This window comes from Acomys russatus, chromosome 2 (genome assembly GCF_903995435.1).
Source record: "Acomys russatus chromosome 2, mAcoRus1.1, whole genome shotgun sequence".
Taxonomy (NCBI): domain Eukaryota; kingdom Metazoa; phylum Chordata; class Mammalia; order Rodentia; family Muridae; genus Acomys; species Acomys russatus.
In genome coordinates this window covers 51,439,952-51,512,040 of record NC_067138.1, presented here as the reverse complement: position 1 = coordinate 51,512,040, position 72,089 = coordinate 51,439,952, and positions in this window count along the sequence as shown.

Sequence of the window (72,089 nt, the reverse complement as noted above, 5' to 3'; positions counted from 1 at the left end):
GTAAGAGAAAGATAAGAGGGACACAAAGAAGGGAATGTAGAAAAAGGGGCCCCTAAACTCAAGGGTCATTTCAGGAGTGATATGGGAACATATCACAGTAGAAGCTTCCGAAAAAATATACATTTATGTAGGTAAACTAAATAAAATGGCCAAATAATGCAAAAGACAAAGCCCCAGCTGGGCATCTGTTGTCTCCAAATGAAGCTTCCAGAACTCGGATTAGATTAAATCTAATTTAGTTGTTTGCAAAGGCATTTCATGAGAATTATAAACAAAACAAAACAAAACAAAAACAAAACACACACACACACAAAAATAACAACAAAACCATACTGTTGCCACGATTGTAGGTTGTTCTTCAAAAACTTACGGCAAGGCTCTATTGCTGGAAAAACACCTTCACAAATAATTGAAAACAGAGAAGTTGAGCTGTTACATAAAGCTTTCACCCTTCATGGTAGTATCTTTGATATAAGAAAGAACTCTGTGTGCTTCCAAAAGAGAAATATAAACATGAATACAGCCAAAAATTTTATATACAATAGTATAATGGTGACACAAAGTTTGTGGACATAGCCAACAAATATCTGATTTGACTGAAGTCTCGCACCTTGAGATAGAACCTACCTGGCGCTGCTTGGATGACTAAGAACCCAAGACTTGGTAGCCCAGAGACTTAGAGTAAAACCAAATACTACTCTTCAAAGTAAGCAGTAAAATAGCTTAATAATCTGTTATACTCTAGAGCTTAGTGCCTTGTTCAGCCATAATCAGAGGAGTTTCCTCCAATGGCAGATGGGAACAAATATAGAGACCCACAGCCAGACATTATGAAACAGTGTGAGAAACATTGGAACATTCAGGCCTAATGGGATATCATCCCTTCATTTAGAGCTCAGGAAACACAGCAGAATAGGAGGCAAAAAGAGAATAAGAGCCAGAAAGAATGTTGGACAACAATGAAATAAGGTCCTCTAAATCATAAGGGTTCATACATATATGAATTCTGAGAGTGAGGCAAGATATATATAGGGACTTCATGGATCTGTGACAGATAGGGTCCTAGATCTGAAAGGGGAAGTAGACGTATACTCCAAACCATAACCCGGAGCCAATCTCCAATTGATATTTATAACCATTGCAAAGGAAAATGTATTTTCCTCCAAATGAGTCTCACCATGAAAATGTGGTGGTTTGAATAAGAATGTCCCTAACAGGCACATATATTTGAATACCTAGTGTCAGTGAATGCCTTACTTAAAAGGAAGGATTATGTGTGGCTTTATTGGACTAAGTGTGTCTCTGGAAAAGAGCTTTGAGGTTTCAGAAGCAGAATCCAAGCCCAGTCTCTCTCTCTCTCTCTCTCTCTCTCTCTCTCTCTCTCTCTCTCTCTCTCTCTCTCTCTCTCTCTCTCTCTCTCTTTCTGTCTCTCTGTCTCTGTCTCTTTCTTTGTCTCTCTCTCTCCCTCTCTCCCTCCATCCATCCCCTCCTTCTCTCCTTCCGTACCTCCCTCCCTCCCTCCCTCCTGCTTCCTGTGGATGCAGCTGTGGAACTCTCAGTTTCTTCTCCAGCACTTTCTTGCATGCATGTGGACATTCTGCCCAGACATGATGACAGTGGACCAAACTTATAAAACTGCAAGACAGCCCCAATTAAAGGTTTTCCTTTTTAAGAGTTCCCATGGTCATTGTGTTTCTTCACAGCAGTAGAAAGCTAAGAAAACAAACTATTATTAAGCACAGGCTGCATGCTCAGCACTAAATGGCCAACAGAAAACAAATTCGATGGCATCTTTGGACGTTCTTTGCCTCACAATGATATGCCAGAGCTCTTTGTTTGTTTTTAGTTTAGTTTTGTTTGTTTGCTTTCTAACTTTCTCTTACTATTTTTAATTTAATTTATATTTTTTTCTTCTCTCATTTTACCCTGTAGTTTCAAATTAACATTTTTATGGGACTCCTGAGTATATGAATGAGTGGGGCTCTGTTCCTTATCTTTTTCTTGGTCTCTTTTCCTTCTATTTGTTTTGTACAGTTGCAATGTGTGAATTTTTGTTTTATATTATCTTATTAGTATCCTGTAGAAGATTACTCATTTTCTAATGAGAGAGAGAAAGTGGCTGGGTCTAGATGGGAGGGAAGGTAGGGACATCTGGGAGGAGTAGAGGACAGGCAGGAAACTATAATCAGCATACATTATGTGAGAAAAAAATCTATTTTTCTTTTTTGTTTTAAATTTTTTTTATTAATTTATTCTTGTTACATCTCAATGTTTTTCCCATCCCTTGTATCCTCCCATTCCTCCCCCCCCCCATTTTCCCATTATTCCCCTCCCCTATGACTGTTCCTGAGGGGGATCACCTCCCCCTATATATTCTCAAAGGGTATCAAGTCTCTTCTTGGCTAAATAAGAAAATATTTGGATAATGGTACCTGTACAAAATATGCAGTTTTCTTATGACTACTTATTAAATTATATAGTGTAAAACTATTTATGGATCATTTACATTATATTAGATAGTGTGTTTCATATGGAGGTGTTTTGAAGCCATAGAAGAATGTATGTGAGTCATATGCTAGTATTATTCCATTTTCAAATAAGGAATTTGAACAATGTTACATTTGATTGGCTAAGAATAGAGTTAGAAAGCTGATGTCCCCATATGCTGAAGGATGACTTCTGACCATTGATCTAACATTACTATCAATATGAATGCAATTCCTACTTTTAGGAGTTTTGACAGTAAACATATACCAGTGACAGTCCAAGCCAGACTAAATCCCAGAATGAAAAGGAGAAACAGGCACCAGGTTCTACCCCTGGCTGAAAAGCTATGGGCCATTGTTAGCCTCTGTGGGATGAAGGGTCCATTTTATCTAGGCCCCTGCTAAGTAAAACATACCCCATTGGGAGGATTTACATTAAAGGGTATTTGGATGTCACAAAATTGCCTAGATGAGGTTCAGTCATACAAAAAGCATGCATATTTATGTGGGAAGAGAAGTAGGATTAATAAGAGTTAGAGAAGAGAGGATAAACTTGATCACAGTTATTGTATAGAATTCTCAAATAACTAACTATAAATTAAATCTCAAAAAATACAATAGTCATCAGGGCATGGTGGCATACTTCTGCAACCTCAGCTACTAAAGGCTGAGGCAAAGTAGTTAAAGACTGAGATAGATCTGGACAAAACCCTGTATCAAAATATAATATAATTTGCTTTTCAAAAGGGGACTGAGGGGGGAAAGGGTGTATTAAGAAAGGAGAACGGTAATTGAACATATGAGATATGAATGTGGAAAGGAGACAAACTGGGTCAGAAATCATAACAGAGAGAAAGGAAACTAGAAGAGGAGCAGGAAGGAGGCTCTAGCAGAACAAAGTGTTCTAAAAATGCCTAAATAATGAAATGTTTTATGACTATCTAATTTAAAATATTAAAATGACTGGCAATGTAGCTCAGCAGTAAAGCATTTGCCAGACATCAGTATGACATTGCTCATCCTATAAATATGGTAAATATGAAAACAATTCCATTAATTGAAGTGATCACTTAAAATTAATTGTATCTGACGACTCCATGTCCTACATGAGAGATAAGACTCAAACCTATACAAAATAAAAACTGATATAAAATTTAACATGAAGAGGATAATTAATGTTATGAATTTCTTACACTATTTAAAAGGAAATTCTTTTTCCAAATAAATAATTTAATTTTGCATATCATAATTTATACAAAAGAGGAGATGTCTGATTGTTTGCCATTCCCAAAATCCTCCTCAAAGGAGACACAACTTGTTAGGCATCTTAATTATAATAGTAACTATTACCTTACCCATGGAAGTTGAGAGGCTGTAGTATTTGATCTAAAGTTTTACTGGGCCAAAGACAGCATCCAAAATTGTTGTCTTCTTGTTGATGACTTATAAATCCAATGAAATCTTCTTTCTTACAATTTATGTATATATATATATATATATATATATATGAATGATAGAAAATATAAAAATAAACACATACAGAGATTCAAAAGAGCCAATTGTGCCTGTGTGTGTGTATGTGTGTGTGTGTGTGTGTGTGTGTGTGTGTGTGTGTGTGTGTGTGCAGACAACAATCAATAGTTTAAAAATGTACAGGCAGGACAAGATTGCCATCCAATGAGACTGGGATCACATGAAAATGTGGCTCCTGCTTTAAAAAGGGGCCCCTTTGAAACTGGGAGCTCCTTTTGTTTCACTCTGAAAGTCTCAATCCTGATGGTTTTGGCTTTGCTAGCACTTGCTTCATCTCCCTTGCTTTTCAATGAGTTGCTAGCATGTCAAACTCAATTAAATAATCTGAATTATGTGAATTATTGCAATCTTAAGATTCTAGGCAAAGGTTCTGACAATAGCAATATCCTTGGAAAGATTTCCAAGACAAGACTATGAGGAAAGTCATAGATAAGTGGGCAATGAATAGACACACTTGTCAGGGGCAGGGATAGACACATAGTGCTAGAACGCTTTCCTTTCTCCACGTTGTCTTCTGTTTTATGTCTATGGGTGTCTTGCTCCTCCACACAGTGTCTTTCTCACACTGCTCCTCACCCTTACACCATAAGTGTACTGAGGTGTGTGTGTGTGTGTGTGTGTGTGTGTGTGTGTGTGTGTGTGTGTGTGTGTGTGTCGTTTTGAACATTAAGTTGTTTTCTTTATGTTTCTCATTCACAGTTGTGGCTTTAAAATTTCCCTGGCTTACCTGAACTCTCTATTTTCCATAAAGAGAACAATATACTCCTATGATTTGTTTGTTTTAATAGTAAGTTCTTCACCTGTCTCTCTCACTAAGCTACAAATTGTTTTATATTAGAACAGTGTTATTTTAATCATCTATATATTTTCAGACACTGGCACGGTATCTACCATATAAAATCCTAAATAACTTTGGATGAATAGATTAAACCCTTCACCTCTAGTTTAGCATAAAATTTAAGATATTCATACACAGTTCTCTGCAAGATGATATGTAATTTGCCAAAATCAGCAATCATTGTCAGTTTTGTTTCTCTTAGATTAAATAAAATTTCACTGGCTACTATTGCTCCTTTTTTGATTTACATCTTCCCTTATGTCACTGTTTCTCAGCACTGGAGGAGTACAAGAGATTTATGTCTTCTCCAAAGGCATAAATGTTAATTTGATTTTTAATTATTTTCCTACTAGCAGAGATGCTTCAGTTTAGCTTCCACTTAGGATCAATATTGAGTCAAGTTGCTTTAGTACACTTACCTTTTTAAAAAAAAAAGCCATGTCACTGCTAGACTCATAAAATTATGACGCTGAGCTCATTATTATTAACCACAAGCAGTAAATTTTATTTTCTCTAGATGTTTGGGAGAGTATAAGAATAGGAAGGAAATACAAATCCTTGTTGTTTGAATCAAGATCACTATACTGTGCACATGACATTGCACATGTCAATTGCATGCAACAGCCTTTATGGTCTCTGCCTCACAATTTCTGTGAAATCTCAGTCTTTTCAGTAGAATACACTATGTAAATTACTGGGAAAACGAGAGTGTATTACACAAAACAGGGATAATTTACAAAGTTTTATACAGAAAAACAACGTGTCACTCACTGTTGATCTGGAGAAGTAGGATAAGTAGCTGTAGCATGTATGAAAAAGCCAGTTTCCAGGGCTGCAGACAGAGGCATCTGGGACCAGGGTGATTTTCATTGTTCACCGTTATGATTACCAGGCTTTTCATTCCTGAGCATGACCTCATCACAGAAACCTGGAAAAACAACTCCAGGCACTGTGAGTAGTCATCATGATTAGAAGAAGCATGTCAGCCTTTTAAAATGCTTGTTCTATAGTCTCACATGTGGAAAACTCAGTCATCACACTAAACACCTCCCTCCTTAGCCCAAAGCACTAGACACAGAATATACATCTCTAATGTGTTTGTTTATACACAAGAATACATGTAGATGAGCCCCTCATTATGTTGCCTCAAATCCAAACCACACATTAAAATTTTCTGTAATTGAGATAGGACTTGTAGGAGTAGAAATATATAATGTGAGTGTGTTTTTATAATCCCCCAGTAAGTTGCATTGTGGCTCTAGTTTGGTTTATTTGGTATTTCAGTTGACACTAATAAGATGATGATTATTTTAACAATAAAAATTAATGTCAAATTTTATAATTTGCTGCCATTTGGGATCAATAGTGTGAAATGATATTTTTCTCAGAGGATATTTTACACAGTGTCTGTCTTTGTCCAATTTGCTACTACACACAACAGAGTTAAAATTTACCTGTCACAATTCAGGAGGGCGTGAAGTACATGTGGCAAGGGCCTTGTTACATCATCTCATGGAGGAGAGTATTAGATGATGTAAGAGAACAAAAGACCAAGTTCCCCTTTCCAATAATAGGCCCTTGTCTATTTGCTAGGGTACAGCTCTCATAGCCTGACCATTTATCAGGCTTTATTTCCCAGATTTGCTGCATGGGAAACTATGCTTCAAATACATTCTTTCTCAGTGCCACATGCAAACATGGCCTAATAATTAAAATAAGATAAATTTTAATTCTAATTAAACATTCAGACTTCAAGAGCACCATTAGGAGTTCTAAGTTTGTTTGGCTAAACCAGATATTAAGACTTATTAAGCCAGTACACCTGTCTCAAAGTTGATATAGTACCTCTCTAGCAATACATATGGTAAGCAATAATGTAAAACATTAATTCATAATATTATATGAGATACACGATAGAATAACATACTAATAACAAAGTGTAAGAAGAGGCCATAGAATGTAATACAGAATTTAAAAAATGGCACCTTGTAAGCCACTTTGAAAGAACTATTGTGTCTTTTTTTTTATTATTAATTTATTCTTGTTACATCTCAATGGTTATCCCATCCCTTGTATCCCCCCATTCTTCCCTCCCTCCCATTTTCCCATTATTCCCCTCGCCTATGACTGTTCCTGAGGGGGATTACCTCCCCCTGTATATGCTCATAGGGTATCAAGTCTCTTCTTGGTAACCTGCTGTCCTTTCTCTGAGAACCACCAGGTCTCCCCTTCCAGGGGACATGGTCAAATGTGAGGCACCAGAGTACATGAGAAAGTCATATCCCACTCTCCACTCAACTGTGGAGAATGTTCTGATCATTGGCTAGATCTCGGTAGGGGTTTAAAGTTTACCACCTGTATTGTCCTTGGCTGGTGCCTTAGTTTGAGCGGAACCCCTGGGCCCAAATCTGCCTATCATAATGTTCTACTTGTAGGTTTCTGGGACCATCTGGATCCTTTTACTTTGCTATTCACCCATGCTTCTCTCATTTAAAGTCCCAATAGGATGTCCTCCCCTCTGTCCCAGTTTCCTGGTAAGTGAAGGCTTTCATGGGACATGCCCCTTGGGCTAGTATGCAGATATAAGTGAGTATATATTATTTGAGTCTTTCTGCGTCTGGGTTAACTCACTCATTATGATCATTTCTAGCTCAATCCATTTATCCACAAATTTCGGGAATTCCTTGTTTTTAATAGCTGAGTAGTATTCCATAGTGTATATGTACCACAGTTTCTTTGTCCATTCTTCTACTGAGGGACACTTAGGCTGTTTCCATGTTCTGGCTATTATGAATAAGGCTGCTATGAACATGGTTGAGCAAATTTTCTTATTGTGTGCTGGAGCATCTTCTGGGTATATTCCAAGGAGAGGAATACCTGGGTCTTGAGGAAGCCCTATTCCCAGTTTTCTGAGATAGCACCAGATAGGTTTCCAAAATGACTGTACTAGTTTGCATTCCCACCAGCAAGGAAGGAGTGTTCCTCTCTCCCCACATCCTCGCCAGGATGTGGTGTCGCTTGAGTTTTTGATCTTAGCCATTCTGATGGGTGTAAGATGGAATCTCAGAGTTGTTTTGATTTGCATTTCCCTGATGACTAAGGAGGTTGAGCATTTCTTTAAGTGTTTCTCAGCCATTTGATATTCCTCTGCTGACAATTCTCTGTTTAGTTCCAAGCCCCATTTCTCAATTGGGTTATTTGTTTGGTGGTGCTTAATTTCTTGAGTTCTTTATATATTTTGGATATTAGACCTTTGTCAGATGTAGGGTTGGTGAAGATCTTTTTCCAACCTGTAGGCTGTTGCTTTGTTCTCTTGATAGTGTTTCTTGCCTGACAGAAGCTTCTCAGCCTCATGAGGTCCCATTTATTAATGGTTGACATTAAGGCCTTGGCCATTGGTGTTCTGTTCAGGAAGTTGTCTCCTGTGCCAATATGTTCCAGGCTCTTCCCCACTATTTCTTCTAACTGACTTAGTGTCCGTGGTTTTATGTTGAGGTCTTTAATCCACTTGGATTTGAGTTTTGTGCAAGGTGACAAATATGGGTCCAGTTGCATTTTTTTACACATAGACCTCCAGTTAGACCAGCACCATTTGTTGAAGATGCTATCCTTTTTCCATTGAATGGATTTGGCTTCTTTGTCAAAAATCAAGTGACCTATGTATGTGGATTCATATCTGGGTCTTCGATTCGATTCCACTGATCAACCAACCTATTGCTGTGCCAGTACCATGCTGTTTTAATTGCTGTTGCTCTGTAGTACAGTTTGAGATCAGGTATGGAGATTCCTCTGGAGCACCTTTTATTGTACAAGATTGTTTTAGCTAATCTGGGTTTTGTTTTTTTTTTCCATATGAAGTTCAGAATTGAACTTTCAATATCTTTAAAAAATTGTGTAGGTATTTTGATAGGGATTGCATTGAATCTGTAGATTGCTTTTGGCAGGATGGCCATTTTTACTATGTTAATTCTCCCGATCCATGAGCAAGAAAGATCATTCCATCTTCTCAGGTCTTCTTCAATCTCTTTCTTCAGAGTTTTGAAATTTTTTTCAAACAAGTCCTTCATTTGCTTAATTAGAATAACTCCTAGATATTTTATATTGCTTGTGGCTAATGTGAAGGGTGTGGTTTTCCTAATTTCTTCCTCTGCAAGCTTGTCATGTGTGTATAGAAAGGCTACAGACTTTTTTGAGTTACTTTTGTATCCAGCTAATTTGCTGAAGTTGTTTATCAGCTGTAGGAGTTCTCTGGTGGAATTTTGATGGTCACTTATGTACACTATCATATCATCTGCAAATAGGGATAATTTGACTTCTTCCTTTCCCATTTGGATACCTTTTATCTCCTTTTGTTGTCTTATTGCTCTGGCTAGAACTTCGAGTACTATATTGAAGAGATATGGAGAGAGTGGGCAGCCTTGTCTTGTTCCTGATTTTAGAGGAATTTCCTTGAGTATCTCACCATTTACTTTGATATTGGCTATTGGCTTGCTGTATATAGCCTTTATTATGTTGAGGAAAGTGCCTTGTATTCCCGATCTCTCTAAAACTTTAAACATGAATGGGTGTTGGATTTTATAAGATGCATTCTCTGCATCTAAAGAGATGATCATGTGGTTTTTTATTTCATTTTCTTTATATAGTGGATTACATTGATGGATTTCCATATATTAAACCATCCCTGCATGCCTGGAATGAAGCCTACTTGGTCATGATGAATGATATCTTTGATGTGTTCTTGTATTCGTTTTGCAAGTATTTTATTTAGTAATTTTGCATCTATGTTCATAAGAGAAATTGGTCTGAAATTCTCTTTCTTTGTTGAGTCTTTGTGAGGTTTAGGTATCAATGAGACTATGGCCTCATAGAATGAGTTTGGTAATGTTCCATCCATTTCTATCTTTTGGAGCAGCTTGAAGAGTATCGGTATTCGCTCACCCTTGAAGGTCTGGTAGAATTCTGCACTTAAGCCATCTGGCCCTCGGCTTTTTTTGGTTGGGAGATTATCCATGATTGCTTCTATTTCTGTAGAGGAAATGGATTATTTAGCTTGTTTATCTGTTCTTCACTCAACTTTGGCAAGTGAAATTGATCAAGAAAATTGTCCATTTCCCTTAAATTTTCAAATTTTGTGGCATATATGCCTTCAAAGTAGGATCTTATGATTCTTTGTATTTCTTCAGTGTCTGTTGTTATGTCTCCCTTTTCATTTCTGATTTTGTTGATTTCAATACTGTCTCTCTGTCATTTAGTTAGATTGGCTAACGGTCTGTCTATCTTGTTGATTTTCTCAAAGAACCAGCTCTTGGTTTTGTTGATTCTTTGGACTGTTTTCTTAGTTTCTAATTTGTTAATCTCAGCCCTGAGTTTAATTATTTCCAGACGTCTACTCCTCTTGAGTGTTTCTGCTTCTTTTTTTCCTAGGGCTTCCAGTTGTGTCGTTAAGATGATTATGTGCAATGTTTCCAATCTTTTTTAAAGGCACTTAGTGCTATGAATTTTCCTCTTAGCACTGCTTTCAATGTATCCCACAAATTTGGGTATGTTGTTCCTTCATTTTCATTGAATTTCAGAAACTTCTTGATTTCTTTCTTTATTTCTTCCCTGACCCAGGTGTCATTTAGCAGAGAGTTGTTTAGTTTCCACGTACGTGTAAGTTTTTTGTTATTTCTGTTGTTGTTGAATTGCAGCCTAAGAGCATGGTGATCTGATAGGATACAAGGTATTATTTCAATCCTCTTGTATCTATTGAGGCTTGCTCTGTGACCTACGATGTGATCAATTTTGGAGAAGGTTCCATGGGGTGCAGAGAAGAAGGTATATTCTTTCTTGTTTGGGTGAAAGGTTCTATAGATACCTGTTAGATCCATTTGATCCATGGCATTGGTTAATGATGTTATTTCTCGGCTTAGGTTCTGTTTCAATGACTTATCCTTCAGCGAGAGTGGGGTGTTGAAGTTTCCCACTATTATTGTGTGGGGATCGATGTGTGGTTTAAGCTTTTTTAGCAGATCTTTTACAAATGTGGGTGCCCTTGTATTGGAGGCATAGATGTTCAGAATTGTGATGTCATTTTGGTTGACTTTACCTTTGATGAGTATGAAGTGTCGTTCCTCATCCCCTTTGATTAATTTTGGTTGAAAGTATATTTTGTTCGATACTAAAATGGCTACGCCTGCTTGCTTCTTGTGATCATTTGCTTGTAATATTTTTTTCAACCTTTTACCCTGAGGTAATGCCTATCATTATGGGTGAGATGTGTTTCTTGAATGCAGAAGAATGTTGGGTCTTGTTTATGCACCCATTCAGTTAGTCTGTGTCTTTTTATTGGAGAATTGAGGCCATTGATGTGACTTCCCTGAGTGATAATCTATAATGCAGAGCTATGTGCCAAAAAAAAAAAAGACAAAACAAAACAAAACAAAAGCCCTGTACTACTTTTGTCAGAGTATTATATCATAGCAGTAGACAACGAAACTAAGAAATTATACTTTTTATTTTCCTGTAAAGAAGAAATACCCGAACCAGAACCAGAACCTGAATTGGAAGTCCAAAGTATATCAGGAGATTTATACTCAATTATATTTTACCGGTTGTCTGTGAAGATATTAATTAAAGCTGTTTAGTAATTTTTAGCACAATTAAATGAAAAAATACTACCGATAACTCATTGACTAGGATCCTCTTAGGCAGCACTATCCATACAAAGAGGATTCCTCATCCAGTTCTTCACATGGGTAACTTTAGTGTTCCACTTTGAGGCTTACAGGAATGTCTTTATTGTATTTTCATGCTCTGTAGCAGTCCTGCCCTGTCACATGAAGGGGTCTAAGAAAACAGTGCTCAATGAGATAAGGCACATGTTAGTTGGTCAAATCATTTCCATACCTAATGTCCAATGATGACAAATTGTTTTGTTTTCAGTAACGAAAAGGTTATAGGAGTCCAGAGAGGGAACGTATGATGTTTCTGGAGAGACTATGTGTGACACTTTTCATTCTCAGGAAATTTTCAGGCTTCTTTTCCTCCAGATACAGAATCTTGGAATTAATCTCTGTAAAAATGGAAAACCTTCAGCTGCATACACAATGTGATCATGACAGCTTTTTTTTTTTTTTATATCAACCTGCATTCTACTTTTAAACATGGATGATGGTTGTCTATCCACAGCACAGCTTCTCAGTGGCTTTTAAATTCCTACCAATATTAGCCGAGAATCTTAATCAAAGGAAAAGGAACTAAATAGAAACAGCCCTATGTTAATATATGGCTTAGAGGCTTTTAAGACAAGTATATTGCTTTTCTGCTTAGCCCAAATCACAGTCTCCTGGTTTCCCTTTGATCAGGTGTCTCTGCTCCATACTTTCCTATTCTGGTGTCAATGTTACTATCATCAAGAAGAAATCTTCTTTATGCTTCGGTATTCAGCCATATCTAAACTGCTTCCTCACAAATGCCTGAAACAGCCAGTGCAGTCCAAAATAAAAGGTTAATTTATACAAAAGGTAATCTCTCTTCTAGTCATGATGAAAGAAAGAGTAGACTTGCTGAGAACTATCAAGGTGAAAACAGTGGCTATTCATAGCTGCCCACTCTCATCAATTACCGACTGGTTTTCTCGAACTGATACAAGAATATATCTGATTGTTATAAAATTTGCATAAGATTCTTCCATTACAAAGGCCAAAATTCAAAAAAAAAAAAAAAAAAAAAAAAAAAAAAAGAAAGAAAAAAAGAAAGAAAGAAAAGAAAAGAAGAGAAAAAAGGACAAAACTCAACATTTTACAACATATGCTAGAAACATTTTTGCACAGTAGAGATGTGACATGTGACACTCAGATGACACTGAGGTCCACACAGTCTCTAAATGCTGTAAATTTCTTTACTATGCAGTGATGTGAATCACATTTGATTTTTATTCAGTTCTTTGAAATCTCTTCATCCAGAACTGATATCGTAAACATCAGCCTTTAATATTAGCTTTGCTTTCCAAAAATTCACTATACAAATTTCCATGGAGTTTAACAAAAAAAGATGAATTATATCAGAATCTTACTTTAAAAAATTTTTTGAGCCACAGCCTCATGTTCCCAGGCCATCCTCAAAGGCAATGTGTAGCTAAAATGACCTGAAATTTGAACTCCTTATCCTCCTGCCTCTACGTCCCCAGTACTGGAATTACAGGCGTGTGTCACCCCACTCTTTTTATTCTATGCTGGGCCTGTGACCCAGACCTTCCTGAATAGTTGATGAGCATGCTACCAACTGAACCACAGCCATCTCTTGTTTTTCTTTAGAAAAAATAAATTAAACAAAATATGGCATTTCCATAAGGATATGGAGGACAATCAACGAAATGCTCTAAAACCCAAACTCTAGGATATAAAGGGGAATCTGATTTATCTGAAATATTTTCACCTGTGATGGTGAAGTAACATATTTATTTACTCAGTGTATATCATGTGAGTGCAGTATATAAATATATAAAGAGAGTTGGTTTTTGCAGTCAGTGTGTGGAAGAATGTTTTCATCAGAGGGACACATCCTTTGTGACCAGGTGATATTTATTCACTCAAAAATAAATTTACTACAGCAAGAAATAGGTCCCAAATTATTCAATCAACAAAAAAATCATCTTCATTAAATATTTTAATCAATACATACCCTTTGCTGATTGCTTATTATAATGCTGTCGATATTCAGAGGGAAAAGATCAACAGAAAACACACTTCAGGGCTGGCAGTTTCAGGGGGAATTTCCTATTTGTCGACAGATTTGCTCATAGTAGATTGGTATGTTTCCCTCTAGTGGTTAAATGGCATTTAACTCCATCCACCAAGTCACCTTTAAAAAAAACAAAGGAGGGAATTAGTACAAAACAGCATTTAGTGTAGGAAAAAAAATAAAATAATAATAAAGACAGGTTGTAAATGATTTGCAAGTAGAATCAAGTCTATTTGTTATGTAGAATGTAATTCATAGTTTTAAATACCTGATCAGTTTTTATGGTCTGAACAAGGAAAAAACTATCTTAAATGCCTGCTGATGAGGGATGCTGATGATGAGTAAGGAAATGAAAAATCAGAAGGGGAAACAATTAAAATACTTAGTAAAACCAATTCATTTTAATGTGATACAGGAATAGTAATGAAGCTAGGTTAGCAATTTTTAATTCCAAGTTACATTACCTATTTAAAAAGTCTCTTATTCAAGTAATTTCAATTTTCCCAAATCCAAATTCATCTACTGGATTCATTCCAATGAAGACTGTCTGCCTTTCTATTCTGACCCTGGATCCTCAAGTTTGACAGTAATCTACACAAGGAGGAGAAAGTAGTGACCCTCACTTTAATCACAACAATCATTTTCCAGATACATCTTTCTATTTAAAATACTCCTTTAAACAAACAGCGGCAGTTTATTTCTAACATGAGCTTCATGCACCTTTTAAGCATGCAGGCCGATTACAGAAGAGATTCCATTTTCTTTTTTCTAAAAACTACAAGCAGGTTTGGATATTGACAATCAACCGAACAGCAAAACGCCACACCAGCTCCAAATATGCACACTGGGGTTCCTTGAGCAATCAAACTTGCTGAAATGAAGGGTCAAAAGGCAGCACTGTGACTTTCGACAACCCTGGGGAAGACAATAGTCTCCCACCTCTGTTGTGCTCTGTGAAGTGACCATGATCACAGAGAAAGAAAAATAGCTGCAAGATCACAGGATCATTTCTGTGCCAGAAGCACCTGCAGTTATTATGTACAAAAGAAACTCGCAATGCCAAACACACAGAAGCTAGCTGTACATCCAGTTTCTCATAGGGAAATATGTGTTTGCTACAGAACAGGGAAAGTGACTGTGACACACACACACACACACACACACACACACACACACACACACACACGCACGCACGCACGCAAGCACATGCGAATGCATACACACCCACCCACACCCTTCTCAACTCAAAAATTCAGTTTGCTCTATACTATGAATTATTAAAAGAGTAGAAGGAGAGCTAAAAGCAGAAGCTTGAAATTATCAGCTCATCACCCACAAAGAGGCTGTAGATCTTCAAGGAGGAAGGCGGAACAAAAAGAAGCAATTATTCCACAAGTCCTCTTTGCGTTGAGCAGATTATAAACAATGTGGCCAATACATTTACCTTGCCTCTGAAAGGAAAACAAACAGATGTAAATGGGGCTACATGTGCAGGTCGATCATTTACTTCACATGCTTCTCCATTGTCCACAGTCCGCTGTGGAGAAAATATGTTAAAAATGATTAAGCCTTGCTGGAAAATAGAGTCAAAGGGACAAATATAAAACAGGGCTATTTTCATTTATATTTAGCAACGGCTACACAACGCGGCAGGGGAATTAAACAGAAGGTCTGTGGATTTTTTTTTGAAACCTTGAGGAAGGTTATCTCTTCTGAAATCTAATATATGAAAATTCCAGACACACGTCTTCTAATATACTAAGGTCAACTAACATGGATTAGAAAAAAAAATATGTGTTAATTACTTGGTACTGTTAAAATGAAGACTTATGTAAGATATTATTTAATGCATATGTAATTTATAAAACACAAAGACTTGAACCACCAATAGAACACTTTGACAAGCTGAAGTTATTTTGATTATTTTCCACCAAATTTGAAGTGATTTACGAAATAAAATTATTATTTTATTTATTTATTTATTTATTTATTTATTTATTTATTTTTATTAATTTATTCTTGTTACATCTCAATGTTTATCCCATCCCTTGTATCCTCCCATTCCTTCCCCCCCCCCATTTTCCCATTATTCCCCTCCCCTATGACTGTTCTTGAGGGGGATTATGTTCCCCCATATATTCTCATAGGGTATCAAGTCTCTTCTTGGCTACTTGCTGTCCTTCCTCTGAGTGCCACCAGGTCTCCCCCTCCAGGGGACATGGTCAAATGTGAGGCACCAGAGTATGTGAGAAAGAAATGATCATAATGAGTGAGTTAACCCAGAAGCAGAAAGAATCAAATGGTATATACTCACTTATATCTGCATACTAGCCCAAGGGACATGTCCCACAAAAGCCTTCACTTACCAGGAAACTGGGACAGAGGGGAAGGCATCCTATTGGGACTCTAAATAAAATTATTTTTTTATTTTTATTTTTCCTGCATCTACTAGAATCAGGTAAGTTTGCTCTCATATGTTCCAGTCTCCGTGAAATAGGTTATATGAATTATCTGAAATATGACTTTGTCTTTTGACATGTCACTAAAAAGCGAGTATGTGTTTTTTGCACATACAATGTGTAATTTAGTCACTGCAATGTATAGAATTTGACAATAATGTATAAACAAAGTTATAACTGCATAGAACACAATGAGAAGGAATTTTATACTGTGTCTCTTTTTTATTATGATACTGAAGCAAGCTACTCTTGGAGTGTGTTCGTAAAACAGTACTGCTAAAATGAAGAAAAGAATGTAATCGTGGAAAAGTGTAGCTCACTGGAAGACCAGAGATGGGTAAGTAAAGATTTGTGGTAAATGGTGAATGGACACAAGAAATGGATGCAGAATCCAACACATTTCTAGAGCATCATTTAGGAAAAGAAAAGACATTTTAAGCATACATGTTAGAGCAGTGATTCTCAACTTTCCTGATGCTGTGACCCTTTAATACAGTTACTCATATTGTGGTGACATTCAACCATAAAATTATTTTCACTGCTACTTCATAATTGTGATGTTGCTACTGTTATGAATTGTTATATAAATATTTGATATGTAGGATATCTAATATGTGACCTTTGTAAAAGGGTTGTTGGGTTTCCAAAGAGTTTGTGAGGAGCAGGTTGAGAAACAATGTGTAAGAACGTGATTATGTTTTGTTTTGTTATTTCCTTTCCATGGTTGACTGGTTTTATTCTCTGAAACAGACAGGGAGGGAACCTTCTCTTCACATCCTATATATCCGTTGCCATGTTCTGTCTTGCTGACAAAGATATACAAAGATGGTTGACATGACTACTTCCCAGAACAGATGTAAGGCCCTTGCAGCAGTAGAGATGCCTAACTATTGTCCTGGTCAGGCCATTGGGTTGCCATAGCTGGCTACAGAGCATGTAAAATAGCTATATTTAAGCAAAGTCTGTGTTTTCAGCTTTGGAATAGATGTAATAAGCATGCTAGCCAAGAGCTAAGATGAAGAATGCTAGTGACAGAGCTGTGACAAAGTTCATGGAAAGCACACAGACAAATGTAGACACCAACTACCTGTGTAGCTACATAAACTGTTGTGCAACTCTAAAAAGTCAGCTTGACTTTTCCTTTGTGGGGTAATTACTTCTAGGGATGTTCCCTAAGTTGGGACACTGAAATGCCAGCATCATAGAGAGGAAATGTGGCATTTAAGATCTGAAGTGCCTCTCAGGACACTGAGAAATAGAGGCAAAGCAGCCACTATACACTAACTATAGCAAGGTGGTGCTCCACTCTGCTGTCTTGTACATGCTGAGATTGGAAGAGTCTAAAATGTCTAAACACCTTTTCTGTCTGTCAAATGTACCTTTTAGTTTTTTTCTCCCAGCACTGATGGGTCCGATGAATTTTTACAAAGTGTCAATAAGCAGCATGATAACTGTAAAGTAAGAAAGCATTGACATGAATGCCTTTTTGATAGCAAATTGGAGGTTATTTAGCAGAGCGTCTGTCTGAAAAGACCCTCACCCTTCCCATCAGCATGCTTTCCTCGATGCGGTCTAAGAGCACTATATCCCCTTTCTGCTTGCATCTTAAGGCCCCCTCTCTCCCTTCTTATTTTTTTCTTTTCTCTTTCTGCCTCAGTCAGAGAGAGTTCTATGCCCCATACAGAGATGACTTAGCAATAAGCCACACATCAGGGAGGAACAGTGCTTGCTCACGCTTGCTATATACAAACACCAGCAAAATGAGAGAATTCAATATTCTGGAAGTATTCTTTGGAGAATTTATAGAGAAAATGTATTTCTCATATTTTGTTTAATTTAACAAAATATTTACACTAGATATCTAATTGCAACATACATTTAATTGAAAACACACTTCAAAACTTCTAAATTATAGTTTAGCAAAATCTATTCACTTGCAGAATAAATCCTGTAACCTTCTAATAAATCCTTCTAATATAAGTTTCTGAAAGCACTGAGGGCTTACCTACAAACCCAGTACAATGTTCCAATATCTTACTACAAGTCCAGGGAGCAGCATGGGGAGATGAACACAGACAGGAGAATCTATTCATGACTGAAGCAGAGACCGAACTTTAGAATGAATGGAAGCAAGATGGCTATTTCCCACCACCCAACAAATTGTGCATTTCCCCTCCTTCACCTGCCTTCCCTCTGAGTCCTTACAGCAGTAGAGATGCCTGACCACTGTCCTGGTCGGGTCATTGGATTGCCATAGCTGGCTACAGAGCATATAGAATAGCTATATTTAAGCAAAGCCTGTGTTTTCCGTTTTGAAATAGCATGGGGATGATTTTACCTGGAAGGCAGAAGTAACATCAGTTCTAAATGTAAAAATCAATAAGAGTTTCATTCAAGAAGTTCTGGACGCCAAATTCCAAGCTCCACTATCGTTTTACACGAGATTTACTGAGTACAAAGTCCAGAACATTGAGTCCCAAAGCCCTAGTACTAGAGGGAAAAGAAATCATTGTCCAAGGAGAAGTAAGGCAGTTATTGCTGTGGCCTCTACCACTTTTCCACATATGTAATCAACCTACTACATATTTGTATTGAATTGTATATGTAAAAGTTCTCTGTGAATTACGCTTCCTAGCATATCATTCTAGCAAATGGATGTATTCTGTAACTTGTATGTATCCACAAGCATGGCGCTAAGTAGCAAAAGTTGAATGTGCCACCCATCAATAGTCCAAGAAACTAATTGCCTGAGGGAATTCAAAGAAACTGGAAAACTATTGTGCCTCAGCTATAAAGTAATGAGACTCCTTTCTACAGGCATAGGTGAAAACCATATCTATTCTGCGTATTGACTTTATGCACACATTTTACAGGATTTATGCAAATCCTTTCTGACTCCTCTTTTTCTCTCTGTGAGACTTACCTATCAATATAGCCAATATAGGTTCTCTTTTTTAACTTATTGTATATGTCATTCATTCGCCATATGGCATCATCTGTACTGCCAGTAATGTCTTTGTAGTTACTATAATTATAGTTACTATTGCAGGTAGTACATACCACCTTTCCAAACAGCCATTTCCACTGATGTGATAGCCATGTTATCTATCATTATTTAACAAATTGTCATAATATTCAGCTTCTTAAAGCAATATTTGTATGTAAAATATTCCCCTGGGTCAGTTATCCAGATGTGGCACCATAGAGTACTTGTGTTTGATGATTCTCGTGAAGTCTCATATGATCTGTCTGTAACTTATATATGATTTTACTGTACCTTACATGTGTTGGAAGCTTCATCTGCAATGTGATCCTTTTATAAGAGGTGAGGTTTTACATTATGGAGCTCAGTGAGAGGAGACTGGTCACTAAGCTGCTGTAATCAAATCTCAAGAACGGATGATTGGTCTTAGATTTTCAGTATGCACTGTACCTGATTTACTACTTATTTTCATTACAAAGTACCTATCCTCAAATATTTCATTATGTCATGAGAAAATGAGGAAATATTCTCTTCATCTGAATTTTTACTTTGTTTGGAGATTATATTTATTTCATTCTTGGCATATCTTAGTTCAGCTATTAGCTGAGATCCTCAATTTGTAATCATGTGAGGTATACATAGTATTTCTTGGAACTAGGTAGCCAACTTCTCTTTAAGAAACTGTAAATGAAAGAAAGAGAAATTAAAAAAGAAACACAAAAACAAAGGAAAATAGGAAGAGAGAGCTACAACAGTATAGCTGAAGCTGTTGTAATATTGGCAGGGTGTGGTGGCATGTTCCTTTAGTCCCGGCACTCAGGAGGCAGAGGCAGGTGAATTTTTGTGATACGGATCCCAGTCTGTTTTACATAGTGAGTTCAAAGATGGCAGGGTTGTATAGTGAGACTTGTGTCAACAAAATTGCAATAAAATTACCTCTCGTATGTCGTATTATTCTTTTCTGTGTTATGTAGGAAGATGCTGTGTGAAAGTGAGAAAGCTTGGAAAAGGTATCCCTGAGAACCATTTACAAGATCTCTTAGTATAAAAATGACTAAGCAAATAAATTTTCTACAACTACCTAATGAAAGCTATGCCCAGATTAAAGAAACTTTTCTTAGAATAAAAAAAAAAAAAAAAAACCCACAGTATTTGTTGACTTGTTCCCTACCCTGAACATTCTCTGCATATAGTGCCTGCTTTATCAATCCACGTTTAAACCCGCCGATCTCATCAATACGATAGACTAATAAATCTAGAAGTGAAAGTAACAGAGTCATTTCTTTTTTTTAATGCAACAGATATTTTAATAAAGTTGAATTACTACAGTCTCTAGCCTTCACACATATGAATACAAACATCCACATACATGTCCCCAAGGAACACACAGACCCCCAGAATATTAGCAACACAGCAACAAAGAAGTGTTATCGGTGTGTAAGTAGTTTTGATGTTTGCTAAATGATTAATAGCTAACTTAATGCTACTCTTTTGAAGCATAAATCTTTATTTTTTATCTACTATTTTATATTTGTGATTAAAAGATGACACTGTGTAATACAATTGCAAAGCCTATAATTGTTGTAGCAAGAAACTTTTCTTTTTCTTTTTTTTTTTGAATATTTTTTTATTAATTTATTCATATTACATCTAAATTGTTAGCCCATCCCTTGTATCCTCCCATTCCTCCCTCCCTTACGCTTCCCCCCTACTCTGTCCCCTATGTCTGTGACTGAGGGGGACCTCCACCCCTATATATGCTTTTAGGGTATCGAGTCTCCTCTTGGTAGCTGGCTATCCTTTCTTCCTCTGAGTGCCACCATGCCTCCCCATCCAGGGGACGTAGTCAGAGATGGGGCACCAGAGTTGGTGTGAAAGTCAGATCTCCAACTTTCAACCAAAATTAATCAAAAGAGATGAGGAAGCACAGAGTCATTTCTACCTAAACAAACACATAGGATTTTGATCATTATTTCTTTTTATTTACTCACATAAGAAATTTTGAGTACATTGATAAATTGCTAGGAAGATAAGTTACACTGATGAATTTAATTGAATATTATGGTAACAAACAATTTTCTAGATGAAATAAATTGGAGAAATGCAAAGCGTATTAAGGTTTAAATGGAGAGGTAGGAAGGTCATTCAAAACTAAGGATGTACAAAAACCCATAAGGCAACCTGTCTATTTATTAAGTCAAATCTTTTTAATATTTAAACATAATTCTCACATGTATTATCATCAGAGATATGAACAATAAAAATTTTGTTGGGAATATTTATTAAAATTTAATTAATAATTGCAAAGGGTATTAATAATGTGCTAAATTTTAATTATTAGCTCTTGTTTCTCAGTGTATTATGCTATCATACCATTTCTGTATCTCATCCCTAACAGTTCAGACATTAACAATGTTGTGTGTGGCAAGTTTTTCTTCAGTGATCATCTCAAATTGCAATTCTTTTCTCTTACCAAAAATATTTTCTATTATAAAAAGAATTGACAATATCAGTCATGGGAGAAAATTAAATTAAATTAAATACTTCTTAGTTTTACTCCCAGTTGTGAAGTGAATGATAAGTTCAGCAAAATATGGCTATATAGCAATCCCTGGAATTGGCAGATGTGTCCTCATGTAGAAAATGAAACTTTGTAGGTGTGATGACAGTGTTAGATATGCCAAGGTCATCTTCAACTAACTGATGATTGTATTGAAAGTTGTCTTTCTGAAAAAATACACTGTAGGTGACTGAGAGGAAAATAAAAGCCTGTGTCGAGATGGAGTTGTATGCTCAGGTTACAGAGAGCAAGTAACTTTTTAAAATTGTTTTTTATATTTTAAATATATATTTATATTTTCCCACATATACACAATTAACCACCTATAGCAAGAATAACCATGACACAATCAGGAATTATATAAATGTTACATTCTTAGTGTTTTGGCTATTGGTATTTGACAGCCTTGAAGAAAACATCTTTCCTATCTTGGTGCATCTAAAATTCTGAATGTAAATCAATCTGCATTACATATTGTCATTATCAACTTAAAACATCTATTTAGACCTAAAAACATCTTAACCCTTAAACAACTAAGCATCATTGTAAAGCTAAGTTACCTGGCCTTCAACTCCATCAGAGGCTTGAGAAAGAATACATTTAATTACCAGAGTATGCCGGGAGTACAGGTTAGTAGCTTTCCAAATTAGATGACAGAGACAGTTTTCCACCTGGATAGTCACCCAAAACTTTCTATTGTGTTTGAGCATCTTTTTCAACCTTCTGGCCCATTATATCTGACTGTTGAGGACTTGCTTACTGTGTCTTAGCAGAGTTCGACAATTGACTCTGCCTGAATCCAACCTTGCCCTTGTTTGTTTAGGCAGAATTCTGTCTGTGGTAGAAATGAGGACATTTTGCCCTGTTGCTTATTTGCCACATTTAAGGTCATATCTATAAGGGGGTTCTTTGATGCTCATCATATTCTTTGAGGTAGGCTGGGTGTTGCCAGGAGTTAACTTGTCTCATTGTCAGTGAATCTTTAAAATAATAAAAACATTTTAAAATGCCATATTCTGCATGTCTCTGAGGTTTTTTGAAGACGTTATGTAACTACCTTAATTATCTTTCTATAGAATCATATCTATCTGCCACACTTAAGATGTATATTCTTGTGATAAAAGTAGACCAGCAATTGACATGACCACGATCTGAATTCTTGAAGATGGGAAAGGCTATTGGGAACTCTTCCTCAGTACCCTTGAACAAGGACCTGACTCTGCCAAGACCAGAATAGAAGTCTTCCACTTTTACAATTCTGGTTCCAAAAAAGTAAAAGATACATTTCTACATTTCTATATCATCAAGTTACAGCACACTAAGGAACAAACTGATAGTAAAAACCAGATAGACAGAGAGATAGATAGATAGATAGATAGACAGACTGATAAGAATTCAATACTCTTTATCTAATCTTAATGTTCTCTTTCCATCAGTCACAGCCTTTCTAAAGTGATGCCAATAAATGCTGGCTTATCTTTTGCAGACACCTCTACCACTCAGAATTCTATTTGTAAATAGGAATAAAGCAATTGAGAAAAACAATTCACACAATTGATCAACAAACATGAATGCAAATTACTTCTTTCATGTCATCCTTTGACTATAATAAACTTATAAATATATCTTACTTAAGGGCCTTTTTCATTGTATTAACAAGCAGACCATTGGGGCAAATTGGTATTGAATGAAATTTATCTCTTATCAGTCCTGTTCTAAACATAGGATTGAATGTGGAATAAAATGAAAAAGAGCATTGTTTAGTGCCAGGGAGTCAACCCTGAATAAAATACAAGTAACATGTAAATACTCAATGGGTTATATTTAGGAATATATATATATATATGTATATATATATACATATATATATATATATATATGTAATAAAAGTTTGGGAAAACAAAGAACCATGAATTTAAAGAAGAGTTTAAGGGGTTTACAACAAGGTTTGCAAAAAGGAAATGAAAAGAAGCAATATTGTAATTAAATTATAATCTCAAATTTTAAAAAATACATTCAAAAGTAAACATGTTGACACGTTGCTAAGTTGATTATGAAATCACAGTCACTAGAATTAATCTTTCTTGTATTTTGACACAGGATTCTGAGGTGGACATATTTACATTGGGCTACTGATATGTCTTACGATGATATGATGAAATGCTTTTGGTGCCATCACCTGGATTCAAGCTAAGAATTTGACAATAGATGGAAATTTGCTTTCAGGTCTGACCAAATTAGGTTGCATTAGCTGAGTACTACCTCCAGTGAAAATTACTTTCTTATAATAAAACAGAGACATGAGTCCAGAGCTTATAAGTGATATTCATTTAATAAAAAGGAAATTCAGGGTTGACAACTTCTAAAAGAGGAATCGATCCCCCCCTATATTTCCCAAAGAGAAAATGGCCATGTCTACAATTCCATTTTGGCTGTTTAGATTGTATAAATTACAGGGAATAAGTCAGTATTGTTTTAAGAGATTAGATTTCTGGTGAAATTTTGGCAGCCTTAACATTTCTATTTTGTGTAATACTGTACTTAAATATATTGTTTGTGTAAGATTTAGCTCCCATGCTTGCAGTTATGAATCTACTCACAATAACAATAATAACACTGTTTACAACAGTGAAGAAATGGAAACAAGCTAAAAATACATCAATGGATAAATAAGTGAAAAGTCTATAGTACATATGGATGATGAAATGTGAAATGATCACAAAAGGCATATGGTATTCTAATTCACCAAAACATGTATAATACTAGAGAAATTTAAATGAAATAGTCAAGTTAAAAAAGATACATACCATGTGATATCACTCATGTATAGAATCCAAGAAAACTGACATAATAGAAGATGAGACCATAAAGGTGGGTACCAGAGGCCAGAAGCATTGAGAATGAAAAGGAGGAGGTAGGGAAGGGTTGAGCAATGTGTTATCAGTTACACACAGATGAACAGAAGAAGCTATGCTAGGCTTCTGTAGAGAAAAACTATGAGTAATATAATGTACATTGTGATGAATAACAAGTAAGGATTTTGATCTTTTTTACCTAGAGGAAAATCTTTTTTAGATTTTATTTTATTTTATTGGTATATACATTAATATTATTACATGTAAGTGGAAAAAATCATATACAGCAAGAAGAACCACAAAATATCAGGAATTATATGAATGTTATATCATTCCTATCTTGGTGAGTCTATAACTCTGAATATAAATCAACATCTAGCATATCTCATCTCTAGCAACTTAAAACATCTATCAAGAACTAAAAACATCTTAACCTCTGAACAACTAAGCTTCATTGTAAGCCTAAACTATCTGGTCTTCAACACCATCAGAGACTTGAGAAGGACAAAACTTAATTACCTGAGTGAACCAGAAGTGCAGGTTAGCAGCTTCCAAAATGAGAAGGAAAAAAATGACACTGTTTTCTGCCTAAACAGTCACCCATAACTCTCTATAATGTTGGAGCATCATCTTCAGCCTTCTGACCCAATATAGCTGACAGACATATGTATAAGACAGGAACTATTTAGGACTTGCTTACCCTTCTTGGCACAGTTTGGCTGTCAACCCAGCTTGCATCAAAGCTTGCCCATTTTTAGGCAGAATTCTGTCTATGGTAGAGACAAGAACATTTTGCCCAATGTCTGGTTTACTATATTTGAAGCCATCTCCATAAGGAGGTGTTTGATGCTCATTATCTTCTTGAGGTAGGCTGGGTGTTGGCAGGAGTTAACGTCTCTTGTTGTCAAAGAATCTGTAAGATATTAAAAGCTTCTTTTTCTCTTTTCTTTTTAATATTTTATTATGTTTCATTTTTAACATATACATTTATATTATTATCCATGGTTAAAATAAACTACATACAGCAGGAAGAACCACAAGCAAATCAGGAATAATATAAATGTTATATTCATAGTGATTTGGCTATTTGTATTTGGCAAACAAATTGAATATCTTTCCTATCTTGTTTGGTCTAAATTTCTGAATGGAGATTAGTATCTATCATATCTCATCTCTATTAACGTAAAACATCTATATTGATCTAAAAAATATCTTAACCCCTAACCTACTAAGCTTAATTGAAAGACCAAACTATCTGGTCTTCAAACCCATCATAGATTTGAGAAGGGATAAAACTTAAATACTTGAGTGAACCCAGAGTTCAGGTTAGCAGCTTCCAAAATGAAAATTTGACTGAGATACTTTGCTGCCTTAACAGTCGCCCCAACACTCTCTATAATGTTGGATCATGGTACTAGGATAGAAATAGGCTGATGGACCAGTGGAATCAAATAGAAGACCCAGAAATAAAACCACACATCTATGGGCATTTGATTTTTGACAAAGAACCAAATCCATACAATGGAAAAAAGATAGCATCCTCAAAAAATGGTGCTGGTGTAACTGGATGGCTACTTGTAGAAAAATGCAAATAGACCCATATTTATCACCATGCACAAAACTAAAAGCCAAATGGATTAAAGACCTCAACTTAAAACTGGACACCCTAAATATTTTTAAAAGAAAAGGTGAGAAGAGCCTTGAACTCTTTGGCACAGGGGACAACATACTGAACAGAACATCAACAGCCCAGGCTCTAAGGTTAACAATTAATAAATGGGACCTCATGAAACTGAAAAGCTTCTGTACAGCAAAGGAAACAGTCAGCAGAACAAATCGACATCCTACAGACTGGGAAAAGATCTTCACCAACCCCACTTCTGATAAAGGGCAAATATCCAAAATATATGAAGAATTCAAGAAATTAAACACCACAAAACCAAATTACTCAATTGAGAAATGGAGCTCATAATTAAATAGAGAACTCTAAACAGAGGAATATCGAATGGCTGAGAAACACGTAAAGAAATGCTCAAACTCCTTAGTCATCAGAGAAATGTAAATCAAAACGACTCTGGGATTCCATCTTACACCCATCCGAATGGCTAAGATCAAAACCTCAAGTGACAGCACATGTTGGCGAGGATGTGGAGAAAGGGGGAACACTTTTTCATTGCTGGAGGGAGTACAAACTTGTACAGCCACTTTGGAAATCAAGCTGGCACTTTCTCAGAAAACTGGGAATAAGGCTACCTCAAGACCAAGATATGCCACTCCTAGGAATATACCCAGAAGATGCTCCACCACAGAACAAGGACATATGCTCAACAATGTTCATAGCAGCCTTATGTGTAATAGCCAGAACATGGAAACAACCTGTATGTCCCTCAGTTGATGAATGGATAAAGGCATTGTGGTACATGTACACTATGGGATACTACTCAGCTATTAATAGCAAGAAAACCTTGAAATTTGCAGGCAAACGGAGAGAACTAGAGACAATCATCCTGGTTGAAGTAACTCAGACCCAGACAAACACACATGGCATATTCTCCTCCATAAACAGATGTTAGCCACCTAATTCAGCGTAACCACATTATAATACAGAGACTGATGGGCCAAGCATGGCCCATGTGCGACGTGGACTTAGACCTCCTGCTCAAACATCCTACTTACATGTAGTAGATCTTACTCTCTGTGTGAGTCTTACAATTAAAATCTTCTTAAATGTCATATTCTGTAGGTATCTGAAGTTTGGAAGACATTGTCTATTTTACTTTGTCTATCTATAGGATTATATCTATCTGCCAAACCTAGAATGTATATTCCTTTTATTAAAAATAGGCTGGTAGTTGACATGACCATAAATTGATCAACCAACAATTGGGTTGTATTACTTAATTATCCTAGTCAGCTTGCAATAGCACTTTCTAGGTATTGCAAGTAAGTTTTATACTATAATTGAGTTGTATGTGTTCAATACCTCACATTAGCATGTGTGTGGATAATATTCTTAAATTTGATTTCTATATCAATGTATTGAAGTTAATCTTACTTTGTATCAATATAAAAATTCTATACCTATTAGTTAAAAATAACCTTTTTTGTTAGTAACGAATAAGACCTGAAGGAGGTGAATATGTTTAAACACTGCATGTTGTAGCCAAGCATTGAAACTTCCCATAGAACCTCATTAGCACATATAAGTTCTATGTTTTTTGTATCACACAAGACATTTTTAAAATAAGAAAACTAAGATGATAGTAATGTGCAAACAAACCTAAATTTGAAATTTTCTATGGAATATTTTATAGTTCTCAACTGACACTGTGGCTTTTATTAATATATTTTATGAATTGCTTTACATGGAGTCTATATTGAAAGGAAAACTATTTTTTTATTTATGGACAACATTAAGTCTTCTTATTGTATTATCCTAAGTAAAGAGACCCTCTTTTGCTCTTCTAGCTCATACATTGCCTTTCTTACTAGTTTTAGTGCTTCATTTGACACCATCATGATCTTCATTGAAGTTTTGTGGACAAAGCAGCAAAAAGTATATATGTTCAATTATTTATATGGTTTGTGTCTCTTAGCAGAGAAAGTCACTTATTCCCAAGAGTGTAGCAGACCATAAAATCCTATCTTGTTGAACAAAAGAATTGAAGACCAGAGGATAGAAATAAAACAAAGATAAAGGTTCCAGAAATAATGTGACATTTTGCACAACCATAATTTGGATGTGAACTATGCATGCTGCCCAAGGAACAGATGATTGAGAAGGGGCCTTCTGCCACTCTCAGCTGGCCTTACCAGCTCACAGAAGTGGGCAGGCCAAGCTTCTCTGCCACAAAAGAGTAGGTGATTCTTTATTATTACTGTTACCTTTTTATCCTGATATTTTCTCTACCTGTTGTGAGGCCTAAAGTTAATCTTACTCAGGAGCAAGGAGCAGGCTTAGGGGGCAGTACTGTGCATGAAGTCAAGTAGGCGGAGAACACAGAAGGAGGGCACAACACAATAGCATTCTACCTAAGCTGATAGATGAGAAGGAGGAGGACCTTCATCCTCAGCACTTGTGTAAGCAGCAAAGGATAGCATTGAAGCAAGGACTGTATTTACCTTAGCAAAGAAGAAGAGACCAAAACAGAGGGTTTTGATAATTGTTTTAAATTTTACTCCTTCCATTTGAGTGTTTATATTGCTCCATTGGATCTTCTGATTACCTGCTATTTTCTCTACCTATTGTGATATATTCTCTTTTATTTTTAACACTTTAGCCCATATTTCTTTCTTAAATTCTTATATGATTTTCTTATTTTTCTGTCCTTACTTTTCCATTTCTTTACTTACTTATTATTATCTTTAACTATAAAAATCTCTAATATTTTAGCATGCTTTACTAATATTCTTCCTTCTTTGTTTAGAAATCTTTAGGGGGTATAAATATAGCATCCAGTTGCTTTTTAACAGTATTAATGATATAGGGTGTTCTCAAATATTTGGTTTTGATGCTACTCTCTGCTACTTGGTTCTAAATTGGTATTGGGAATCATAAGCCCAGGAGGAAACTACCCACTAATAAGAACAACGCACTTGAAAATAAGCAGACACAAAAGTGGGAAAACGTGTAAGTCATATTACAGAGATGTGTGTGTGTGTGTGTGTGTGTGTGTGTGTGAGAGAGAGAGAGAGAGAGAGAGAGAGAGAGAGAGAGAGAGAGAGAGAGAGAGAGAGAGAGAGAGAGAGAGATCCACAGATACATGGAATAAATATATCCATAAAGGAAATTGAAAAGTAGGTAGATGAATGAGTTATTAAATATGAAGATGAAAGAAATGTTCAAAGAGAGAGGTAATCAACAAAAATACACCATCAGAAATGTAGGAACTGAAAGATCAATTAGGAGTAATAATCATAAATAAGCCTAATCAAAAGTAAGAAAGAATAACTGGCATGAATGTCATGGCCAATGAAATATTACACTCTCTTAACTGGGGATGTTATTGCTGTGTTAAAACACTGTGACTAAATAAACTTGGTGAGAAAGCAGTCTATTGGCTTACACTTCTATAGTGCTGTTCATCACTGAAGAAATTCAAGCAGGGTAAGAACCTGGAGGCAGGAACTGATGCAATATCCGTGAAGGGGTTACTGGTTGCTGTCCTGTTTCTCTTGGATTGCTCTGCCTGATCTCATATAGAACCAAAAGACTTCATATCATCGTAGGTAGCACGTTCATCAATAACTAATTAAGAAAATGACCCACAGGTTCAATTCTAGCACTGTTTTATGGAGGCATTTTCTTAACTGAAATTCCCTCCTCTCAGATGTCTTTGGCTTGTGGGAAGTTGACATAAACTATGCAGCACATACCTATAGATATAACATTTTTGAAAATGAATAAATACCAAAAATTTCAATAACTATTGGTCAGGTAATGAATCAAACCTAAGTAGAGGAGGTTGAAAGAATGGTGTAGGAAAACAAACTAAATTACAGCAAAAAAAGGTACATATTTAAGTTCAGATATAGACATAGAGAGACATTAAGAAAAAAAAAAAAAAACAAATAGACATGACAAGAAATACCTTTGTAGACATGGAGTACTTAAAATTAAAACCAAAGAACCAATATTAAAAACTGCAGTAAAAACACATCAACTCACTTACAAAGGAAAATACATCAGGATAACATCAGACTTCTTAGCAATTGTAAAAGGGCACTTTGATTATGAAGGACATAGGCCAGCAGATTACTGAATGCTACAACTGGGGACAAACCAAAGACAACTAATCTTCGTGTTCTCAGCCTCAACACACACATCTAAAACATAAGTTCTACACCTAGATCTCAGTATACAATATGGAATAGGGAGGAAAAGCTCATAAAAACCAGAGGAACACAAAATTTCCTGTGAGCTTGTGGTTTCTGTAAGTTGACAGAGAAACTACACCCCTGATACATTGACAATACGGCTGCCAAAACAATGACAACACCAATACATAAGATAATGTGGAAGGGAAGGGAGGAAACATCAGGGACACCCAACCTTAGATGAAGGTCTATAGGCTAATAATATCTGTCAAGAGAGAGATAATTAGGCTTCCCCAGGGTTGAGCCCCTTAATTGGTTGTCCAGTACAAAGTGTTTATCTCTGCTACTGTTATATATACTCAAGCAACACTAAATGGCTTTAGAAGGTTATATATATATATATATATATATATATATATATATATATATATATATATATGTGTGTATGTGTGTATGTGAGATTGTATATAATGTAATATATATTAATAATCAAAAGAATAGATGCCACAAATTTGAGAAGGAAGGACATGGGACAGGTTGGAGGGAAAAGCCATAGAGTGATTGGAAAGAGGAAGATAAAGGAGAAAATGTTGTTATTATATTTTTAATTAAAATCAAACTTAAATTATATATGGGAGAGCATTGGATAGTGCATTTTAAACATTGAAAGTTGATAGCTGTCAATCAAGATTATCATATCTGGCAAAGATATCTTTTAACGTTGATAAAAAAAGAAAAACTTTCCAGGGTCAGCACAAACTAGAATATTACACAAGCACTAAGCCAAGATTGCACAAAATATTCAATGGTACATAGAGGAGAAAAATATACACTACTCATAAAGTAAATCTCAAAAAGTAAAAGATCAAACATTCCATAAGAAGAAAGTAATCAAACTAGGCCAATTTACTAAATCAACACACTCCTAGGGCACATAAAGTAGCACAAAAGGGGAAACTAAAAGCTTCCAGGAAAGAAACCAACAAATTTCAACATCTCCCATTTTTCTTTAAAAAAACTCTTAAATTTAAATAATCTGAGTTCTGTAAAACACTGACTAGATAATAAAACAGGATCCATATATTCTTGCCAAAGGAATTCACCTCACAATATAAAAAAGAAATAGTATAATGGTGAAAAGAGAAAATCATTTAAGGAAAATTGAAGTACCAAAAAGAAAAAAAATGAAGAAAAAAAAAAAAAAAAAAAAAAAAGGATAGAATTATAGGTACCAGTGTACTGAGTGCAGCAAATCTCTGAAATTAAATACCATACAACAAAAAGGGAGAAATAGTTTGTGACTTCATTACCCCACTTACCTCAATTGATAGTCAATAAACAAAGATCAATCAAATTAATTCAAACATTATGCTAATTTGTTTTGTCAAATTGACATATACTAGCAATAGGAAATCTAAACCGGAATTGCCTCCATCACACTGTCCTGTGAGCATCTCTGTAGATCATTTCCTTAGTTCTTAATTGATGCAAGAAAAGACCCATCAATGGTAGGAAGCCCCACCCTTGGGCAGGAGAGCCTCGGCTGGCAAAAGATAGAGAGTTGAGCAAGTCAAGTACTACAATGCAGAAGGTAGTGTGTCTCCATGGTACTTCAGCCTCTTTCTTTGAGGCTTTCCTTGATGATTGGCTGTAATCTGTAGGCTGAACATAATAAATATTAACATAGAAAATAAAGAAATGAAAATAAACAGGATAAATAGTCAATAAAATAAAGAGTTGGTTCTGAAAACAGAAAAACAAAAACTGAAAAACCACTCCAAAAAAAGGGGTGAGGAAGTGGAGGAGAAAGACCCAGCAATTTTGCAATTAGTAAAGCTACAGAAGAAAGTGAAAACATAAAAATGAGACCAATCAAATTTATAATATCCTTAGGAAATACTTTGAAAACCTGCATTTCAAAAAACTTTGAAATATAGAGGAATGAATATACATATAATTACATATCATTTACCTACCAAAATTAAATTGTACTAGGAAGACTGAGGAGACTGGATGAATAATAGACTCGCCCCAAAAAACATTAATCATCCATGTACAGTGTCCCCCAAATTATTCTGCACAACAGAAAGAGACAGAACATTACCACAGTCATTTGTACAAGTCCACTATTTCCTAATAATAAAACCAGAGAGAATACAACCAATAAAAAACTACACAGCAATTTCTCTAACAAATAAAAAATACAGATAGAAAAATTATTAACAAAATATGCACACATCAAATAAAACAACACATTTAAGACTGTAACATTTATAAAATTCTTGATTTTCACAGTTCTTCTTACTGTAGGTAGTTTACTATATATGTGTAATAATATAAATGTATATGTAAAAATATTTAATAAAAAAGAAAATAAATACAAATAAAAAAATCATAAAGATATGTGAGGGAGGTGCCTAATTGCACATAATGAAGCACGAGGAAGGAGTTTAGATCTCTGTGGCAACGTTGAGTGGACATAACATCCTTCCTTCCATCCAAGTGCACAAGAAATCCCAAAAGCTGCCTGGGAGATGAACTAATTAAACCATGAACCTGACTCCAAGTGAGAGGTCATGCCTCAATATATAAGGCGAAAATCTAGAAAGATGCTCAATATCAACTTTAGAATATCACACGTACACACACACACACACACACACACACACACACACACACACTCACACACACAAACACACTCACACACACACACTCACACACACTCACGCACACATACACACACACTCACACACACATACACACACACACTCACACACACACACTCACACACACATACACACACACATGTGGCCCAGTCCTCACACATAGAAACACATATAGACTATGTATGCACAAAAATAAGCATATGCAAACGGATGTGTACCTAAATACACACATGTGCCCACACACTTAAAAATACATATGTGCCATGCATACTCAAGCAAACCAGATAAAAATAGAATATATTACAACAAAAGTTGGTTTATTCCAGAGACATAAAATGGTTTGTCTTTGAAAAATATGTAACATTCTGTTGTAAAAGCCCTGAAAAAATGAGAAGTTAAACATACCTACATATGATAAAGGAAATACCCAATAAAGTTAGCGTCAATGTAACGGTATAAAAAGAAAAATTGAAAGCATATCCTCTCAAATGGGGGATGAGAGAAGAATGTCCAGTATCTCAAAGCAAATACAATAAATCAAAAGAAAAAAATAAAAAGGATATAAAAACAAAAGAGAGAGTAAATCATCTTCATTTACATATGGTATTCTGTATTTTCCATACCCTGAAGACTCTACAAGAACTGTCTCAGAGTTCATAATAATGTACAGGAAAGTACCAGGACACAATCAGCATATAAAGGTCTGTACATTTTCTATAAGCCAATAACAAATTTGCTGAGAAAAATATAGGAGGAAAACTCCTAAAAAATTCAAACAAAAGATTTAGGAAAATTCCATGTGAAAAACCTCCATAATGAAAAATTTCAAAAACTAAAGAAAAAAGTTGAATACATTAAAAGACAAAAAACCCTCATGAACATGGGTTCATGAATACAGAGATTCATGTGCAAATCACTAGATTGCCAACAGTTATTTACCCGTTTAATTCAAAATGCCAAAAATGCTAGTGGCATCTTTTCTTACTTTCAATTACAGACCATATCTTCAAGATATCAATATAAACAGCATAGTAGTAGTTAAAAAAAAAAAACATACCCAGAGACAAGTGGTCTAGAATATAAAAACAGAAATGAACCCGAAAAGCTGCAATCACCTGATTTTCAGGAAAGTGCAGAGTACATTGAGAAGCCCTATCCACAACCATAAAACCTTACTGCGGAAACTGAGTACCAACATGTAGAAGGATGCACATAGATCAATATCTCTCACTCTGTGCAAAAACATACACCAAATGGAACTGAATCCTTAATGTCAGTTGTTAATCTCTGAAACGCCTAGAGGAAACTAGGAGGAAAACATAGCACGATGTAGATAAAGACAAATCCATCTGAAAAAGAAGCCAATAGCTGAGCACACAATGGTACTCTACACACAGGACTGCAGGAACTATGAAAAGCCTCTCCACATCCAAAGAAATAGGGAAGACTTAGACTCTAACACAAGGAAGTATTCATCAGTTTTACGTTTGCCTGGAGACTAAATTCCAGAACACATTAAAAATAACTCAAAAGAGAGCATTAAAAACCATAGTCAAATAACTAAATGGAGAATGTATTGGGCATTCTCAAAAGAAGTAGGAAAGATGACTAGTCAATATACATTTTTAATAGTCCCACATCCTTAGTCATTCTAGAAAGCAATATTCAAATTGTTCCATCTCACTCCTGTCAGGGTGGTTATTAAGTGAGTGCTAGCTAAGTTGCAGGGGAAATACTCATACAAGGCTTGCAGGAATGTAAATTAGTCCAGCCAATATGGGAATCAGTGCAAAAGTTCCTCTGAAACAAACAACAACAACAACAACAACAACAACAACAACAACAACAAAAAAAAAACCCAAACTATTATTTAACCCAGCTATATCACTCTTTATTTATATACCCAAAGAATGTACTTTCTTCAGCATACCACCTGATCACAGAAGTTATTTGCCTATCCATTTTTAATGTTTCACTATTTGCAATAGAAACGTAGTGAAATCCATTTGGTGTTCATCAGTAGATAAACAGATAAATAAAACATGGTGTATATGCCACAATGGGCTTTTTTTCAGACATAAAAAAATAGTAAAGTTACTTATTTACAGAAAAATGTTTTGAATTGTATTAAGCCAAATCAGCCACATTCAATACAAAAAAAAAAAAAAAAAATTGCATGTTTTCTTTTCAGGGTAGAACTTCCTTAAATATCTACCTAACTACCTACCTAACTTCCTACACAGCAGTGGGGGGAATTTTTGCTAAGCTTATCAGAAGACTAGAAAAAATATGAAACAAAAGAATGAACTTTTGTATCACTAGAAATTCATTTAACTAGAAGACAAAACAATTAAGAAAATAAGGTATTTTTAAAAGGAGCTGAAAAGATTGTTTAGTGGCTACGAGTAATAGCTGCTTTTCCAGAAGACCTAGTTACAATTCTCAGAGCCTACATGGTAGTCAAAACCATCTAGTTCTAGGAGTCGTGACACCCTCTTCTCATCTCATTACACTCCCATACTGCACAGAATTTAATGCAGGCAAAATACCACACAAATACGATTTGTGTGTGTGTGTGGTTTAATTTCTTTTTTTAGCTATTTATGTTTTTTTTATTTTAACATATACTTTTATATTATTACACATAAATAAAATAAACTGCATATAGCAGGAAGAACCACAAAACAATCAGGAATTATATCAATGTTAATTCCTAGTGATTTGGCTATTTGTATTTGGCAAACTTGAAGTAGACATCTTTCCTATCTTGTTGAGTCTGGACTTCTGATCGAAAATCACATCTATCATATCTCATCTCTATTAACTTAAAATATCAATCTAAATCTAAAAACATGACATTTCATACTCACCAAAGGAAAATACATCAAGATGATGTCACACAAATACAAGTTTTAAGAAATTAAATAAAAATATTGAAGAACATCTGATCATAAAATATATAGTATAGATATGTGTGATATGAGTCAAAGGAAAGAGATTCAAATAGTAAAAATATTTTCAGTAATAGTTGAACTTTTAACAAACTAGATTATATAATACCAAACCATAGTCCAGAAAGTGGAAATAACAAAAATTAACCCATCAATCATTCACAAACTTCAAAAACACTAAGAAAAGTCTTTTTTTTTTAAATTAATTTATTCTTGTTACATCTCAATGGTTATCCCATACTAGAGGTAAATCAATCTTACCTGTGAAGGAAATTGAATAGTAAGTATTAACAGTAAATACTACAAGTAGATAGACAAATGAGAACTTTTTAAAGGATGAAAGAGAACAAAGTCAAAAACAGCATAGAAGAAATGTCTTTATAAAAGGTAGATATAAGACAAAAAGGTGGAGGTAACCATCACTAGCCTAACTGCCTCTAAGCCAAGCTACAAGAGTTTATTTAGAGACAGCCTTTGTATAGGTTTAAAACGCAGAACTACTTAACACAGAGAATTAACTTATATAAGTTTCTTTCCATGCCTTAAAGTATGGGTGTGTTCCTGTATTCTAAGCTGTTAAAAGGTTAAAAGAAGAAGGTTGCCAGTTCATGGCCAAACTCATAAAGAAATACACTTTTCTTTTTTTAAACTTGGTCTAAAACGCTGTCACATTGTTCAAACAATAATCACAACAATTTTGGGAAGGTTATATTTTGTGCTTAACTGAAACAATTGACAATTTTATAAGAGATTCAGGATGTAGAATAATTGCCCTTCCAGGGAGAGGAATGGTGCTATACTGAGACTTAATGTTAAAGGCATATTTTAGTAAATGAAGTTGAAGAATAGTTGAAAAGCAAACACAGGGAAAGTAATAAAGCAGAATGGTAAAACACACACACACACACACAAATAAAAAACAATTTTAAAAAACAAAAAGAACAGGAATGAGTTTGTAAAAATAAAAATAGTTTCTAAATACTGCAGTTGCAAATTTGCTAGCTATTTAGCCAAATGTAATCATAATCCCTTTCACTTTGATTTTTGTAGAGAAACCAATGGAAAAAATCAAGATATTATAGTAGATTTTCAGAAAATTACCTTAAATTTTATACAAACATACCAGAAATAAAAATATATAGTAACATTTTAAATGGCCCTTATTTCTTTTCCTGAACAAAAATCAACCTCATAGGATCAAACACCTCAATCTACAGGCTGAGAGTACCAGGCTAGAAAATAACGAGTGTACTACAGCATAAAGACATAAAGAAGGAATTTATAATCAGACTCTGGTAAAATATCATCAATAGTTGACTAATTGGATCACGTGAATGAAAAGGTTTCTTTATACCAAACAAAACAATCAACCAAGTAAAAAGGCAGACCATAATACTCAGAAAAAAAATCTTTGTCAGCTATGCCCTCATTACAGAATTAGTATCTAGAATACATAAAGAACCATAAAAATAAAACATCTGGGAAACAAGTAGCCCAATCAGAAACATTGGCTGTAGATGTGAACAAAGAATTCGCAAAGAAGGGATGGGAATAGCTAATAAAGAATTTTTGAATGTAATCAACTTCATTAGCTAGGAGTGGTATGCAAATTAAAACTACTTTGATATTCAATTTCAATCCCAGTAAGATTATATATTGCATCAAGAAATCAAAGGACAGCAAATGCTCAGTAAGATGTAGAGAAAGAGGAATCCTCATTCACTGTTTTGGAGTCTGTACACTCAAGCAACTACTATGAAAATCAGTGTGAAGATTTCTCAAAAACTTAGAAATGCTCGCACCGAGATAGGAAAGATGTTTTCTGCAAGGCTGTCAAATATAAATAGCCAAAACACTACCAATGTGACATTTATATAATTCCTGATTGTGTCATGTTTTTTCTTGCTATAAGTAGTTTATTGTGTATATGTGTGATAATATAAATATATATGTAAAAACATTAAGAAAATATTATTTTAAAAAATTAGAAAAAATTTAGAAATACAGATGCTAGCAGATCCAGCTATTCTTCTCCTTGGAATATACACTTATCCTTTATATCCAACTCTCAAGATACTCGCCTATCCTTGTAGATTTCTGCTCCATTTACAATAGCTAGGATATTCATAACATCCCAGATGCTCATCCACCAGTGAATGTATGATGAAAATCTGATACATACACACAGCAATAATTTATACAACTGAAAAGAAAAATGTAATGTACAGTAAATGATGAAGTTATAAAAAATTATACTGTCAGGTAAACCAGACACAGAAAAATAAACACTACATTTTCTTCCTCATATGAGCTTTCGTATTAAAGTTCCTATAAATCCATTCAAAATGGGAAACCTTGCAGGAAAGTAGATAATAGACCATATGTAATTCAAAGAAAGAACAAAAAAAGGAGATGTGGAATACTGGTGTGGAAAGATTTGAGTAATGAAGAAGTGAGAGATAAGAGAAATGAAAGTTTAGGAGCAGGACCAAATAAAATTTAGGGAACATTAAAAAGTCATTGGACTCAATCTGCCCGGCACGTCCAGCTAGGGACTCTGGACCGAATCTGCATGCTGACCTCAGCCTGTGTCAGTGCCCCAGAACTGCACGCTGAGCTGAGCTAGTCATTGGAAACTGACAACCTTATAACCAAACCTAAAAGCGATGTATCATTCATGACTAGAAAAGGCTCCTCATTGAAGCTATGGATTAATAAGCAAACAAGCAACAGCAATGACAATAGTGCCTGATATAAATCCTGATGGGCTAGTATGCAGATACAAGTGAGTATATACCATTTGAATCTTTCTGCTTCTGGGTTAACTCACTCATTATGATCATTTCTAGCTCAATCCATTTATCCACAAATTTCGGGAATTCCTTGTTTTTAATAGCTGAGTAGTATTCAGGAGTGGGATATGACTTTCTCACGTACTCTGGTGCCTCACATTTGACCATGTCCCCTGGAGGGGGACACCTGGTGGCACTCAGAGGAAGGACAGCAGGTTACCAAGAAGAGACTTGATACCCTATGAGCACATACAGGAGGAGGTCCCCGTCAGGAACAGTCATAGGGGAGAGGAATAATGGAAAAATGGGAGGGAGGGAAGAATGGGAGGATACAAGGGATGGGATAACCATTGAGATGTAACAAGAATAAATTAATAAAAAAAATAATAAATCCTGATGGGTTGTTACTCAGAGAGGCCGGAAGGCCAGAAAATAAAACAGACTCTTGATATTGCTTTTGACTTCCTACCAGAGCTAGATGATAGCGCCCTATTATTAAAGACGCCACACATTATGGCTGCATGATATAGAGAAAGCAGTCTGAAACTGAGCTGGAATCTTCTCTTTAATTAGCTTCTGTAGTACCTGAAGGATATTGGTGGAGAAAAGGCACTGATGATCTTACCCAGGTGCAAAGTTTCAACTATGACACCAACTTGCCAGGCAACATGTACTCATGTGTGCAGTAACATCACAACTGTTATAGGGGGAGGATGGGGATAACCAAACACTCTAATTAGATTTGAGGCACAACTTACAAGAGGAAGTCCATATCTGGTCCTCTAACCCCCCTTAAGGGCCTATCATGGGATAGGGCCTAGGATCTAAACATGAACTTAATTCTGAGTTTTAAATAAATTGAGAGTGTTAGAAAACTCTGTAAATGTATATGTTTATACTCATGACCGTTGCCATTGTTCTTTAGTCAGAGAAAACTCTCTTTGCAATGAACTGTGGTGAATGCAGGATCTTAGGACTACACAGTTGCTGAAAGTAAGTGATGGTTGAATTCTGAGCCCTAAACAAGCATTTCCACCATCTGCTCCAAGACTCAGGGAACATTTCAGAAGAGGGAGTGAAAAAACTGTAAGATCTAGACTATAGGGAGAAGGGCTAGGAAATCTCCTGTTGTAGACAATACATAGCCCATTCAATAAAAACTCTCAATAACAACAGAAAACTAAACTGGGACAGATAAGGATATAGACAGCTTGAAGAGATTCTCTACCCTTCACTTGCTGACATTTATTAAGGATATATTAAGAGAAAGGAGGAGGCATTGACTTTGTTTGGATGTGTACCAGTCCCCTATTATTGTATACCTCTACTGTTCCATTCAATAGTCTTTTCTGGCTAGACTTTAGGTTTTTTGTTTTGGTTTGTTTTTTCTTTCAACAAAACACAAGCTAAGGGTATTTGGGAATAAGGAAATTCAGCTGAGAAACTGCCCCACCAATATAGTTCTGTAGGCAATCTTACAGTTCACATTATTATTGATTAATAGTTAGTGTGAAACGTATTAACTCACTGGGGCCAAAACTGGCCCTGGACCCATAGTCCTGGATGGTAAAACAAAAACAGGCTGAATGAGATAAAGGGACTAAATGATTAAATAAAATTCTTCTATGGTTTCTCCTTCAGTTCTTGCCTCCAGGTCCCTGCTATGGCTTGCTGCTCTGAATTCCTTTTATGATGGACCTTCTCTTTTTAAAAATATTTTATATAAACATTTGTATTATTTCCAAAATAAACTACATACAGCAAGAAGAATCACAAAACAAACAGGCATTATATTAATGTTACATTCATAGTGATTTGGTTATTTGTATTTGGCAGCCTTGAAGAAAACATCTTTCATATCTTGTTGAGTCTAAAATTCTGAATGTAAATAAAATCTATCATATCTCATCTCTATCAACTTAAAACATCTATCTAAACCTAAAAACATTTTAACCCATAAACAATTAAGCTTAATTGTAGAACTAAACTATCTGGTCTTCAACCCCATGAGAGACTGAGAAGGAAAAAAATTAATAACCTGAATAAACAAGAAGTATAATTTAGCAGCTTCTAAAGTGAAAAAAAAAAAATGACAGAGACAGTTTACTGCCTTAACAGTCACCCAAAACCCTCTATACCTTGGAATATCATCTTAAGGCTTCTAGTCTGTTTATGCACTGATAATGTTTCTTGTTGGTTACAGAATCCCTGTAATTTATTATTAGATGCCATTCTGCATATAGCATGGATAAAGATTTACAGATGGCTTTCTTCTGCTCATACAAAGAGCAGAGAACTAGCTTTAATTGTTGTGTGCACCCCACACACCTCACGTATTTATAATTTTGGACTATATAATGCTTGTGAGAAATTATATGTTTTCAGAACAAAAGAACCACTGACTCTGGACCAGACCTGATAGGATTCATTCCTCTCAGCATGCTGAACACTGACATCCTGCATCCTCCGTGTTCCAGTACCAAGTGCTTCACTTGCTGTTCCTCATCAGAACAGGAGAGCTTCTAAGAAAGCTTCTGATTCAATTGGCCAATCATTTCAGACTGTCCATACAGGGCTTCCATTAAGTGTGGAATTTCTCAATATTTAGAAACTGGACCAAAAATGCTATTCCTAGCTTGTTTAACAATTTGCACACTTTTATTTGGGCTCCTAAAAGGGTATTATTCATCCCAAATCAGCCAGATTACTTTTCTATTGGTGTAATAAAATACCATGACCAAAGAAACATAAAAAGATCATGATTAATTTGACCTATGGTTTCAATTTTTTAAGTCTATAATGGCAAAGGAAAGGAACAGTTGAGAGTTTACATCTTGATCTACAACCTTGAGGCAGAAAGAGAAGTATGAGGTTCATGAAGTTTTGAAAACTCAAGGCCACCCCAAGTGCCATACATCATTAAAAAAAAAAAAAGGCCTACTAATTATTTTCAAACAATCCCATCAATTGAGGTCAAGTATTCAAATATATGATCCTATGGGAGCCATTCTCCTTCAAACTATCATACACTGTTATATGGAAGTACAAGCATGAAGAAAACCCGTCTTCCCAAAGTGCTTGTGGTCATGGAATTTTATTACAGCAATAGAAAGCAAATTAGGACTTTGCTAACCCAGTGGCCATAAGTATGCTCCTAAAAATAACAAAAGTTATGAACCTGAGAAAAAACAGGTAAGGATAACAAATATCTGTCCAATAGTAATGGGAAGGAGAATAATTAGAATGCATTACATAAATGTATGAAATTGTCCCAACCATGTTCATAGTAGCCTTATTCATAATAGCCAGAACATGGAAACAGCCTAAGTGTCCCTCAGTAGAAGAGTGGATAAAGAAACTGTGATACATATACACTATGGAATACTACTCAGCTATTAAAAACAAGGAATTCCCGAAATTTGTGGATAAATGGATTGAGCTAGAAATGATCATAATGAGTGAGTTAACCCAGAAGCAGAAACAATCAAATGGTATATACTCATTTATATCTGCATACTAGCCCAAGGGGCACGTCCCACGAAAGCCTTCACTTACCAGGAAACTGGGACAGAGGGGAAGGCATCCTATTGGGACTCTAAATGAGAAATGCATGGGAGAATAGCAAAATAAAAGGATCCAGAGGGTCCTAGAAATCTACAAGTAGAACAATATGATAGGCAGATTTGGGCCCAGGGGTCCCGCTCAAACTAAGGCACCAGCCAAGGACAATACAGGAGGTAAACTTTAAACCCCTTCCCAGATCTAGCCAATGGTCAGAATATTCTCCACAGTTGAGTGGAGAGTGTGATATGACTTTCTCACGTACTATGGTGCCTCACATTTGACCATGTCCCCTGGAGGGGGAGACCTGGTGGCACTCAGAGGAAGGACAGCAGGTAGCCAAGAAGAGACTTGATACCCTATGAGAATATATAGGGGGAGGTAATCCCCCTCAGGCACAGTCATAGGGGAGGGGAATAATGGGAAAATGGGGTGGGAGGAATGGGAGGATACAAGGGATGGGATAAACATTGAGATGTAACAAGAATAAATGAATAAAAAAAAAAAGAAAAAACAAAACAAAACAAAACAACAACAAAAAAAGAAAGTTAATGGGGTAATCAGAAGTTTTTCCTCACATGACACATTAGGATATTTTCAGTGTAATTTTTAAAATAATTGAATTAATTTAATTAAAGCTTTTTAAAAAGTAAAAAAAAAAGAAATTGTCAAAAAAGACTAATTTGATTTTGAAAACATAAATGTATACAATTCTATCCACACTGGTAAATGATAAGGCATCATTCTTTTTATGGTTGTGTAATATGGACTTGTGTCACGGCACATGACATTAATCTGGTCATCATTTGATCCTTTTTCAGGTCATAACACTATTTGCATTTTGTGAATAGTGTAAACAGTCACAGTCTTGTGGTTCTGGAGGCTTTAAATCTACCTTAATGTTGTCAGATTCTGACTCATTTCTATTGAGGTCATCATGATGCATTGCAATAGCAGAACATCAGAAACGAAAGGGTCCCACCAAGAAAAGGGGAAAAAAATGGATTCTTATTGTTGTATAAGAACATTCTCCTGAAAAGAGAAACACACTTCTGCAATAAGGTATTATTACCTCTTAATGTGGAACTCTGACCTCTGCCATGATGGCAGTAAATTTACAACAAAAGATGAGGAAGACTAAAGCCACAAATGATGCAGTGCATGACAGAAACTGTATAGACTTGAGAGCTCTCATTACTTTCATTAAATTTTTCTTTGAATATAAATTGTCCTGTAAAAAGTCTGCCAAAGACAGAAATGGAGAAAAAGAGAAACACCACTACAAATTCAATTTTCTAGTCTAAGATAGTCACTTTCAAAAATGGAAAATCAATCACCTTCAGTCAACTTTACTGTCAGCACAGCAGAAATATAAACCTGCAGGTTAGAAATAGATGTGCGTTACCCATCCTGAATGTTCAATGTTACCATGCCTTTTTTTTTTTTTCAGTAGTAGTTTTGTGATGATTTTATCTGAGCATACACTCATGCATTGAGATAAATGACAGGAACCAGCGTGAAAAGCTTTTCTGTTTGTTTAGTTGTGTTACAGATCCTACCATGTATTTCCATTAAAAATTGAGTATTCAAGTTATATTTCTATTTTTATCTTTTAGTTTTTCCAACATGACAATATCTTTTATAAAAATCCACAGTGTATTAAAATAAAGGACACAGTGTACTCAGTTTATCACCTCAAAGGAAAAAAGTATGAAAAGTGTAATTTAGCCCTACCTTAATGATGAAAACAATTGGATTTTGTCAAAGCAAATTTTAAAATATTTGTTATTACCAATGCCAAACATACATACCAAATTTGGGAAGAAAGAAAATATATTTTCAACCATATATTCACTCTTCTGTTAGCATATGGGCCAGAGGCCTTTCAGTTAATGGTAGCTCCTCGTTGCATTTGTATACTTAATAGAAGGTAAATTACACTTGATATCCTCTAACAGTTATATTCCAATGCTCCCATTCAAAGGATAACTGTTTTTAGGCTCAATTCTCCATCGATTTAATCCACAATTATTTGCCTAAATGCTCAAGAGTTAATTGAATTTCTGCATTGCACATAGCTTATAGGCATCATCCTTGAAATTGCTACACATTGTTAGGTATTATATTATCTAGCAATACTTTCATTTTTAGAAGCTATATTACTTTGTATTTTAGACTACTTTGATATTCCCAGAAGATTGGAACTATACTAATAGTCCTCCTGTCAAACAGACTCCATTATCTAATAAAACAGCAAGCCAATCAAATTGTTTTCAGGATGATAGACATCTGAGATTATCAATTTACCAAGAAGAAGCATTTATTTGACCCTTACACTTGGACGTTTCATCCAGGCAGCTGAGGTCAATGCTTTTGGGCCTGTGCTGAGGCAGCATTTCATGGCTGCCTAGCTAATTGATCACAATGGAGAGGAACTAAAGGGAAGTGGAGTCCCATTATCCTGGCCACATTATGCTGCCCACGACTCAGACATCTCACTTCTAGTGTGTCACATAGACAGAGCTCCAAACAGGAACACATGGTCTTTGGGGAACATGCAAGTTTGTGCCACAGAAACCAGCAAACACACTGGTCATGGAAAGGATTTTTTCTGAATTGCAAGCAATACTGTGATCCAAATTATTCACTGAAGAATAAATCTGTAAACAGTTATATGTTGACTTTCTTTAACAATCATGGTTGAAATATTTTGTTAACCTCCTAAATAGAATGCTTTCTTCTGAGATTATTTTGGCAAAATTCAAATTATGATTGAATGTTTTCTTAAAGAAAAATAATAATACAAAGTGAGGAGGGAGTGTGTTAGAGTTTTTGGCACAGAGTCAGAGTAAGGAAAGGGGTGATAGTATTACAATACACTGTGTACATGAATTAAATTCTCTAGGACTAAACCGAAACTATCATGAAGATATTTTAAAGTTATATAACTGGGAAGTTACTCTTTTTATTTTTTTATTTTATATTATATGAGGTTTATTAAGTGAACATGGTGAGGGGATGGAAAGGGGGAGGGGTACCCCATAGAGAGAGACAGAGAGAAGGTAAGAGCATAGAGCAGGTAGAGGGGGGTAAGAGAGGTAAGAGAGAGAGAAAGCTCGCGGGGGGGGGTGGGCTAGAAGTTACTCTTAAAATAACAAAGGTGCTCTTCGATGAACACATTAAATATCCATTAAAATCATCATTGTATCACTATTGTCTCTATGTATTTGAAAATAAAATCTTAGTTCATTTTAAATGTTTAACTTTATATAAATTCTTAAAAGTTATGAACTCTAACAGGTTCAGGATTTTCTGTACTGGACCAGAAGTTTTCTTGCTATTAATTTTCCTTATTCCTACTAGAAAGATTGAGATTTTTGATTTAGCACTGACAAGGTTTTTTTCTATAAATTTTCTATTTCATCTAAACAAAATTATTCACATCATTGTTTTATAATTCTTGGTTTCTGTGTAACACATAGCAATATCCCCACATATTTGTGTCTTCTATCTCCTCTTACTCAAAAATTTCAGTTTGTCTATTTTATGAATAATTTTCTTACAATGCATTTGTTATTACAATAATATTTTCTATTCATTTCATGTTTTGTGATGCTTGCTGTAATCATTACTATTATTTTTTATGATAATAGTTTTTGTAACTATGTGTGTGTATATATACACAATAGAATACTGTTCAACTACATAAAGAGTCATTTGCCAAAATAGATACTGCTTGAAACAACTGTATTAAGTAAAATAAGAAAGTAACTGAAAGTCAATACGATATGGTCTCATCTCATATGTAGAACTGAAAATAGTTGTCCTCACTGAATTGAGGATGGGTAGAAGTGAAAGAAAGTGGGGTGGGAAATATTGTTCAGGTTATGGTATGTTGCTGCACATTGGAATCTACAAACAACAAGGACATACTGCATAGTCCTGAAACCTAATGTCAGGCACTTGTAATGCTTTTACCATAAAGAAATATTAGATGTGGAGTGGGTAGTTATGTTTACTATAATTTAAACATTATATTTTGTTTACATGTATCTCAACATAACTATGATACATTATAAATGTAAGTGGTTTTCTTTTATTGGTTTTTCAATGCAGGGATTCTCTGTGTAGACATGGCTGTCCTGAAACTCATTCTATAGACCAGATTAGCCTCAAATTCATATATATGCCTTCATCTTTTGGTTATTATTTTAAATTGATACACTATGAGAGGAAAGGTTAAGTTCATTATTACTGAATTACCTATCAAGAGCTTCAAAATAATATTCTAACTTTTCTAGCACTTTAATAAATTTATCTCAGTACATTACTTGTTTCAGAATAGCATGGAAATGTTACACAACAGAGTTTCCTCAATGATTTATTATCAATTATCAAAAGTATGCTTAAAATCAATTGACATCATAAAATTACTTTTACACTATATTTTCACTGATGCTATCAGAACACTAAAATTATTATTTATAAAACTAAAATATGACAAATATTTGCCTTACTTTTATTTGTTTTATAAACATAAACAATATTCTCTAAGGAACCTAAGGCAACCTTGATATAAGAAGTAATGAACTGAGGAGAGCCTGAAATATAAACTCCATATCCCCACAAAGGAAACTTCTTTGAATTTGATAGTTACAGTTTAATGGTCAACATTATAAACTGTTGTGCATGAAATGTCTTTAGGAAGAGTGTCGGAATTAAGGTATTCACTTCTTCCTATTACTGAAAAGAAAATCATCTGTGCCCTTATTGGGGTACAGTTGTCTTTTTGTTGTTTATTAGAGGAAGTCTATTATGGACTATAACAAGCATTCAATAGTCACTTTGCTTTTACTCTCAGTAAGATGGAATTATTTTCAGTATTTTCCAAAACCATCTCTGATCAGGTGTGACCATGTTTGTAAACAAAGCGCTGAGCAGCAAAGTAGGAAGCACCAAGTACCTCAGGGTTTCCCAGTTGCTGGACATTCCTTTTTTTTAATGAAATAGTTCATGAAAATTTTGACATAACTTCAATAATTATTACTATTTCTGGAATTTTACATTATTCACTATTAAGGAAAGGAGGCTGAAATTATTGCTGAATGTGAACATATTATTTTTATGACTCCCAGGCCCTTTAAAAGTCCCAATGATACAAATAGTTTTTATATACTTTCTGTTCAGTTGGACCAAATACTCTCCGCTGGACACTTCTTCACTAAAAAAAAAAAAAAAATCTTTCTGTTTTCTTGACAGAACTAAATATTTTAGAATATCTGCACTAAATATGGTGATTTTAGAATCATTTCTTTTGTGTTTTACTAAATGTTGAAAGAAAGAAAGAGAGAAAGAAAGAAATTTCTTTTCTGGGGTCATGAGTGTCCTGCCACGTTCTTTACAAAAGATTGGTGAAATGTGGGCTACTCGGTCCCTTTATTTTTCTATCAATCTAGTGAACAGCATGGCAGCAGTATTTACACACCAGGAGAAAATGAGGTCCCCAAGCCGTTGCTGGTTCCATGTGTTATTTAGTTCCCCCAGTGCCCGTGGAAAGTGTTTCCATCGTTTAGTGTTTTCTTTGACAGTGAGAAAAATGGATAATGGATGATGATGTGGGTGACAAAGAGCATGGACTCTTAAACTGATGAGTCCAATAAGGAAAAAAAAATGTGCTTCTGAGGGGGAAAAAAAACACCACACAAGCACACACTAGTGGAGTCCCTATATCACTTCTCTGTTGTTCAGTGTTTTTGTTTCTTCAGTCTAATGACATATTATTACTTTGCTTGGAAACTTGCACATACAATGTTCTATGTGAACACTTTTTAAAACCATTTCTCTTGTTATGGTTTAAGATAGATTTATGAGACTTTGTATTTCTTTAAAGACTGATTTATCCTGCATGCATGCACTCATGTGTGTGTGTGTGTGTGTGTGAGAGAGAGAGAGAGAGACAGAGAGAGAGAGAGAGAGAGAGAGAGAGAGAGAGAGAGAGAGAGAGAGAGAGAGAGAGAGAGAGAGAGAGAGAGAGAGAGAGAGAGAGAGTATGCGTGTCTGTCAATGCATGTCTGTGTGCCTGTGTGCGTGCATGTCTGTGTGTGTGTGTGTTTGTGTGTGTCTGTGTGTGTGTCTCTGTGTGTGTGTGTCTGTGTCATATTGGAAGGAGGCACAGAGAGCAGAAGAGGTCTTGCATCCCCTGGAGCTGGTGTTGTAGGCAGTTAGCCGCTTGCAAGTTTTTCTCATTCTGGGATGTTTCTCTAGTCCCCAAGTTCTTGTGCTATTTATTTGGCTTTTTAGTTCATTATGGCCCTTCTTATTAGTAGCAAATTTTATTCTCTAACATAAATAGAAATAGTAAGAACAATAGATGTGGCTGAAATCTACCTACCCTGAAATTCTGCTGTTCTGCTATTTGAATGTCATTGTTTTCATTTAGCCATCATTTAACAGCTATGTTGCAACTGGCCCTGTGCTGTGAAAAACTGTTGTAAGAGATAGACACATAAGCAGTCTAAGAAAATATTAACTTAATTAGGGTTAATCACAGGGGTCACACTGCCTATGTCCTGCTCTGGTCTCCATTCAAACAGTCCTTCCTAATCTTTTCCTTATTAGTACATCATGTTTCCCTTATTACTTTCTATTAGTTTCTAGAACATGTTGGGTTTGCTTGCTGTTTGCTTTAAAACAACCTTCTCTGTTGGAGATTTTTCTTACTATTAGCTGAGATTCTGGCTTATATTTCTGGTAACAAGTAATCAGCATAGAATAATGCATACCTACCTACCTACATACATGTGTACATGCATACATACATACAATACGTATATACATGTATCTATATATTATTATGATGGAAATCAAGAAATGTGGACTGATAATACTGAAGATTACATTGATTTTCATGATAAGTTTTGTTTTTCAAAGAAAATACATAAGTAATAAATTAGAAAAGATTATGCGTGGAAAAGATATCAATATTTAAGATTTATTTATGTGTATAGGTGTTTTGTCTGCATTCACAGAGTTATGCATCACATGTATGCCTGCTGCAGTGGATCCCCTGCAACTGGAGTTACAGACAGTAGTGAGCTGCATGTGGGAGCTGGGAACTGAACCCAGGTCCTCTAGAAGAGCAGACAGTGCTACTAACCTCTGAGCCATCTCTCCAGCACAAGGATATTAATATTTTAAGATAAAAACTATGTAAACCTCTTATACCTTCATCCCCAATTTCTGGATTATTTGATACATAACCAGATTTCTATAACTTTTACAGACAAAATGTAACATAGAATTCTCTTCCAATGTATATTCTTTTTTTAATTTTTGAAGACATATTTTACTATCACTAATAATGGTTTTATATAGACCACGGACTTTTAAATTTTCATTTAAGTTGACTTTTAAATAATTAAAATGTGTGTATGTGTAGAATATAATGTCACGTTTCACCACAATATAGGTTTTACAATTATTTTTAATATTTTTCTCTTATTTGAAGATTTCATATATTGTATTTCAATAATACTAACCATCTCCCCAACTCCTCCTACTGCAACCATTCTGTTCTGTGACTACCCAACTTTGTATCCTCCTCTGTTTTCTTTAAAGCATCCAAATCCAATGGATGCTGCTTATATATTAGGGTGCATGGCTACTCAACTGAACAAGTTAGACCTAAAGGAGCAACATCCTTAAAGAAAGATAACTCTACATCTCTGGGAGACTGTCAACACCTTTAGAAAAATCTACCCTTCTCCTTCTGGGCAGCTGTCATTTATCAATAGCTCCCCAGTTATGTTTCAGACTCTGTAACCTCTATGCCAAGGACTGTGAGGTTTGGGGATGGTACCACTTTCTGAGTTCGTATGGACAACTTTACTGTAGTGTAATTCTTAAAGTCAAGTTAACTATTTATCACTTTTTATGGTGACAACATTGAATGTCTTTTCTTCTAGCTTTGTGAAGTATTTATTACATTATCACTGACTGCTGTGGCCCGTGGTGCAATAAGCGTTCAGAACTTCTTAATCTTACCTGACTATAACTTAGACACTGACCAAGCTCTTTTTTTTCTCTTTCTGTATTTATAATCTCACACCCCAATACCTTTCTACATTAGATGTCTATGATATGAATTGATTTTAGATTCCACACTTGAAGGAGACTATACAGCCCTTGTCTTTCTGTGTCTGAGAACTAATTAGTTTAAACCTCTTTAATTCCAACCATGGAGTCACAGACCACAGGACTTCATTATTTTTATGTCTGAATAGTACAAGACTGTATTAAAAGTATCATCTTTCTTTATCTTTGATGAACACTTAGATTGCTTTTTTTCCTTGCTATTTTGCTTAATATGGTAAATAACAAAGAGGTGTAAATGCACAGATAAATGGATACCCATTTCTATGGATATATATCCAGTAGCAGGACTACAGGAGCCTACTGGAGGCACATTTTGATTTTTTTGTTACTTCTGTTTTCCATAAGTATACGATTAATTATATAGCCCACAACAGTGTGTAAAAGTTCCTTTTTCTTCACATTCTCATCACTGTTTATTATTGTCCGCTTTTCTTATCATTTAATAGCCATCAGGATAACCATTATTATTATTATTTTATTCATTGAGTATTTCATATGCATATATATGTGTGTATTTGGATCATACCCATGCTCCACTCCTGTCTCCAGTTCATCATAAATACTCTAAACCATGCTCTGCTGAAGGATAAACAAGTTGTTTTGTTAGATCACAAGTGGGGGATGAGAAAAAGACTTATGAGAGAGCAGGTGATGTTTATTCCCTTAGAAGTTGAACCACTGTGTGGGGGAGATTGGTTACCAGCTGAAAAACATCCTTGAACAAATTCTGAGAGGAAGTATAAAAATGAGGCAAAAACAAGAGGCAGTGGCTTTTGGAGACAGGGGAAATTTTTGTCTGTTCATTGCTCCACTTTAAGACGTTCCTAGAGAGAACGGCTCGAGGGAAGGCTTCATGGCTCCATGCTCCTGCTGAAGTTCCGGGTTCTGGTTACTCCAGGTTCCAGCAGAAGAAATCCTGCTGATTATGCCAGGAGAATTGTTCCTTGGAACTGATTCTCTAATCTTCTTTTCCTATTGTTTACGTTAGTCAGGTATAAGTGAGGTACTCTCGGTTATTAAGTTTGTAATAAAAAATATTTGTTAAGAAAATTGAGCCTACACTCCCCTTCAAACTTGACGGCCACCATTTCTTTCTTTTTCTTTTTCTTTTTTTTCTTGTTCCTGAAATATGTTTTATTTTATTCTTTTGCTAATTGGACTTAAATTATCTCCTCTTTATCTCCATAATTGGGTTATTGGTCATACCTGTTTGTGTCATGTGTAAGTTGTTGCAATAATAAAATTTAGTACTTCCATCTTTAATTTACCACAGTTGTCTTCATCAACATTTTGTTTTCCCCTTCTAATTCTTCGAGCTATTATCATATATTTTATTTTAATACATATTACAAGTTACATACTAATGACTATTATTTTCACCTGTTTGTTGTTTTTTCTTTTTTTTTTTCCTTTTTTTTTTTTAAATTTATTCTTGTTACATCTCAATGGTTATCCTATCCCTTCTATCTTCCCATTCTTTCCTCCCTCCCATTTTCCCCTTACTCCCCTCACCTATGACTGTGCCTGAGGGGGACTTCCTCCCACCATTTCTTTTCATAGTTCATTAAGTTCAGTTGGTGTTGTCCACGGGTACTGCGAGTATGGCCAACCTATTGTGGCTCATGCCACTAAAAACACTGATTCTCCCTATCCTAATCAGTATTAGTCAACTGTCAATATGTTCTCTGATTTGTTGTGGAGCCCTTCCATACCCATCTTGAAATGCCTATTAGCTTGTTCTTTTGCATGTTTTACATAGATAACTGCAAATGCTGTGAGTTCGTGTTTGCCAAGGCCCTGTTATGTCCAGAATACATTACTTTGTTGTAATCCCTCGACCTCTGGCTCCTATAACTTTTCTACCTTTGAGCTGCAATGTTCTCTAAGCCCTGAAATAGAAGGACTGTGGTTTTGACGCTCCATTTGGAGCTGAGCACTCCACAAGCACTTATTCTCTGCATGTCGATAGCTTACAAAGGGAGCCCATGAGATCTCTGAAGCAGTGTAAAACACTGCTCTAGTCCTTGCTTGCCTCACGTAATGTAGAGGTAAGTCCCCAGTGCTGAAGATGCCACACACACACTACGGACATAGGACTTGGAAGAACAGAGCTGGATTTCACCTGGAAGCCTACTCTCTGAGGCCTAACTCTCACATTTACCAGGTGCTATGCAAACTGCCAGGGAAGAAAAGCAATCAGTGCCCTGCCCAGCTGTGATGCCTATGAAGAACAATGACAAGCACATCACTATATCTCCCACGTTGGAGTGGTGGCATTTATGCCTGCCAGTTAACCAAAGGCCGTATAATTAGACTCGATCCTAATGATGTAGCTTCTTCTCATATGCCCGTTGCCTATTTATGTACTTTCTTTTGAGAAGTACCAATTTAGAGTTATTGCCTATTTTCCAGTTAGGTTCTTTATTTACTTTTAATTTTTTGTTGAGTGCTTGCCATTGCTATGTGTTTTATGTAACAACCCTTAACAAGATGTGCAGTTTTCAATTTTTTTCCTTTTTAAAGATTGTGTTTTACTCTTCTAATTGTTATACAGATGCATTTTAGCGTTGTATATGCCTACTTGTCTCTGTTTGCATTTCTTTTAGAGACTTGTACAAATACACTTTACTCCAATATTCTTCTGTGTTCTCCATGCATCTTTTTACTAGTTTTATGTCTTTTAGATCTTTTATCTCCTTGCTGTTAACTTTTATAACTAGTGAGAAATGGGTCTCAATTTCATTTTACACTTATAAACATTTAACTACTTACTTATAACATCAACCAATGTAAATATTATGAAACTATTGGTAACTCTCTATTTATATACTGTACACCAAACTCTGTTTTATCCCATAAGAGATTTTGGTCTCCTCTGTTTTTCCAGTACACAACATATTTAAATTACTTCAAATGTGCTCCAAGAATAAAAGGACAGGCTAAGGATCAGTGCTTTGAGCCAGAGACCTTGCACATGAGTTCTCCAGTTAAATACTGTTACGATAATTAAATAGAAAGTTTTCCTATTGAGGACACCATTCCAAACTTTTTCTAATTATTTGTCATCAGCAGTGATTATGCTGTCTGTAGTATTATATGCCTCTCTGTTCCTCCTATCAAGAAAAAAGAAGCCTTATGTTTTATGTATAAGAAAATTTTCTACTTAATTACATTTCTAAGAATGAAGAAAAGACAAATAGTAACCCCTATATTAGTCCGAAATGCTTACCAACTATGATGATAAGTAGAATAAATCACTAACTGAATTATTTTATATTATGTCCTCTAGAAGATTTGTGAAACAAACCACTAACAATAGAATTGTGCACCTTTTATAAATATTATTTTTATAATGTAAAATTATATCATTTTCATTTTTCTGCAATTCATGTAGAAATATATGATTTGGATTTAGTTGCATCCAACACAATCTACTTTGGAAGTCCTTTTTTTAATTAAATTTTTTATTTGATGCATTTTTTAATTAATTTTTTATTTTTTACATATACATTTAATTATTACACATATATACAATAAACTACCTCCAGCAAGAAGAACCATGAAACAATCAGGAATTATGTAAATGTTACATTCATAGGGTTTTGGCTATCTGTATTTGGCAAACTTGAAGAAACATCTTTCCTATCTTGGTGAGTCTAAAATTCTCTTAAGATGTCTTCAAACTATTCTAGGGCACCATCTCATAATTCAGTATTTTTGCAAGTTCATGATGCATTAATTTTGTGTTTAGAAATGTTTTATCCACAGCAAACACATGCTTTAAAGTCATTATATACAGACTAGGCAAGAGTCTTAGCAAGATTTTCTTCCCTGTAACAGTGGGCTGAAGGGAGCAGAGGGAGATAAGTCATTAAAGAATTAACTCGGCTTTCCACAAGTGAAACATTTGGAAGTGGTGTTAGGTATGCGAGCACAATTCTAGTCCAGCTAAATCGGAGATTAGATATTTCACCCTTTGCATGGTGATTTCATACATACAAGCCATTCTTTATCTCTGTAAGTCCTTCATACCAACACTTCATGTTATTAGGTGTCAGTACAAAGTAATGAGATAATTTTTATTTGCATAAATCATGCAAAATTTATACATTTACATTATTAAACATATATACAATAGATTACCTATAGCAAGAAGAACTCTGACACAATCAGGAATTATATAAATGTTGCATTTTTAGTGGTTTTGGCTATTTGTATTTGACAGCCTTGAAAAAGACATCTTTCCTATCTTGGTGCATCTAAATTTGTGAATATAAATAAATCTCCATCACCTGTTGTCATTACCAACTTAAAACACCTATCTAGACCTAAAAAAATTTAACCCATAAACAACTAAGCTTCATTGTAAAACTAAGCTACCTGGACTTCAACTTCATCAGAGACTTGAGAGAAGGAATAAACTGGATTACCTGAGTATGCCGGATGCGCAGGTTAGTAGCTTTCCAAATGAAAAGATGACAGAGACAGTTTTATACCTGAATAGTCACCCAAAACTATCTATAACATTGGAGTATCTTCTTTAGCCTTCTGGCCTAAAATTTCTAACATACATATTTGTGAAGCAGGATCTATTAAGGACTTGCTTACCTTGTCTTGGCAGAGTTTGGCTGTCCACTCTGCCTGCATCCAAGCTTGCCTATTTTTAGGGAGAATTCTTTCTGTCATAGAAATGAGGACCTTTTGTCCAGTGTTTAGTTTGCCACATTTGAAGCCATCTCCATAAGGTTCTTTGATGATCATCATCCTCTTTGAAATAGGCACGGTGTTGCCAGGAGTTAACCTGTCTCATTGTCAATGAATCTTTAAAGAAACAAAAACACTTTAAATGCTATATTCTGCATGTCTCTGGGGTTTTTGAAGAACTTGTCTACCTATCCTTCCTTATCCCTCTGTAAAGTCCTATCTATATGCTGCACATGAGATGTATATTATTGTGATAAAAGTAGACTAGCAGTTGTCATGACCATAATTTAATCTACTAACATTTAATTTGTATAACTTCCTTCTCCTAAACAGCTTGCTATAGAACTTTCAAGGCATTGGAAATAAATCTTGTATTATAATTGAGATATATGGGTATAATACCTCATATTAGAGTGTATAGATAGATAGATAGATAGATAGATAGATAGATAGATAGATAGAATGTAAAGAATAATCTTACATTTGAATTCTATACCACTTTTTCTAGAATTATACTTATTTTGCAACTGTATACAAAATTCTATACCAGTGAATTAAAAATACCTTATGTGTGACAATTGAGGAAATACTTTGAAGAATTGATTCACTAATCTACTTTTTGTTCTATCTTCCCTATATATTTCTACATTCTTCCTTCTTTCTTTTAAAACCCTTTCTCCAAACAGGATGTCGATGTCCAGTATGTTGTGAGGAATGAATCCTGTCAGGTCTGATCCAATGTCTTTGCTGTTTTGTTGTTGTTGTTGTTCTGAAAGCCTATAGTTTCTCACAAGCATTAAACAGTCCTAAATATTATAAGTCTATAACATATGTGTGATACACAGAACAATTAAGGCTAGATTTCTGTTCTTTGTATGAACAAGAAAAGAAGAGCATCTCTAAATCTTCATTCATGCCATATGAAGAATGGCATCTAATAGTAATTCATAGGGGCCTGTAGTCAACAAAAAGCACTGTCTATGCCTAGACATTCATGTTTCAGCCAATCTCAGAGTTGGTCCCATATGGTGGGATTAGCAATATAAGTACCTGCTTGTTCTGCAGTTTAAATTCTTCACATCCTGATTGTATCCCCTTCCCTCTCTCATTCCTTCCTGATTCCCTTTCCTCCCTCATCCCCTCTCCCTTTCTCCCTGAGTACTCAGACAGGGGAGCCCTCTTCCCCTAATATCTGAAGTCAGCCTATCAAGTCTTATCTATATTAGCTGTAATCTCTTCCTCTGTAGCCTGGCAAGGCCGTCTTGACAGGGGAAAGTGATCTAAGTTCTGTGGCCATAGTATATGTCTGAAGTAATCCCTAATCTCCACACATGGGATCCACAAGGAGACTGTGCTACTACATCTGAGGAGTGGGTCTACGTCCACATCATACATGGTCCTTGGTTGATGTTTTTGACTCTGTTTTATAGTGTGGATATACTGTATTATGTGGCTAATGTCCAATTATAAGTAAGTATATACAATGCGTGTGTTTCTGGGTCTGGGTTACCTCAGTCAGGATGATGTTTTCTAGTTCCATACATTTGCCTGCACATTTCAAGATTTCCTTGTTTTTAATAGCTGAATAGTATTCCATTGTGTAGATGTGCCACGGTTTCTTTATCCATTCTTCGGTTGAGGGACATATAGGTTGTTTCCAGATTCTGCCTATTACAAATAAGCTGCTATAAACATTGTTGAGCAAATGTCATTGTAGTATCGTGGATCATTATTTGGGTATATTCCCAGGAGTGGTATGGCTGAGGCCAGAGGTAGAGCTATTCCCAATTTCTTGAGAAAGTACCAGAATGATTTCCAAAGTGGTTGTACAAGTTTGCACTCCCACCAGCAATGGAGGAGTGTTCCCTTTTTTCTACATCCTCACCAGCATGTGCTGTCACCTGAGTTTTTGATCCTGGCAATTCAGATATGTATAAAATGGAATCTCAGTGTCTATTTGAGTTGCACTTCCCTGATAACTAGGGATGTTGAACATTTCTTTAAGTGTTTCTCAGCCACTTGATATTCTTCTGTTGAGAATTATCCGTTTAGTTCAGTACCCTATTTTTTTAATTGGATTATTTGGTTGTTGGTGTTTAATTTCTTGAGTTCTTTATATATTTGCCCAATGTAGGTTTGGTGAAGATCTTTTCCCAGTCTGTAGGCTGTTGTTTTGTTATGTTGACAGTGTTCTTTGCCTTGCAGAAGCTTTTCAGTTTCATAAGGTCCCATTTATTGATGGTTGATCTTAGAACCTGAGCTGTTGGTGTTCTATTCAGTAATTTCTCTCCTGTGCCAATGAGATCAAGGCTCTTTCCTACTTTTTCTTCTAACAGATTTAGAGTGTCTGGTTTTATGTGTAGGTGTTTAATCCATTTGGACCTCAGTTTTGTGCAGGGTGATAGATATGTATCTATTACATTTTTCTACATGTAGCCATCCAGTTAGACCAGCACCGTTTGTTAAAGATGTTATCTATTTTGTTTTTTTTTTTAAATTTTATTTTATTAATTTATTCTTGTTACATCTCAAAATGGTTATCCCATCCCTTGTATCCTCCCGTTACTCCCTCCCTCCCATTTTCTGCTTATTCCCCTCCACTATGACTGTGACTGAGGGGGACTTCCTCCCCCTTTATAGGCTCATAGAGTATCAAGTCTCTTCTTGGTAGCCTGCTATTCTTCCTCTGAGTGCCACCAGGTCTCCGCCTCCGGGGGACGTGGTCAAATATGAGGCACCAGAGTATGTGTGAAAGTCATACACCACTCTACACTCGACTGTGGAGAATGTACTGTCCATTGGCTAGATCTGGGTAGGGTTTTGAAGTTTACTGCCTGTATTGTCCTTGGCTGGTGCCATAGTTTGAATGGGACCCATCGGCCCAAATCTGCCTATCATAATGTTCCCCTTGTAGGTTTTTAGGACCCTCTGGTTCCTTCTACTTTGCTATTCTCCCATGCTTCTCTCATCTAGAGTCCCAATAGGATGTCCTCCCCTCTGTCCCAGTTTCCTTGTAAGTGAAGACTTTAATGGGACATGCCCCTTGGGCTAGTATGCAGATATAAGTGAGCTTCCATCTTATACCCATCAGAATGGCTAAGATAAAAAATACAAGAGACACTATATGCTGGTGAGGATGTGGAGAGAGAGGAACACTCCTTCATTGCTGGTGGGAATGCAAACTAGTACAGCCACTTTGGAAATCTATCTAGTGCTATCTCAGAAAACTGGGAATAGGGCTTCCTCAAGTTCCCCTCCTTGGAATATACCCAGAAGATGCTCCAGCACACAACAAGAAAATTTGCTCAACCATGTTCATAGCAGCCTTATTCAAAATAGCCAGATCATGGAAACAGCTGAAGTATCCCTCAGTAGAAGAATGGATAAAGAAACTGTGGTACATATACACAATGGAATACTACTCAGCTATTAAAAACAAGGAATTCTCAAAATTTGTAGACAAATGGATTGAGCTAGAAATGATCATAAGGAGTGAGTTAACCCAGAAGCAGAAAGACTCAAATGGTATATACTCACTAATAAGATGCTATCTATTTTCAATTGCATGGATTTGTCTTCTTTGTCAAAAATCAAGTGTCCATAGGTGTGCGGGTTTATTTCTGGGTCTTTGATTCAGTTCCATTATTAACCAACCTATTTCTATGCCAGTCCCATGCTGTTTTTATTACTGTTACTCTATATTACAGCTTGAAATCTGGGATGGAGATTTCTCCAGAAGATCTCTAAATGTACAGGATCATTTTTGCTATTCTGGGTTCTCTGTTTTTCCATATGAAGTTGAAAATTGATCTTTCAAGGTCGCTAAAGAATTGTGTTGGTATTTTGATGGGAATTGCATTGAATCTGCAGATTGGTTTTGGTAAGATGGCCATTTTTACTATGTTTATTCTCCCGATCCATGAGCATGGAAGATCTATTCATCTTCTAAAATCTTCAAATTCTTTCTTCAGAGATTTGAAGTTTTTTCATACAAATCTTTCATTTACTTGGTGAGAGTTACACCAAGATATGGTATATTATTTGTGGCAATGATGAAGGGTATTCTTTCCTTAAAATCTTTCTCAGCCTGTTTGTCACTTATATACAAGAGGCATACTGATTGTTTTAGTTGTTTTTGTATCCAGCTACTTTGCTGAAGGATGTTTGTCAGTTGTAGGAGTTCCTTGATAGAATTTTTGGGGTCACTTATGTAAACTATCATATCATCTGCAAATAGTAATAATTTGACTTTTTTTCCAGTTTGTATCCCCTTGATCTCCTTTAGTTTTCTTATTCCTGTAGCTAGGACTTTGAGTACTATATTGAAGAGATATGTGAGAATGTCCCTGATTCAGTGGGATTGATTTAAGTTTCTCTCCATTTAGTTTTATCTTGGCTTTAGGCTTGCTGTATATTGCCTTTATTATGTTTAGGTATGGGCCTTGTATCCCTGCTCTCTCCAGGTCTTTTAACATGAATAAGAGTTGGATTTTGTAGAATGCTTTTTTTGCATCTAAGGAGATAATCATGTGGGTTTTTTTTTTTTCGGTCAATTGCATGATGTATGTATGATGAATTGCATGAATGTATGATGAATTACATTGATGGATTTCCATATATTGAACCACCCCTGCATGCCTGGGATGAAGCCTACTTGGTCATGGTAAATGATAATTTTTATATGCTCTTGAATTCAGTTTGAAAGTATTTTATTGAGTATTTTTGAGTCATTGTTCATAAGAAAATTTGATCTTAAATTCTTTTCCATTGTTTAGTCTTTCTGTGGTTTACATATCAAGGTGACTGGGCCTCATAGAATGAGTTCAGTAATGTTTCTTCGGTTTCTATTTTACATAATAATTTGAAGATAATTGGTGATAGCTCTTCAGTAAAGGTCTGGTAGAATTCTACAATGAATTCATCTGGCCCTGGGCTTTTTTTGTGTGTGAGACTTTTGATGACTACATGTATTTTCTTTTGTGTGATAGAATTTTTCAATTTGTTTGCCTGATCTTGATTCAACTTTGGTAGTTGGTAGCTATCAAGAAAATTGTTCATTTCATTTATGTTTTCTAATTTTGTAGCATATAGTATTTTGAAGTAAGACCTGATGAGTCTTTGGATTCCTTCAGTGTCTTTCATTATGTGTCCCTTTTCATTTCTGATTTTGTTGATTTGAATACTCTCCCTCTGCCTTTTAGATAGTGTGTCTAAAGGTTTGTCAATCTTGTTGATTTTCTCAGAGAGCCAGCTCTTGGTTTCACTGATTCTTTGAATTGTTTTCATTGTTTCCAATTTATTGATTTCAGTCCTGAGTTTGATGATTTCTAGCTGTCTATTCCTCTGGCGTGTGTCTGCTTCCTTTTGTTCTATACATTTCAGGTGTGCTGCTAAGTTGCTAGTATGGGATCTTTCCACTTTCAATATTAAGGCACTTAGTGCTATGAGCTGTCCTCTTATCACTGCTTTCATTGTGTCCCATAAGTTTGGGTATAATGTGACTTCTGTCTCAGTGAATTCTAGGAAGTTTTTAATTTCTCTTTTTATTTCATCTCTTACCCAGATGTCATTGAAGAGGCAGTTGTTCAGTTTCCATGATTTTGTAGGCTTTCAGTTATTTCTTTTGTTGATGAGTTTTATCTTTAATCCACAGTGGTCTGATAAAATGCAAGGGATTATTTCAATTTTCTTATATCTGCTGAGGTTTGCTTTGTGACCAATTATGTGGTCAATTTTGGAGAAGGTTCTGTAAGGCACTGAAAAGAAGGTGTAATCTTTTGTGTTTGGGTGAAATGTTCTGTAGAGATCAGTTAGGTCCATTTGTTTCATGATGTCTATTAGTTTCTTTGTTTCTCCATTTAGTTTCTGTCTTGATCTGTCTATTGGGAAGAGACAGGTGTTGAAGTCTCGGATTGTCTCTGGTGTTAGCAGGCCTAGGGGTTCCTCTAATGAGGTCGCTATCTGTGTCCCAGGCTGATCTGGAAGATTGGGAGCAAGTAAAGAGAACTCCAAGCCAAAGATTGTTTTCTAGGGCTCCCAAGAGGCCTCGTTAGGATGTTGGACAATAGGTGTTAGAGCCTGCACACAGCTCAGCTCAGCTGGGTTCCCTGACTGTATTCTAGTTGGGTCGGGCAGGGGGGAACTGATATATTTCAAAGCCCCAAATTGCTCAGGTACCCTACAGTCCATTTTGAGATGACAGGGCTCTATGCCCCGTTTGGGTAAAGCCAACCAAGAGATATTAGAGCTCCACGCTTCACATGAAATGTCAGCTAATATAAGGTGTGGCCTGCATAAATCTCTGGTCTTTGACCTAGGTGGATCTGGCCAATAGGCTGTAGGTGGGTGGGGTGAGATCAGGGACAGAAGCTGCTAGCAGGATTGTAGCTAATGAGTAATGTGGCCCAAGCAGGCCCCGCTCAGTGGGCTTGCCTTGTATCTTAGCTGTATCTGAGTGGTGCGCTTCAGGCAGGTATGTGTATGTAGACCAAGGCCTGAAGTTTCTCATAGAATGGAGGCTAATGCAGACCCTGGCCAGAGCCTGGAATCAGCTCCGCTGGTCACAAGCTATGTTCCCAGCCGGTAAGCAGTTGGGGGTGTTGTGAGAGAGAGGGTCTCCAAGCTGCTCAGAAGTTCCACAGGCCCTCTTGGGATGGCAGGAGTATATTTATTTACTCTGCGACCCAGCCAGTCTAAGCCAGCAAGCAGCTAGGGACCTGTGATAACTCTGGGCTCAAATGTGCTTGGGTGACCTGCACCCTTTCTCAGGAGGCAGCTTATGTGGATTGTGTCCTGTGCCAAGACTGAGCTCTGCCTATTTGCTCTCTCTCCGGGGTGGTGAGGTGAGAGCCCGAAACTGCAAGTACATCCCACGTTCTTCTCTGGAAACCAGCAAACAGTGAGGGTCCGAAGCTGCAGGGATTTCCTCGGAGTTCTTCCCAAGATGGCAGCCGACATGGGCTGCCCCAAGGACTTTTCCATGGGTTAGCTGCGTGGTCAGGTGTCAGACCCACCAGTGCCCCACACAGTTTGGATCAGCAACATTGGTGTTTTGTAGCTCTCAGTTTGGTCTTTAGATTGCTGTGAATTCCCCGATTTCCTGCTAATCAGATGCATTGTGCAATCAGTGCTGCCATCTTGGAATCGTTTTGGAAGTTTTTTTGTTGTTGTTGTTTTAATCTTTTTTTTTTTTTTTTTTTTTTTTTTTACTTTCAAGACAGGAGATATATATATATACCACTATGATAATCAGACATTGCTGAGAATGGATAACTTTTTGATTTTGAATAGTTTGTGTATTTGGAAGACATTTGGGAAAATATTTCATCTTTGATAAAACTTTTAAGAGTATTTCTTGGGTCATTTTAATATTTTACATTTACCAAAGGTTTTAGTAGCCAGTCATGCTTAATGAATTAAATGGATTTTAGTAAGTATGTTGGTCCTATAATACAAAATGTAGTTAGAAAACAAAAATCTATATTTTGTCACAAAAATATATTTTGTCAAAAAAATTTTATAAGAACATATGTAGTTATGAAATAAACTTCATTTTTAAAATAAAATCTGGAAAAGTCCATTATCCTGGTATACATTATGGGCTTATGACTCGTTATGATAATTAAAATACCTATTAGTATAAGACATATTTACAGAACAAACTCCAAATTTAAATAACTGGAAAAACTTAGCCTACAGTGACTCAACAAATATTTTCAGTTGAGAAAAGATTACCTGGAAAAATTGTTGTTCTTTGCATTACTGGGATCAGACCCAGGGCCTTACACATTCAAGGCAAGTGTTCTGCCACTGATCTATATACGCAGCATAGCATAACCATAATTTCATACAATTCCCCAAATAAATAAAAGACCATAAATTAAGGGCTACAAAAAACAATAAGTCAAACACTACAGAAGACTGGAAATCTTATTTTTAAGTTCTGGCACTATCTTTAAATAGAGAAGAAGTCATGTATCATATACAAAATTAGTAACAAGTTAGTTGTAGCAACAAGAGAAAACTTCTCTATGAACATACTAATTGTGGACATAAAATGAATAGATGGCATTATTCTATTAGCAGATCCTAAGCAAAGTTCTGTGATTGCCAAATAACTTTTAAATGTTAAAGACAAAAGCAAGGACCTTCCTTCACAGTTGCTAGTGTTGGCACAAAAGGAAAGTTCCTTCCACAGCATAAATCTGACAGCTTCTTCACCTTCTGAAAGCGCTGGCTCATTAAAATTGTGTATATAAAACATGCAAAATTTGAAAGTAGTCTGAAAATCTTATGTCTACAGGACTGAAAATAATAGAAAATTGTACAGTGCACAAATCATGCACTATTGTTTCTGTTATCCTTTATCATTTCTTTCTATAATGTAACTGCTCTTAAGGTGACTGAAAGATTTATTCATATTTCGTTTGTCTCATATTTTTATTTCCTGCCATGTTTTTTACCTAAGATTATAGATACTTTCTACATTGAACAGAACACTCCATATGTGGAAATGCAAAATGTGTAGACACCTTTGTTCACAATCCTAATAAAAATATTAAAATATTCTTTGCAAGAGATTGTTCATTTAACTGTAGCTTTGAGATATTTCTAATAGCCTAAGAAAACTGACTTCAGTCATCCTGGCATTGTCCAATGCTGTCAGGAATCAGTAGAGCCAGTGGAAATTGTTGCCCAGCAGCCATTCTCCTCAGCTGAAGCGCTTATCCATGGGGAAAGCCACTAACAATCACAGTCACAAGAGGAGAGTCGTTTTCTGAGGATTAAAATGGAAATGAAAACTTAAAAGGTCTGTATTTTCTTAGTGGATACCACATTTAAAAATATGTTTAACATAATAGTCCAATTTAAAGGAAAATGCTATCATCACAAATATAAGATAGTAGTCTTTATTCTTAACTATACACTAATCTCCCTGAATACAAAGCAAAGTATTCTCAACTACTAAATCTTAACACCATTTTCTCCCCTCTCCTCTGACTCTCCTACAGGCTAAAGACACCCCATAAAGAGCCAAGAATCCTCCAGGATTATAGCATGGCATTAGAAACAATTTGCATACATATATTTTGGTAAATGTCTAGAATCAGAAAATGTAACTACCTCTCAAAGTTTATTTTAAATCTATAAATAAATCAGCATTAAATCTATAAATAAATCAGCATTTGGATTACAGCCAACAGCAACAACAACAACAACAACAACAATAACAAACCAGAAAGAAAGTTTAGTCTCTCCACCTACTTTCCGCTTCCATTACAATGTCAGTTGATGGAGAGTAGAAACTATTTTGGCTGTTCAGTTTCCTGACTTCTATAAATATACCAGCTATTCACCTTCATGTTAGTGACTTCATTAAGTTCTGGTTTTGAAACTAATTTGAAAGGCTGACCTTTGAAATACTGATGGTGACATGAGAGCAAATGAAGAGCAGACACACTGATCAGAACGCAGATTATACCTATAGTCTAAAAGTTATCTCATGAGCCATTCAGTGCTCATAATTCAACTGTTTAATCCACATTTTAACCTGACAGTAGCCAACAACTCCAAAGTGTTGTGCCACACAGTGGCCAGATGGGGAGAAAATAGCCTCACCCATCTAAGAGGATCAATAAGAACCCCCGCCCCCCAGCCCCCGTGGCCTCACTTCAAAGGCTCAGCCCAGCCCCAGCTTCTGTCCTGTCCTTGCAGCAATGATGCTCCCCTCCCCTAGGGCCTCTCCATTGGCTTTCATGGTATACTTTCACTTAAGAAACTGGATATATAGCATTAGAGGCAGATTTTTATTAAAAGAAATTTAAAGGAAATACATATCTTGAGAGGGCCTTTTGAAAATGCCCATTAATGCAATTGCTAGGTAGTAGTGACTCTGCAGGGGAGATTTTTAAAAAGCAACCTATTTTCGGGGTTGTATCTGACATTTAGCAACAAAGCTATATCCCTTCAATGTGCTACAGTGGTTGTGAAAACATTTTCTTCAGCATTTTGATGCTGGATATCTAGTCTACAGTTCAGGTCAAACATGTCCAAGGCTGCCAATGCAACTGAAGGAAACTATGACATATGAAAAACAGTCATGGCCAGCTTAGTCTTTAGGTATTTCCATACAACCAAGTGTGCAAGTGCAGTTCTTAAAGACAATAATAATTGGCCTGCTCTGCTATTCCTGTGAAATTTTACTTTTACTCACTGCAGAAATAATATAAATATATTTCGCATTCTGCATGTGGACAGAAATATGAAATCACAGTGTTCTCCTGTGACAGATTAAGCCATTTAATCTCAATCATTTTTATAATTAGTGAACGCTCGCAGAGTCCTTTCTAACCCAGGAAATGGTTCTTAATGTTTGACCATGATTAGAAATAACATGGCATGGTAAAAGAAGAAATGGAAAACATGCCGAACCTCAACTCCAGTTTTAATTTAGCTTGTTTAGAGTGAGCCTGGGCAGAGAGAGCTAGTAATTTTCATGTGCACCAAGAGCAGAAGTTGTTGGTATAGCAGAGCTTGCACTTGCCAAAATTTAATGTGTGTATGTAAACACTTGGGGATTGAAAGGAAAAGTATTGGCTCAGAACCTCCAAGACTAAGTTCTCAGCACAAGTGAGATTTATTTCCCCCAGAGGAACAGAGGGCAAGGAATTAGAGACAAACATAGGAGAAAGAGGACAATGAGGACTGAAAAGGGAACAAGAAAATGGTTCTACAGTGTTTGTCCTGAAAGACCTAGGACTGCTTCTGGATAAAGGAGACACACTTGGCACATAGGCAAATGGCAGTTTATAAAGGTAAATAGGAAATCTCTGTGTTAGGATGGGGGCTTTCCTTTTAATTGGGTATCTTAATTAGGTGAACCAAAGGGGGCTTTTGATTGCTTGACTTCAATATTTGATAGCTAGACCTTGGTAGTCAGCCTCAGGAAAAGCAACTGGCCAAATAATGCAATAGACCTCAGTGGCTACTGTTAAAAATGCAGTTTAACAGTTGTTAACAACGCAGAATAAATCAGAGAGAAAGGCTTGCCTGACAGAGCCGTTCCCACCATGCTCAGATTAGGCAGGCCCTCTTCATTCCAACATTTTTGTTGTTATATTTGGCCCTGAGTATTGGGTAACTGGGTGTCATTCTCTCTGGATGATTCCTCCTGACACTGGGACATTGTTGTTACCTAAAGAACAACAAAAGATCCAAAGAAGCCAGGTTGCTGGTACAGGTCAGGAAGTGCAGGCTGTGTCAGTCAGATATCTAGTTTCTGTAGACGGTCTGAGGCTATAAATGTGTAGCTTGTGAGGCTGGACTAAGATTTTGAGTCCAAGGGAATAGCTAGTGCTAGCTCTGGAGTTGTCTGAGCAGTCTGTGGTTTATTGGAAATCTGTTGGAACAGATAAACTAGAGACAGAGGTAAAGTTAAGGAGCATAGATTTTTTTTTTATCTTAGATGTGTATTCGAAACTTAGGTTCGTGGTCCTGGTAGTATAGAAGAAGACCAGGGAAACAGCAAGAGAAGTCTAGGAAAATGTGGAGATGTCCCATCTTTAGGAAAAAGTAATAGGGATAGAAAAACCTAGACTGCTGGTTGCCAGGAGTACTTATCTGGGTCTGTATGAGGGTTTTGAAGAGGAGTCAAGAATGTGTAGATGGGGTATATAAGATTAGTTGACAAATAACTGGTTTCTGAAAGCAGGGATTTGGGTTGTAGAGAATACAGTTTGAGATGTCTTTTTTAAAAATGAGAATAGTCTTTCTTAGGGTACTTAGGTGGGTTCAGAAATTGAGATATTTTAGGAGCATGGGTGAATGGGGAGGCTCTTAACAAATGGTGAAATGGATAATTTTTAACATGTTCTGAGGTTTGGTGTAGAAAAGTTGAGAGAACTTAGCTTTGGTTACCAAAAAGGGGGGGGGGGCTTGGATGGCTAAAGGGGCAGTCAGTAGTAGGGCTGAGGCAACTGGGGTATTGGCCATAAGTGGGACTAAGCTAACAGCGGGCTTTGAAGAGAGGTGCAAAGGCAGAAGTGGGAAGCACTGAAGGAGGTACCAGTGAGGCTTAGCAGAGAGGGAGGATAACCTTGTTGAATGACCTTGACCCAAGTGAGAGTTTGACCATTTGCCCATGTGTCCGAGAGGTGACTTGTGCCTCATAATTGGGAGAGCAGTATTTTTTGAGTGTGTGGTGCCCAAGGACCACTGGACATTTAATAAATTTAGGGCAATCACTTAGCAGGGGATGTTTGTCAATCATTTGGGTAGAGGAAAAGTAGAAGTGTAAGAAGAGAGATGAGATTTGTGAGAGATCATGATGTAACAGGAACAAGGCAACAGAAACTAGAGGATGAAGACAGAATGGAGGGGTCAGTTTAATGTGGCTGGCTAACTGGGAGCAGCTGTTATCCACATAAAAAGTGTAGGCATAAGTAGGTAGAAGACCTTCTTGTGTATGAAAGGAATGGAATAGATGAAGAGGATAGTCTAAGGGTTAGATACCTAACAGAGTGTAAAGACATAACAGCAGCATTAATGGATCAGGTGGAAGTTTCCCTTAGGCTTCTGATTATAACTACCGGAGTATTACAAGGCGAGGAGATGATAGATTTGATGCCCAGGTGGAGGCTTGTTAAGGATAAGGAGTATTAGAGTTTAGAGAAAAGGGTAACATTTATGCTTTAGTAGATAGAGAGGTGTTTGTGATGAGCAGCAAGGGAAGGAGAGGTACATGTCATACAATGGGGTTGACTATAGAAGTGAGCAGAGAATAAAGGTGTTTCAGAATTTTATAGAGTGAGAAAGTGTAAAAATGGAGGCTCAGAAAGAAGAGATGGGATGTAAGAGTGTCCTGGGAACTGTTGGAGAAAAATGCCAAAATTATGCCAGCTTTGGAGAGGACACGCATTCCTAGTAACAGAATAGGACATGAGCAGATGAGTAGAAAAAAGTCTCTGAAGGTAGAAAGTTAAGAGTCTTCAGGAACAGTCATAGGGGAGGGGAATAATGGGAAAATGGGGGGGGGGAGGAATGGGAGGATACAAGGGATGGGATAAACATTGAGATGTAACAAGAATAAATTAATAAAAATAAATAAATAAATAAATAAAAAAAAAAAAAAAAAGAGTCTTCAGTTGTCAAAAAAAAAAAAAAAAAAAAAAAAAAAAATGCAGTGTGTCTTTGGAGTCAGCCTCAGGTCCAAGGAATTTTTCCTGTAGAGGAAGAATTGGGGAAAACTGACTTTACTTGGATAAGGCAGAGTACAGCAGTCAATCCAAAAGTTTCTACAGGTTGTGCAGGGTCCTGATGGCAGATGACACATGGGCTACTTTTTCTCAGTGTTTAGCACTACCAAAATCCAGGTGGAGTTATCTGTGCAGTGTTCCACCTGTATTGTTCGGAGATTTTGAATGTTTTTGTTGGTTGTTTGGTTGGTTTGGGTTTTTTGTTGTTGTTTGTTTGTTTGGGTGTTTTGGGTTAGGATTGGGTTTGTGTTTATGTTAAGAAGTTTTTGTATTGAACATTTTAAATGCCATATTCAGCAGATCTCTGAGGAATTTGGTGACCAAGCATCTATTAAGTATACGTGATTTTAGTTAAACCTTGAAAACACATATACAGGAGGCTCAATAAAGCTTATTTTTGAAATTAATCATAACTATAAGTATAGTTATGAACATACTAAATAACTTGATTTTTTATAATTATTAACTTGTATGTCAAAAGGGAGAAGAAGGCAACAGTAGTGACCATTGCAGCTAGAACAAGCCCGTAGGCCATAGTGGCAGAAGAGAGAGGGGTTAGGAGAGCAATCAGTTCCAGTAGCCCAAAACATGGCCTGAGGAAAACCAGTCACTGTAACCCATATGTGGGCCTAAGGAAGCTGCACTTCCTGGAAGATGTATGAGAAACTATCTGGGTTATCAGTTGTTAAGCGAGTGTTAGAGAGGCTGAGTTAAGACATTGACTCCTCCCCACCACAAGTCAGGCCGGACTGAGCCATGCAGAGTGGACAGGACTAACAAGGGCAGCAGATGGGCAGGGAGAAGAAAGTGGGGACTATTGGAGCATTACCAGAGCTCAAGCTGACAGAAAGAAAGACAGAGAGGAAACTTCAGCACCTATAGGTGGTAGGCACTGTAGCAGTGGCTCAACAACTTGGACCTGAGAGACATGGCCTGTGGCATGGATACCAAAGCTGAAGCTGTGGCTCAGGCTGGCTGCATGGCAGTATAGGCTAAATGGAGGAGGAGGGCTAGCTGCATGAGAAGTATGCTTGACAAAATCTTGTGGTGCCTTTGTGTGAAGGAGCAACAGACAGAGGTAGGAACAGAATGCAGAGGTAGTTGCATGTGTAATGTAATGAAGTGTAATGAAAAGTTTGGAGCTGTGATTAGAAGTGGACAGGGAAAAAGACCGAAAAGTGGGAGTACTGAGAAGTAGGGGAGCACAGGTGGAGGCATAGAGCACCTGGGAGAGGGAATGCAGGCATAGGTGCAAGATCTCAGAGAGGGAAGGACAGAAGTAAATATCTCCTTGTTTCAGTCCTTAAGCACAAAGAATTGTAAAAGTTGTCATTTTGTTTGCTTTTTTAGGAAGTACACGGGCTATTTTGGAGTGCTCTGGTGTATTAGTAATTTTAATTGTGTTTTGAAGTTTGGAGTTGCGGGGGGAGAGAACAGATTCCTTTTGCTCATGGTGTTCTTGGGCCAATGTCGAGAGCCTTCGATGACCCCTGGTCTAAAACAGCCCTACTGAGACCTCTGGGTGAGAGGACTCATCCAGCTGCATCACCAAGAAGACAACAGTCTGAGGATAAATTCAGGACCTGGCAGAAAGGAGTTTTGGAGAGTTAGGAATAGACACTAGAGTCTGGCAGCATGGCCACCAAAGGTGAGAGGAAAACTTCCAGCCAAACAGAACTCAATGGAATGTGCCCATAGGCCATCCAAGGGAGTCTACTGTAACCAGTGAAGGTCATGGTGAGGTATAGTCTCTGCAGTCCCACAGGACAGAAAGGGGATGCCAGACACTGGACAGTGTCACCTGATAACTTAGGGATTATTTAGAAAAGCAAAAGTCTGTAGGGGAGGTAACAACCAGTGATTTTTGAGTAACAAGATTGGGCATCGGGGGTGGGGGTGAGAATGTGCTAAATCTGTGTTAGAGGGTTAACGGGTCCTGAGGACCTAATTTAAGTCATGATAGAATATGAAAAAATAAGTATCAGCTCAGGACTCCCAAGACCAAGTTCTCAGGAAAAAAAAAAAAAAAAAAAAGACAATTATTTCCCCCAGAGGGACAAAAGGCAGGGAATAAGAGACAAACACAGGAGAAAGGGGATGAGGGAGAATGGGAAGGGAGCAAGGGAATAAAGGCTGTGCTTTTGTCCTGGAGGACAAAGGGCTGCTTCTCGTTGGAGAGGAGTCAGACGTGGCACATAGGAAAACGGCAGTTTATAAAGGTAGAAAGGGAAGCCCTGTGTTAGGATGTGTTGTTTACAATATCTGAGACGCATGGGAGAACAGCAAAACAAAAGGATCCAGAGGGTCCTAGAAATCTACAAGTAGAACAATATGATAGGCAGATTTGGGCCCAGGGGTCCCGCTCAAACTAAGGCACCAGCCAAGGACAATACAGGAGGTAAACTTTAAACCCCTTCCCAGATCTAGCCAATGGTCAGAATATTCTCCACAGTTGAGTGGAGAGTGTGATACGACTTTCTCACATACTCTGGTGCCTCACATTTGACCATGTCCCCTGGAGGGGGAGACCTGGTGGCACTCAGAGGAAGGACAGCAAGTAGCCAAGAAGAGACTTGATACCCTATGAGAATATATAGGGGGACGTAATCCCCCTCAGGAACAGTCATAGGGGAGGGGAATAATGGGAAAATGGGGGGGGGGGGAAGGGAGGAATGGGAGGATACAAGGGATGGGATAAACATTGAGATGTAACAAGAATAAATTAATAAAAAAAAAAAAAATAAAAAATAAAAAAAAAAAAAAAAAAAAAAAAAAAAAAAACAATATCTGGGCCGGTTAACTAGGTTGCTTTTGATCATTTAACTTTAATACTTCCACAACTGTACTTTAGTAGTTAGCCTCAGGAATAGAAAATGGCAAAATAAAGGAACAGATCTCAGTGGCTAGCTTTAGGAATGCAAGCTAACAGTTGTCCACAAGACAAAGGGAATCAGGAAGGAGGGCAAAGCCTGACACAGCCATGTCCACCAAACTTGAGCTGGCCAGAGTCTCTTCACGGACCTTGAGAAATATGACTCTGTTGAGTTAGTTCTGGCTGGAGCCTGATATTCTGCTTTTGTAACCAAGTCTTGCAATACTGTGAGTCATTGGCTTCCAGGAGAAGAAGAATATATATTCCTCAGGTCAGATAGAAACCTTAAGATACTTGGGTGTTCCTACCTATAGTCCCATAATCTCTCTGTAAACACGTGACCACTCTCCTACCTGACGCAGTCTCTCCACTTGCCACATTTTCTCACTTGCAGCATAAATTCTAGGTCATTAATCTGGTTTGTGATATAATCTATTGAAGACTGCTTGGATTTCAAAATGTGTCACTAATAAAAACTGCATACTGGGACACTTCAAAGGAATAAACTGCTTACTGGAGGCAACTGAAAAGGCAGTTCTGCATTGTTAATGGTCTATTGTGAAGATGCTCACTCTGCCTGCAAGAATGTCAAGTGAGGCCTTTACTATGATTGGACATATTCATGACATTTATTCAAGGAGAGGATAAGGCGAAAGAAGAAACCCAAAGAAAGAACTGGTTATGCATATTGGCAGCTCTCAGGTTGTTCTGTATGCATAATAAAGGAATTCAAACTGAACTGCTGTGTGCACACCCAAGGGGCCTGGAAGAAGCCAGGAGGCCAACTGATGCTGCAATCCTGCTATAAAAATTTCAACTTCCTGACACTGTGTCAAATGCATCCCAGAATTTTCCCCTCTGATATAGTGTAGCATTTAGAC